The 72,089-nt window shown below is 35.3% G+C and overlaps 2 protein-coding genes and 2 long non-coding RNA genes across 4 annotated transcripts; 3 read left to right on the forward strand and 1 right to left on the reverse strand.

Annotated features, from left to right (window-relative positions):
* Positions 1-5,967: 5,967 nt before the first annotated feature.
* LOC109153435 lies at positions 5,968-24,051 on the reverse strand. The gene is made up of 4 exons (XR_002049507.1): positions 23,955-24,051; positions 20,962-20,965; positions 19,640-19,641; positions 5,968-5,977 (listed from the first exon to the last, which is right to left on the reverse strand). It is a non-coding gene; the product is annotated as an uncharacterized LOC109153435 (long non-coding RNA).
* Positions 20,850-24,623, forward strand: LOC109153434. Its single transcript, XM_019301305.1, has 4 exons — positions 20,850-21,127; positions 21,172-21,719; positions 23,986-24,526; positions 24,598-24,623. The coding sequence occupies exons 2-3, from the start codon at positions 21,298-21,300 to the stop codon at positions 24,215-24,217; spliced, it is 654 nt and encodes a 217-aa protein (XP_019156850.1). The 5' UTR covers positions 20,850-21,127; positions 21,172-21,297; the 3' UTR covers positions 24,218-24,526; positions 24,598-24,623.
* A 9,967-nt stretch (positions 24,624-34,590) lies between these two features.
* Positions 34,591-37,411, forward strand: LOC109153431. Its single transcript, XM_019301300.1, has 3 exons — positions 34,591-35,028; positions 35,119-35,496; positions 36,688-37,411. Exons 1-3 carry the CDS (start codon positions 34,756-34,758, stop codon positions 37,306-37,308), a joined length of 1,272 nt encoding a protein of 423 aa, XP_019156845.1. The 5' UTR covers positions 34,591-34,755; the 3' UTR covers positions 37,309-37,411.
* Positions 37,412-45,043: 7,632 nt separating this feature from the next.
* LOC109153461 lies at positions 45,044-46,255 on the forward strand. The gene is made up of 3 exons (XR_002049509.1): positions 45,044-45,207; positions 45,992-46,089; positions 46,224-46,255. It is a non-coding gene; the product is annotated as an uncharacterized LOC109153461 (long non-coding RNA).
* Positions 46,256-72,089: the final 25,834 nt, after the last annotated feature.

The following is a 72,089-nucleotide window of genomic DNA, read 5'->3' on the forward strand; positions in this document are numbered from 1 at the left end:
TGGAACTTATAGTCCTCATATTATAATTCCAATCCAACGACTATATCAAATATAGAGAGAGAATTTTTGCTTAGAGCATAATCCAACACGAAAGAGGGGGAAGAAAGGAGGAAGAAAGAAGGTAAGTACGAGTCAGGCGAAGTGCCCTTTTTTTCTTAAAACCTTATTTGCCACCTCCAAAAAGTGCTAGGAGCATTGTGGCCTAGGCTTCCCAAGATAAAACGTACTACTGTTCGACGTTTGAGCACCCAAACGAACGAACCTGGCGAACTAGAGCACGGGTAGAACACAATATCAAGAAAGGAGAAGAAGCAAAGGTTTTGGAGATGGAAAACGTGCAAGTGTGTATATCTATTGTTCTAGTTCGTGAAAAAACACTACTTCTACACTCCTTATGTAGGGCTGTTGGACTCCAAAAGCATTAAACAAGGCTATAAATCCTAGCCTTGTAACATCTGAAACAGCAAGCCATTACTCAGGATTTAAATTCAAAATTAAAATTGGAATTAATTGAAAAATTAATTTAATTCCACATTTGTCTGTTGGCCTTCAGCAATGGTTCGACCCTAAGGCCGAACGCAGACTAGCTAGTGCTTTGGAAAAATGATACCGAAAGTTGGCATAACTTAGCCCGCAAGGCCAGTCAACATTCGTGTCCGCAGCTGTCAGCGCACGTGCACACGAGCTGTGGCTTGAATCAAGCCGTGTCAAGCTCAGTTTGAAGATTTGATTTGCATCAACCCCCCCCCCCCCCCCCCCCCCCCCCCCGCGCGCGATAAAAAACCACTATGCTATACAATTCAATAAGCCTCTAAAAGACTCTTGTATAAATAGTGGAGCAAATCCTCTTCCCAAACCAATGTGGGACAAAAGCTCACTTTTTCCCTTAATTTTTCCAACTCAATGGGTCTACTTTGAGAATCAATATCTGTTTCACCCATTATCCGTTTTGAGCGTACAATATATCAATCTCTTCGTCTCACTACGAAGAACCCGAATCCACTTTGACCCGACCCAAATCGGAAGTGGACCCCACTGATAATTGTATCACAAAATAGCCACTTAAAATTCCATTTTAATGCTATTTTTCCAACAATCCCCCATATAAATGAAAATTTGATTTTCAGGGTATTTTGAAATCAAAAACAACGGTGTTCAACGGTCAATCCCTGCATAAGATAGGTAGGGATCACTATACCCTTTGAACTTTCCCTTGTGAAGATATATTTACTCTACTAGCTGTACGGTAGAACGCGACGTCTTTGAACCGACTGGCGTTTGTGTAGACAATGACATATCTCACACAGGAACCTCCCAACCATGCTCTGTTCTCATGAGTGTGCACCTTCCTAGTTCTGCAAGAGTTTGTGAAGAATTGTGCCCATCAATTCTCCTTTGAAGCGACCCTCACTTCTCTCTCACATAAGTGATTCTTTCTCGAGTATCCCGCATACTCACATATGTCAACCGACATTCAAAACATTAAAGCATCAACGTGATAGCCTCGTGCGGGAGTCACTGTTTCTACTGAGGAGTGTTAGGGATTCCGAGACCCCCACAATGACACGCTCCATTCCATAATTTAGTTTTCCCATTGAACCTAGGTATCAGCTAGGTTGGGTATCCACTATAGAACTTTTAGTCCAAGGGCTTTAAACCCATTCCTCGTTCCAACTTCTCAACAACCATTTGCTTACCATCGGGTTAGCGAGTTAGCGGTCGCTACGTTATCTTTTGACATCTCGTAGTCAATAGCGATAACCCCTGTAACCCTGTTGTGAGAAATTGTTTAATGGTATTATGTCTACGACTTATACGTCTAGACTTACCATTCCACATCTAACTCTATACTGAACCAATTTTGGCTTGACTATCGCAATGCACACAAATTGGAGGTACAAGTATACCTCTAGGAACATTCCTGGAAAATGGCATAGTCATTCGGCCTACTTGCTCGCGACACGAGTCTAAGGCTCTCAGCTTAGATCCCGTCATGGATCTTAGCTTTCACAAATCGTTTCGAGAATTTCTATACAATCAACTGCACTGGCCTACGTATACACGTAGCCTTTAATGGACTTAGCGTCCTTTGATATCGCCTTAACGTGCTATACTTTTCAAGTACAGCTAGATATCCCACGTAGTGCAGTCCAAAGTCACGAGCACACCTTAAGTATCTCACTATTGCCTTCTAGTGCGTAACACTAGGGTTACTCGTATATCTACCGATTTCGTTAACCGCAAAGGCAATATCCGGCCTAGTACAACCCATTTGATACAATTAAACTACTAATAATCCGAATGTATTTTCCGTGAGAAGTACAATCTTCGTTATTATTGGCTAGTTGTACGTTAGTATTTAACGGTGTCCAAGCCACTTGATTAACATCCTTTGTAAGGACTCAATCAACACAAAGAGATTGGCTTACCACAAGACTGTACAATCTTCTCACGATTTAAATCTCAAAGATTAAATCTGTCAAACTCACCTCTCATGTCAAATCTCCTGGTAGAATTGATCATTACTGCTCACGATGAGTTCATTGTGTATAAACAAACAGTGATATCACCGTCTATCTTAAGCATTACGCAGATGCACTTTCACTTTCGTTTATACTAAACTCGTTGGTCATCATTGTATGATCAAACCTCACATGCCAAATACTAAGGGAATTATTTTGAACCATACAATGATCTCACCAATTACGCACTTTCTTTTCACAGCGTGGAACCATAAACCCTCAGGTCATTCCATGTCTACTAAGAAAGTGATTCATCCATTTCGATAAACTTCCAAGTCTCGCTAAACGGCTGTGCCAAGTATCATACTAATGGATTTCATTCTCATCACAAGAGAATACATATCGAAGTAACCGTGGCACTCGCATTGCATGTAATCTACAATTACAAGCCCGGCCTTGTACTTCAATATAACCAACCGATTTTTATCTTCCGATACGTGATCCAATAGGATCCAAAGGTTTTACAGCCTGGAGGAAGAACAACCAGTTCCAAGTATGACTCTTTAAGATAGAATCTACTTCACCTCGGTAGCCTCTCTCGGGTTGGTCCATCTGTAGAAGTCACCACTTCTACATACGTTCGAGGCTCATTTTCTAACAACCTTGTCAGAAAATTCAATTCATTTTCTAGTAAACAAGTTAGACTGTGCGCATCACATTCTAACATGTATGTCAGAAAATTTGGACCAAGGGATTTTTGAATCCTAGCTCTCTTGCTACGTCTAGCTTTGAGCTCGGATTCTCTTTCATACCCTCCAACCATAGCTACGTCGAAAGTTCATTTCAACGTGCTAGGTCCTTTTATTGAATCTTCATAGAAATGCATCTTCTAAAGAGCGACAAATTTCTTTATTCAATTTATCGTGTTCTTATGTACATCCAAACTATAGGACACGTGTACTAAGAACCAATAAACGCCTTTGGCAAGACACCCCCACATTTCAGGTATTAGTAGGAAAACTTCCTACGTACCCACAATTCGTAAGAATTTCATGCGGGTAACCTTATTTAAAAGGTACTTACTTGTCCAAAGTATTGTCACACCCCACACACCTTGAGGTAAACCCGAACTTATCAACGTCTTGATATTTATGTTCGGCAACAACGTTTGACTGAGGTGAACACCATGTCGTACGCTCGAGTACGATACCAATGCTTGCGCAGAAATCACCAATAGGTGTTTCACGTTCACCACATCGATCGCTCGTAACCGCATTAATCCATGATTAATTTGATTTTCTCTTTTATTCTTATAATGAATAAACATGTGCTACACGTTAGCACATCTCGTAGGTGCGAACAAATCAGCACTTACGAATCCGTTCGGAATGACCAAAAGGCCAAAACCCGAATCAATGCGACAAGCGATTTAGCTATAGCACCGAGGCCGAATCAATGCATAACGCATTGACTCGTGCCTAGCTATAGCACTGAGGCCGAAGTAATTTACATGAATCGTGTAATTACCACCAATTATCACAGATTAAAACTTATACTTAAGCTTAATCAACTAGTAATTATATTGCATAATTACTCTAACAATTCTGTGTTGTCAATTCCAAAGCTAATTACATTTTCCAAGCACTCCACGAGTCCTAAGTAATTAGCACAACGAAGATTAGAGCTAATCTTAAGTGCTAAAGTAATTAGCATTTTCCTATGCAATTTCTATTGCTACAAATTATAAACTCACAGCAACATTCGGTTGCTTAATTTATAATTCCAGTGCTTATTAGCTAATTACAAAAATTAGCCAAGCATCGTTTCATTAGTGCTATCAAGCACTATCATTCGTTCTATTAAACGCTAGTATTAGTGCTTTTAAATAGCACTTAACTAGTGCTAAGTTAATTAGCAATACAGTACTACTTTTATCTTGCACTCTCCGTTAGTGCTACGAAAGTACCATCCAACAAATCATTATTTGTCTCAAATAAATTTTAAACTAGTATAATTTGGAATTTTTGATCAAGTTAATTTTAACACAATTAACCATATCAAATCAACCAAATTTTTCGACTAGTTGAATCAAGCCTATATAATCGTACTCAAAATATTATATAAAATATTCAACACTTGAGCTGTGACGCTCACGATTATATAGCTATCCCAATTTTTGACAAATTGATTCTACTTTTGAAATCTATATCATATCGTTCAACATGAACTAGAACCGAAGTCCTTTTACGAGATTTCAAACATGTAACACGCTTGTTACATTTCGTTCCGGTCGTTAAGCCATTTTAGCATTTTCCCACATAATGCTACGTGATGTTCAAAGCATCCTTATTGAATCTTCTATATATTAAAATATCACACAAGAGTATTTTAAAATATACAAAGTTCAACCCACACAAACGGAATAATTCATTTTATTCAATAATAAAATATATCACAGGGATACTACAACATTTATTTAAAAATAAATAAATAGGAAAATAAATTGGAAACAAATTCCTTATTCCTATCTCGTAGCAATCCTTCAAACCCGTGTGCCTTGTTCTTTTTTTCAACCGTCCACTCCACGAAGGGTGGTCCCATAGCGCACATCAGGGTACCTGTTATAGAAACCTCGGTTGTGACCTCACTCGTCCAACCATCCACATTCTTTAACCCAAGCGAAGTTGTCTGCAACCTTTTCACCAGGATAACGGTTCACTTCGTAGTGACTGCTCACTTCTTCCTCATAATCATCTTCAGGCCTAAACTTTCGTTTGTATTTCCCTTGATTATCGTTGAAGACGTTGGTCATACTACAATAGTCCTCAGACCATGTAGTGATCACATAAACACTGGATCCTTCGTGGCTTTTCGCCGATCCACTAGGCAACACAATAGGTACCAATTACGTGCCATTAGCCACTAGTCTACCAGTTCGTGAACCAACGTTCTCTGGAGCACCATCGTGTGTTTTTGCAACTCTCATGAAAACATCATTTCCAACATTGTTGTCGTCAACCGGCATCACGGAATGTGAAACATCGTTGCCGTTCCGACCTTGAAAGTGCACCACGAGCAACATTCACGGATCCAACACTTTTGGAATCCATCAACTTGTTCATCCAAAACAAATAAGATTTTAAGATTGTTGGAAATAATGAACCAAATCGATTTAATATCCCAAAATAATATTTATATATACACACGAAAATATATAAAATATTATTGGATATATATATATATATATATATATATATATATATATATATATATATATATATAACGGACCCAAAAGATATATATACATATATATCTATGGAAAAAGATATATAAATATACATATCAACCAAAAATTGGAACTTATAATCCTCAGATTATAATTCCAATCCAACAACTATATCAAATATAGAGAGAGAATTTTTGCTTAGAGCATAATCCAACACGAAAGAAGGAGAAGAAAATAGGAAGAAAGAAGGTAAGTACGAGTCAGGTGAAGTGCCATTTTTCCTTAAAACCTTATTTCCCACCCCCCAAAAATGCTAGGAGCGTTGTGGCCTAGGCTTCCCAAGATAAAACGTACTACGGTTCGACGTTTGAGCACTCAAACGAACGAACCCAGTGAACTAGAGCACGCGTAGAACACATTATCAAGAAAGGAGAAGAAGCAGAGGTTTTGGAGATGGAAAACTTGCAAGTGTGTATATCTATTGTTCTAGTTCGTGAAAAAACACTGCTTCTACACTCGTTCGTTCTTATATAGGGTTGTTGAACTCCAAAAGCATTAATTGTAAAATTAATTCTGTGACATTAATAATAATAATAATAATAATAATAATAATAATAATAATAATAATAATAATAATAATAATAATAATAATAATAATAATAATAATAATAATAATAACAATAACAATAATAATAATAATAAAATCTATACTATATATAAAAACAAAATCCAGAAATTTTAACTTCCCGCCCAATTCCTAAAAAATCTATACTATATATAAAAACAAAATCCTGAAATTTAATTTCTCGCCCAATTCCTAAAAAATCTCTCTTCCTAATAAAATATATTGATTTCTACTTTCTCATTGGTACAATAATTCTGGGTTAAAATTGTATTCTAATATTATAAAATAGTGTAATACAATTCTTATTATAATTTATATCTATACTATATATAAAAAAAAACAAAATCCTGAACTTTTAAATATAGGTATACCATTAGGTCATTTTACATGTTAATTTAAACAGCTAATTTTTTTCAAATATCTTTTTACCAACCGTTGATATAATTCGCTGCTCAAATCCGCTAACTATTGATTATCAAACAAGGACATTGCGAGGTAGTTCTCACTTCAATTTGTTATTTGATTTGAATACTCTCTTTGTCAACAAATTTCTCAAATAGTTAATATAATTGACTTTATTAATTATATTTTTAAAATTTTTTCATGGTATTAATAAAATATTTGGTAAATAAATATATAGCATTATTTTGTATTATAACTTTGATATTTAATTAAAAAATAGTGCACAAAAGAGATAATAGACAATGCAGTGAATATAACCAATTGATGAATTTGAATGTAAAGAATTTTTACATTGGAGAAATATAAAGATAATATAACTAATAAAATTATTTCTCTTATTTTTTTTTTTTTGAATGTTACTGGCCCTATTACATTATTTCTCTTATTTAATTTATTGATAATGAATAATTTTTTTTTTTTTTTGAATAAAGACATTGTAGACACACAATTCAAAATTAAAGAAATGCATATGTATTATTTTTTGTTGTAGCTACTAAATTATTATTTTTAATTTTTAATTTAGTAAGAGTAAAATAGAATACTAATTATGTCAATTTTGATTGGGATGAGGTTCGAACCTAAGACCTTTCTTATTGAAATCAATGAGTAAGTTAACGGTGAACTAACAGAAATTAACGAAGAAGATAATTTTTAACCGAAAAGTTAAGAGATAATCATATAATTAAGGATAAATTAGTAAATCTCAAAGAAAAATTAAAATCTGAGCCATTCATTTAATTACAAAATTTAACCACCATTTTTTCTATCATTATAGGTCTAACTCTCCTGGGTTCTTATTAGTATAGTTGATATATGGGTTTGGAAGTTGGAATCCATAATCAAAGTTAACGTAGCCCATACTTTGTGGACCAAAATGATACATCTCCTCGAATGTGAGGATTTCCTTAGGATGGTGGACTCTATTCAGACTCTATATATGCAGGTAACATATTGAGCTTGTTTGGTTATCAGCGGTTAGCGATTAGCGGTAGCAGGTTGTGTTAGCGGTTATCAGATAGCGAATTGTATTAGCGGGTTTGACCAGCAGATTATATTAGCGATTTATAAAAACATATTTGGTAAAATTAACTGTTTAGATTAGCGGTTAACATGTAAAATGACCATAAGGGTATACATTATAATTTATAATTTATAATAATAATAATAATAATAATTTTTAAAAAACAAAGAAAAAAAAAACGAAGGGAGCAGCGCAAGCTGCTCCCCTCTTGTATTCCCACTTTTCCCACCGTCCCACATCAGTGGGAAAAGTGGGAATGGAGCCTTGAGGCTCCTATTTAAGGAGCCTCAAGGCTCCACAAATTCGTGTTGAGGAGCCGTTTTGGCTCCCCAAATTGAGGAGCCATTTCGGCTCCTCAAAATTAGTTTTAAGTTTATTTTTTTTAATTAAATATAAACAGGGGCGTTTTGAGGAAAATTTAATTTTCCTCAAAATGCCAACTGCAAACGCTGCATTTTGCAGCGTTTGCAAAAGCAGCGGTTTGGAGCAAACCGCTGCTAACCATAACGGTTTTTTTTTGCGGTTTGACATGGTCAAACCGTCAAAAATGGCGGATCCGCCAATAACCAAACATGGACATTATATGGCAAATTATATCGTGCACCGCGGTACATAATCGATTATGCACCGAGCGTCAGACACTACAGTGTGTCTAAATCGACACTGTCAAATCGACGTCGTTTTATTTAATGAAAAGAAACAGAATCTTCGCAAAAAATAACTCTGTTCTTTAGTTTCATTTTGTATACACTGCAGTTTCAGTTCAACACAACTACAGTTTCATTTCGATATAACTACAGTTTCATTCAATATTTATACACTCAAATATGCGAAAATGTTATTTAATTTTATTTTATATACACTATATTTTCATTAAAACACAACTACATGATCATTTGAATATAATTACAGCTTTATTGTACAATATACACTCAAATATGTGAAATATTATTCAGTTTCATTTTATATATACTGTAGTTTCATTTCACCACAACTACAGTATCATTTTGATATAATTGTAGTTTCATTTGATAATATAAAAATAATACGTGAGCCAGTGTTGGTTTAGACACACTATAGTGTCTGACGCGCGGTGCATAATCGATTATGCACTGCGGTTCATGATATAACGACCCATATTATATACATAGGGTCTATCTAGAAACCCATAAAATAATTTTTGAAAAATGTTTTTTGAAAAATGAATTATTTTTCAGAACAAAAAATCTCCTTTCTAGTGTTTGGATGCACAATAAAAAAATTGCCTTTGTGTGTTTGGTTTATTTTTTTAAAAATGAGTAGGAAAATGAATAAAATTGTACACTTCAACATTTTAATTGTTATATATAAAAAAAATCATTTTTATTTTTTTCTATCTATCTATAAACAAATAAAATTTTAAAAATATATAAAACACACTTTTTTATATAAAATATATATTAAAAAAGAAATATTTTTTATATTTAAAAAATAAAAAATAAATAAAACCAGAGGAACTCTCTGGTTTCCGCAGTCACCAGAGGAAATCATGTTTTTTACTGTCCATAATATAATTTGCAAGGATTTCCTTATTAGGCTTAGCTAAAAATTAGAGTGTGGTAACCCTGGAAGTATTGCTCCAGCAGCAGGGTGGAGGTTCGATTCCAACTGAAGACATGGGCCCCTTATGCGTAGAGTGTACATGTAGGGGTAGAAACTAATGACTGATTGGGCGACTTGAGATTTATCTAGTCCAGCGCCTTTGGGCAGGGGTTCTAAGGGTTTAGAATTAGTTTAGCGTAAACTAAGAAGTTTAATGTATCCAAAAAAAAAAAAATGGATTGTGGATTTAAATTTTTAATTTCCTTTTTTAAAATACAACAAAAAAAAAAAGTTAATTAAAGAAAAAGATATATGGGTTGGGCTTTTATTTAAGTAAGAGTAAGATTTTATGAGTGTGATCGGACTCGAATTAGTTTTACAGTGGAGAAGAAATTGAATGTGATATGAAAAAATAATAATAATCAAAACATTGTTGTAAAGTGTGATGTCCGTTGGCTCTTTAGTTCCTAACCGGTGTGTTGCAAGCAATTTAGAATGAGTTAATACCCAAAATCGTCCTCGACTATAGTGGTTTTTCTCAATTTCGTCCTAAACAACTTTGGTGACCTAATATCGTCCCAGACTTTTGTGTTTCGCTCAATTTAGTCCCAGACTTTTGTATTTTTGCTCAATTTAGTCCCTCATTTGTTATTCTGTCCATTTGGTGTTAAATAAATAGACAATTCAGTAATTTTAATATTGGCATCTCTTTACTCATAGACATGTGAACTGCGAAATCCCTTTTTTTTTATGAATTACTCCCAGAACTACTCCTAAAACTACGAATATAAAATTTGATTTGCAGGTCCAGGAGTAATTATGGGTGTAATTCGTACAAGAAAAAGGAATTTCGCACTTCACAAGTTGAAAGTAAAGAGAGATCAATATTGACATTACTGAATTGTCCCTTTATTTAACACCAATTTGACGGAATAACAAATGGAGGACTAAATTGAGCAAAACACAAAAGTCTAAGACGATATTAGGTCACCAAAGTCGTCTAGGACGAAATTGAGAAAAACCACTATAGTCGAGGACGATTTTGGGTATTAACTCAATTTAGAATATAAACTAAAGCAGGAAAAAGTAAAAAGGTAAAATAGAAATAAGAGTGATCAGAAGAAGGAATCAGCAAGCCTTCTCATTACTTCCTTTTACAATGTATATATATATATATATATATATATATATATATATATATATATATATATATTCTACAATGGATAGTTGTGACAAATCAAGTCATAAATACTAAGCTAGCTGTTAAAAATCATGTCATTAAGCACCATAATAATTGCCATAAATAATATTTTATAACACTCCGCCTTGACATTATTTTGCCATAATCATGTCTCGTTAAAAACTTGCGAGAAAAATCATGTGGAAAAAAAACCTAAACAAGAAAAGAGTACATGATATATATAAAATCATATATTGTATTTGTGCTGATAACGTGTTGTAAAGTGTGATGCCCGTTGGCGCTTTAGCTCCTAACCGGTGTGTTGCAAGCAGGGGCGGAGCCAGGATTGGATAGTGTGGGGGGCCAACTACACTTCAAGTATTAAATCAAATATATTGATATCCATTTAACATATTTCAAAATAATCATTATATTACAAATTTACTAAAGTTTAAAATAGATTATTTATAATTGAATCTATAATAAATTATTTTGCAATATGGTTTTTAATGTACACTGCTTTGTATGCTTGAAAGAATAAAAATATGCTTGCATGTTATAAAAGACTTATTGATTATTTATTGAAAACATAATAGCAATTTTTTTCTCAAATATAAATACTACATAATAACAATTGTTTTCTCAAATATAAATATTACAAATTTTTTACATTATTATCTATGTTAAATTAAATATAAAATTTACCACATAACTACACATCTGCATAATTAACCAAATAAATATATCCATTATTTAGAATAAAACAAAACAACTGTTTAAAATAATATATATATATATATATATATATATATATATATATATATATATATATATATATATATAACAAAAATTAACCAAACAAGTAGTTAGAAAAAAATTCAAAAATTAACTTGGAAAATATGCATAGATTTTAATAATGAGAAATTATCTTGTTATAGCGTATATGACGTATATACGTATGATTCTAGAGAGAGAAACTAGTAAGTATGTTAAATAAGGTTTGAATGTGAGTGGACAATATAGAGAAAACATAATTTGATATAGGAGAAATAAGAGAGAACGAGAGAAGTTGTTGAGAATAAATATGAAGAAGTTTATAGTTTAAATTAACTTGCATTGTAAGATTAATTTAAGTGGAAGGGGACCAAATATTGTAATTTAATATTTCATATAATATTTTTTTAAAATTTAATATTACATTTTTTTAATACATTACAAAAAATTGGGGGTATGGGGGTGGGGGGGGGGGGGGGGGGACAAGGCCCCCATGAGATACACTTCCATCCGTCCCTGGTTGCAAACAACCCTCTACTATAATAAAGCCAAACATATTTGGTAATATAAAATAGAAAATAAGTTCTCGCGCAATGAATTTGGGTTATTTTTCATGATTTTACATATTTAATTTACTTATTTTAATGGCAAGACCTTGGTATTCGTTGTTTTTCATATTCCATTTTCCAAACATTGATTTACAGGCTTTTCAAATCTAAATAGTAATTATGGATGTTATTCCCAAGTTGTCTTTTGAGTTCTCTAGAAAATTGTTTGTATGTTATTTTCAATAAAAAAAAAAAAAAAAAAAAAAAAAAAAAAAAAAACTTTTCACATATATTTTTGGCCTTTAATCCAGTATAAATATCAACAAATGCTTAGATCACCAGCACATCTTTGAGGAAGAATCGGGAACTTAGAAGCTAGATCAAAGATGGCAGAGGCAATGAGAAATCGTGTATATCCATGCACCCCAGAAAAGAAGCAATGCGCGAAGGCCGAGGTGGCGTTGCCGGCGTCTCGCCAGTCCTCAGCCCAGAGTTGCGCTGCCCGACCATGGAAACCTTCAACTTCAGCAGCACGTCAAGATCATAAGGGTAGGCATCTAGAATGGACGTGGATAACAAGAAGAAGAGGAGTGTGAAGTCCGGAGATGGAGAGAAAGAAGAGGAATGCATCTTGAACAGAAAGACTAAAAAGGCAAAAGGAACCAAAGTTTATGAAAGGTATTTTCTCATTAAGCTATCAAGGAAGTTGTACAGAATTTATATATTTACAGAGGGAAAGGAGAGCGGGAAGAAATTAAAAAGAAGAGATACACAAAGATACATAATATATATGTATCGCACGGGACATATATCCGTGCATCGCACGGGACAATACTAGTTTAGAATATAAATTAAAGTAGGAAAAAGTAAAAGGTAGAGTATAAATAAGAGTGATAAAAAAAAGAATCAGCAAGCCTCCTCATTACTTCTTTTTACAAAATATATATATATATATATATATATATATATATATATATATATATTGTACAATGAATAGTTATAAATACTAACGGTTACAAATCATGTCATTAAGCATCATAATAATGTCCATAAATAATATTTTATAACAAACATGATTAAATCCCATGATTTCAAGAGGGAATGAAATAAATGTATATTACACTAGATTATGTAATCCACATGAAATCAACGACTCAATTAAGAAAGAAATAAATCACCTAACTAATCTTGATCTAAATAGCGAATGGGCGACAATTAACCAAATAGTATTAGAAGATTGCTAACTTTAGATGTTTCATTCTTCCAAAAGGCTGAACCCCAACCCGACAGAGCCTTTGGGAGGATGTAAATCATGGTAACTCAACTAAATATGAACCACAGAGGTTAGACCGGTGCTCACTGCGCACAAAGAACCTCCCTCACTTTGAGAGGTTACTCCTACACTGCCGCTGGTGAGACTCAATCCTTGGTCATTCTTCCAAAGTTTTACCTCTATAACCAGTTGAGCTGCCCATGCGGGTACTTTAGATGTTTCATAAACAGACTCTTCAAGGATAATGTGTGAAAAAATGTGTCTTTATTTTTTACTTGTTATCTTATTCTTTTGTATCTTACTCTAGATTTTATTGTAATTATGGATGACATGTAGCATGTATTCTATAGTGGAGTGGATTAATATTTTTTTTTTTAAAAAAAAAGATTATTATTGTAATTTTGTTTAAGATTATATTATATAACTCCAATAAATTAATAATAATATAAGAATATTTTATGCCTTTATTTGATTATTGAATCTATAAGATTTCCAAGAATGCATTTCCAAATTCGTTTTTAATCATATTAATTATTAGGTATCTTATTTTCCTAAATAGTTTAATTCAATATTCGTCATCAATTTTGAATTGTTCCCTTTATAGTCATTAATTAAAAATAGACATTGAACTTTTAGTTCAAAAATACTTGAATACCCTCAATTTGTGAAAATTTTACCCTAGTGTATTCACAGATATTTTAGATTAAAAACAATTTTTTTTAATTATAAAAAAAGTAATCTCTACAATAATAAGAAAAACCATCTCCTAAAACTGGTTTAAAGATCTTGAAAATGGCTTTTATAACTTATTTTTTGAATTTTTTTGTGTTTAAGTAGTCAAGAAAAATAAAGTCAAATGAAAATATTATTCTGGTCAATGGTATAACAATTGTTCGAAAAGTAATCAGGTCGCAGTCCATGTAGTGTTGGAGATTTATATAGTAATGGAGATTAATATTTTAGATGGACGACTATCATGAAAGCTTAAATAATATTTGGAGTTGTGAAGTTATAAAAATATTATTTTAGTTTGATAGAAATACAAAATGTGGAGAGGTTTGGAACCGATATATGATTTCGGAAGGTCCGGAAGAATACGAAAAAGAGTTATTTACTGCTTGCAGAAGTTTACCGCTTTGCGGTCATTAACTACCGAAATGTCTTTTGAAAGGTTTTGCAGAATGTTTTGACGGAAGGATCGGAAATTGAACATTCATCATATTAGCCTCCGTTTGGGAATTTCCTTTGTGATTGTGCCGAATTATTTTCGGCTGAAGAAGTAAATTTTACTTTAAATTCAAAAACAACACATGATGAGCTTTCAATTCCCAAAGTCCCAATTTCCATGCAAATCCGGTTAATAATAATATAATATGAGCTTTCAATTCCAAAGCAGCACATTTGGCTATAATAATATATATATATAATATATTATTTTTGCACAAATCATTTGCACGCAGTATATATCCGGTTTGTATTACGTAACTATATTCATGATTTACGTAATTAATTTTTTTCTATGATAAATATATCATTTAAGATATATTTTTATGGAAGTTGAGTTTTTAAATTTTTATAATTTTCATGTAACCTCTCCTAATAGTTAGATTTTACATCTATAAATATTTGAGGAGACATCTGAATGAGATATTGATGAAGATAATGCAGCTAGATGATGAAGCCATGAAGCCATCAGTAGATCATAGCAGACAGCAGCAGCTCAGCTCTAGCTTTCTTCCTTTTATAAGCCAAGGGCTCTTTTGTCTTTTCCTAGAGTTAGTTTTGTTAGTTGAGTTAGTTTTGTTAGTTACAACTACTCTAGGGCTTAAATAGCCGGTTAATGCTTCTTCCTTCTGTAATTTTTTCACTCAGTACAACCCACAGCTCTTATGAGCTTTCTCTGCTTTGTAATGAATACATACCATCATTCCTAGGTTCAAGCTCTCCAACATGGTATCAGAGCTTTACCGGAGCTACGCCGCAGCAGTTGTGATGGAGCCGGCCGGTGACAGAAACCGCAATCAGACAGAGCAGGCAGGAGCCTCTACAAGCCAAATCCCATCGAGTCAGCACAATGATGAGTTTGAAGATCCCCTCTACTTACACGCTACTGAGAACCCTAATCTCAGTCTTGTGTCACCTCCCCTAACCGAGACCAATTACAATTCCTGGAGTAGATCGATGCGCATCGCATTGGAGGTGAAGAACAAATTCGGCTTTGTCAATGGAACAGTTCCAGTTCCAGAAGCTAATGATCCGAGATTGACGACTTGGAGAAGATGCAACCGTATTGTATGTTCTTGGATTCTAAGGTCTGTCAATCCAAGCATAGCAGAGAGTGTCATGTACTATGACAAGGCCATAGACATCTGGAATGCACTGCAGAAGAGGTATTCCCAATCTGATCGCCATAGAATCTCTGAAATTCAGACTGAAATTTTTAGAAATGTGCAAGGACAAATGACTGTGAATGAATACTTCACAAAAAGTAATGCCCTATGGCAGCAAATGAGTGCATTGAGGCCTCTACTCCTGTGCGAGTGTGTGCCAAGATGTTCATGCACTCTAATGAGTAGAATGCAGAAACAGAGGGAAGAGGACCAAGTGATCCGATTCTTGGAAGGGTTAAATGATGAATATGAGGCAATTAAATCTGGGGTGCTTGTTATGGACCCTATTCCAGAGATGGAGAAAGTGTTGAATATGACCTTGAAGGTTGAAAGAAAGCTTAGAGGCTCAAACACCCAAAGATGCAGTGATTATGCTCAGTCCAATGCTGTTCTTGAAAGTCAGATCCAAATCCGGGAAGAACAATCTGTGGTAGCAGCTGCAACTTACAACAATAATAGAAAGAAATTTTCAAATAATGGGGGTAAGAATGTGCCCAAGTGCACTTATTGTAACATGCTTGGTCATACTGTTGATAAATGTTACAAGAAACATGGATTCCCACCTGGGTGGGTAGCAGGATACAAATCCAAGAACAAACAGCCACAAGATACACAACAACCATCAAGCTCAGCAGTTAGTCAGTTGAATGACACAGGCCTCTCAGCTGATCAATTCCAGAAGCTGGTATCCCTCCTTCAGAATCAAAACCATGGTGGTCAAGTGTTGAGTAATGCAGCTATGACAGTAAACACCTCTGGAATCAAATCTGACTTCAAGAACTCTCTGGAAGGACAAAATGAAGGTAATTCTGCACCTAGAATTCATGTTAATGCTGTTCTTAATACACACTTAATATGGATATTGGATTCAGGAGCCACAGATCACATTGTGTGCTCATTACAATTTCTTGATAAATATCACAAGATTGAGGGATTATCTGTGAAGTTACCTAATGGTGATATTGTCAGTGTTACTCACTTAGGGGAAATCAGGCTTGAAGAGAATATTTTGCTGACAAATGTGCTGTATATCCCATCCTTTACCTTTAACATCATATCTGCTAGTAGATTAACTAAGCAGTCTGGGTGCAAGATTGTGATAGATGCTGATTCATGTACTGTCCAGGGTCCACTTGGAACCAAGGTTGGTTTTGCTAGAGAAAAGGATGGCCTATATCTGATCAACAGTCCTCCTACTAAGAAGAATGCTCAACAAATTGTTGTAGATAACTCTCAATGTAATAGTGTGACAATAGGATTGTGGCATAATAGATTGGGACACTATCCCATTAATAAGATTTCCCTATTGAATGGAATAAAAGCTACTCCCTTACAGCAACAATGTGATTTTGTCTGTGATGCTTGCAATTTTGCTAAACATAAGAAGTCTATTTTTCCAGTTAGCACTTCTAAAGCTGAAAACTGTTTTGATCTCATACACATGGATGTATGGGGACCCTTCTCTGTGGCTTCCCTCAAAGGTGAACATTATTTTTTGACCATAGTTGATGACTGCAGCAGATTTACTTGGTTACATATGATGAAAAGTAAATCTGAAGTCAAAAACATATTTCAAAATTTCTACAACTATGTGCTCACTCAATTCTCTGCTAAGATTAAGGTGATAAGAACAGATAATGGGACAGAATTCTTGATGAATGACTTCTATGCTGAGAGTAATTTTTTCACTCAGTACAACCCACAGCTCTTATGAGCTTTCTCTGCTTTGTAATGAATACATACCATCATTCCTAGGTTCAAGCTCTCCAACAGATATGCAATTGAGACAAGGAAATTAAGATACTTCACATGCTTACAATTTTACAAAAAATTCTCCAACAAAGCAACTTGAGAATTTCATTCATCTTCTTGTATCCCATAAGATTAAATCTTGAATCTTGTTGCTTTTATAGGGGGGATTTAAAGTTTATAGGAAAGTTATTACACGTCTGAAGATGTCAAATGATTCAGTTTTTGTTCTCCGTTGTGTACTTTCTCCAACATGTAGTAAATAAGAAAAAATAAAAACCAAAAACCCACATTACAACTCTACTTTATCATTGAAATTTATCACACATGATTTTTGCAATACAATTTAATTCTTTTGTTTGATTTGTGAATTATTATACAAGAGTAAGGGTTATTCCATGCATACTTTAGCTGCATGTTTCCTAGCTTGGTTAAAAAAGGGAATAAAAACTTTTTGTTTTGTGAAAGAGGAATAAAAACCTTTTGTATGATAAAAGATCTTTACACCAAACACTCCACCTAAATTCATCTTTCTATAGAGTATACTGGACACTTAGTCAATTAGACATGCTGCAAACAATTTTTTTTTTAACAACTTTAAATTCAATTCTACTTTTAAAATTACTTTTAGGTATTTAGACTTTAAAATAAAATATCTTAACATATAAGCAGTTTATGATGATATTAATTTTTTGAAACAATTAAAATTTAAATAAACAAAAAATTTATGCCAAACACAACAAAAAAGACAAAGAAATAAGGGACAGAGTTGTGACCCTCAAGAAAATGGGTACAAACCGCATCAAATCAACTAACAACAAGATTTCCCTTTTGCCCTTCTAAACCAAAAAAAAAAAAAAAAAAAAAAAAAAAAAAAAAAAAAAAAAAGACTTATAATGACTAAGTGAAGATAATCTCAGCAACCCTCCGACATCCTCGGAGCATTCACACTCGTAGTTATTTAAGAGTTATTTCTACATGAATTCTCTCCACCCAAAGTTAATAGCTGTTGTAGGAAGGAGTTATTTTAAAAATATTTCTCCTGCAAAATATGATATATTTGTGGGCCTAGTAGGTAAGAGAAATAATTAAAATATAGTGGGTTAAATGGTACGTCCATAAAAAATTGAGAAATAACTCAAAAGTGATGTGAAGAAGGGTTTTTTGTGATTGAATGAGATGGTGGAAGATGAGGTGGATGCTGGGACTCACAAATAACTGAGAAATAACCTCAACTGATAAGGATGCTCTCATACATGTAAGTCAAATTTTGTATCAACATCTCCCAAAAAAAATGGTTAAGTTGGTGAAGCATGATTCTCATACCAGAAGGTCATGTATTTAATTTTTATCAACATTCTCTCGGTCAAACCCTTTACATAAAGGCCCTGTTTGGTAACATAGTTAACTTATCAACCAATTTTTGCTTATTTGACCATTATTAGTTGTTTGACTTGGTTAAACAATTAATATGAGTATTTGATTAATTACCTTTTTGTAACAACTTGTTGCTCCAAAATGTTAAAATTCAAAAAACTTCTCAAAGTAGCTTTTTCAATCAGCTTTTTGAGAAAGTCATTTTGCATGTAATCAGCTATCAGTTAATAATTAATTTACCATACACTTTTCTACAATTAACTAATGCTATCAACTAGTCAAACCCACTAATCCAATCAATTAACAACTATTTATCAAACATCCCAAAATGTTCTTGAGTTCTTGGCTTACCAGCTTCCCGTTGATCACATTGCACAAAGTCTTCTTCTGGTGTGGTTTACAAGCTTCCTCAAATAAATGGATATATATAGGGTTTTTAGTTTTTAGAACTTTATATATATATATATATATATATATGATGGGCATAGAAGTTTCATTTATATCATTTTTAACAATAAAAGAGTAATTTTTCCTCCAATATTTGTCACACAAGGATATAAATATTGGAGGAAAAATTACTCTTTTATTGTTAAAAATGATATAAATGAAACTTCTATGCCCCATATATATATATATATATATATATATATATATATATATATATATATAGAGAGAGAGAGAGAGAGAGAGAGAGAGAGGAGATCAAGTGCAATCATGTTGTTAGGTGTGGTTATATGGTCAATTACAGGCCATTAGATTAGATAGATCCAATGAATCACATTAATTAAGATTCTTTCAGTATTTTCGCGCACGTTCTCCTACCCAGCGAACTGCAAGGGTAAACTCGTCATAAGGCACCGGAATTGGGAAAATCACAATGTTGTGTGTTTTATTTGTGTAATTGGTGCATTATTAGCCTTATTCTGGTGTATTTGTAGATTCCCATTGGTGCCAAGTTCAGGTGCGGCAACGCCTTTCCCGTGTGGTCAGTGCGGTCGCACCAATTGTTATACAAATATACATCATCCATGTTATGAAATGCACAGCAAAAAACATACACAAATTAGGTACGCATCACCAAAAATGCACCATTAGATATGAATAAATACATCATATAGTGTTCGGGAATACACCATTGGTGTGTTTCACTGTGGTGTGTTATAAGACACTATTGGTGCAAGTTGACAACACTGTTGGTGTATTTTTGGAACCTGACCGCTATAAATGGTCACTGTAATTACCATAACGCCCCCTACTTACCAAAACACGTTTAAAACCTTAAAATCTCAGTAATTAGCCACTGCCATTAGATTATCCTGATTCAACGATCCAGATACAGCCACACCGCCACACCTAATGACATGACCACATATGAGCTCTTATATATATATATATATATATATATATTATTTTGTCACACAAGGATATAAATATTAGAGGAAAAATTACTCTTTTATTGTTAAAAATGATATAAATGAAACTTCTATGATGTTGATGGCACAAGATTGTATACAATACAATCATACATCATACATGATTATACCAATACAATCAACATCGTAAATTTTAGATTTTTTACTTAAAAAAAAAAAAAAAAAAAAAAACTTGAATTTATTTTTTGAAAACCAAAAAAAAAATTGTAAAAAAACTTGAAATTTAATATTCCAATAAAGTTAGAATAATGCTATAGGAGTCAAAATTTTTCACCAACTTTTTTTTACCATCCTACATGATAATAAAATTATTTTTATTCATTAATTACCATGAATTGATCTACTATATTTTACATTAAAAAATAGAATATACTTAGATTTTGTTTTAAAAAAAAATGTCATCCTATAGCATAATCCATAAAATTTTTACCAATGAAACTGACCCTTAGCTTTAATTTTTTTTTTTTTTAAAGATTTTTTAAATTTACCTAACTTTTTTTTTTTTGAATGATAAAATTTACCTAACTTATTAAGTGGACAATACAGAAGAGTTTGAAAGATAGAATTTGGCGAGATTTTTCCCCAACATTCTTATTTATTTATTTACTTTTATCATTTCAGTGCAAGTAATTATTGCCTTTTCAGCAATGAACCTTACTGGCCAAGTATGTGTTCACATGGAAACTCTTTATGGTCTTTAAAGGTGGTGCCATTTTTATTCTCTTTAATCATGAAAGAAATGTGATATTAACCAAAAGCTAATTACCGAAACCCAAAATCTACCGAGTAAAATCATCCTTAAAAGCACTTAAAATGGTGCCAAATCATGCTCTGATAGAGGTATGATATATTATATATACATTACTCCGTATTAAATATTGATGATGCACTCTCATTGTTCAAATCTTTTTATTTTAATTCGGAGTGAATCTTTCAAGCGCCTGCGATTATCACCAGCTGTTTCGAATTGAATTGGTAACTTCTTCTTGCAACTTTTCTTCTTCCGTAACTTCTCTCTGTCACTGTGTTTACAATATCTCTCTCCTTGCTTCAGAAAGAGAGGAGGAGAGAGAGCGAGGTGGCATTTGGCAGTGGGGTTTTAGGTTTATGATTCTTTGAGGAAGTTTATAATTTTTGGGAATTTCTGTGAAAACTTGAACTTTTTCTGCGGATTGGTGGTCTGGGTCTCGCTAAAAATGCAATCTTTAGACAAGTCCGGCGTTGATTTAGAAGCTGGAGAGTGCGGAGACGGCGGCCGGCGCAATTCAGCCGCCGTGAGCGGTGGCCGGCCGTTTTCCTCTGAAGCTGTGGAGGTGGGCAATACCGAAGTTCCCGGCTTGCCGGAGAAGAGGATTTCTTCCGTGTCAGAATGCTCTGTGGAGGTGGATCTGGTGGGGGCTTCTGCAAAAGAGGAAACCAAATTGCATTTTCTGAAAACTGAGAGGGATTGCAGGATTTGCCATCTGAGCATGGATTCAGAGAATCAAGAACCCTCCGGGGGGATGGGGATGGGGATGGGGATGGGGGTCTTCATTGAACTAGGTTGTTCTTGCAAGGATGATTTGGCTGCTGCCCACAAACAGTGTGCTGAGGCCTGGTTCAAGATTAAGGGAAACAGGTAACCTCTTACATAGCTGTTAGCTTATTGGGTTAGTAGATTTGACTAATTCATAACATTAGCTGATTGTAGAAAATTGTTTGGTAAATTAACGATACTGATTACATGCAAAATGACTTTCTCACAAAGCTTTTTGAATTTTAGCATTTTGGAGCAATTAGCTTTTACAAAACGTTATTTAATAAAAAACTCATATTGATTGTTTAATTGTAGTTAATAGTGGTCAAATAAGCTAAAATTGACTGATAAGCTAACAATGGCCATAGTCAAATTTAACTATGAATCTGTTGTCTATTATTACTTTGTTGGAAGTTCTTCTATATGCATTTTTAGTTCCCAAACCTTGTTCTTAAGTTGAGATGTTAATGATCATTTACCTAAAATGCTGACCTAAAGGGAAGGATTGGATGTATCATACACAGTAAATAAAGAACTTTGTGTTGAGTGTTAGTGGAAGCTTTATTAGGGAAAAACAATGTCAGTATGATGTGTAAAGTGGAGAGATATATTTAAAGGATAAAAAGGTTGAGTGGTCAATGATCTTTATGTCTGGGGAGAATCATGAAGAGATATATTATTCTTTGGTGTTTGGGGTTTGGTTCACCATTGACTTTATAAAACTTGTAGTGCTCACAGGATGCACAAAACCTCTAATGCACACAGATTCCCGGTTTCTAGTTAACTTGTCTCGCTGTAGAAAACGGTGTTTGCCCTCGTAAGTAACTCACTGCTGGAAATTATGGAATTTCCAACCACCTGAAAGTTATCTTAAATCAAGTCGAAAAGCCTTGTTCCGACCACTTTTGATATCCGGAAAAACCTTTGTTGCTATTTCCGACCAACTTTTGCTTTCAACTTGATTTAAGATCACTTTCAGGTGGTCGGAAATTTCATAATTTCCAGTTGTGACTTTGGAGTGTAGACATCTGCAGAATCTGTTGTGTCGTCTGGGCAGTAGTTGTTGGTTTGTTTACAGTTCGATTTGTTAAACGTTTAACCCGAAAGGTTACGTGTTAGGATGCTGACTTCACTGGCAGCAAATTCAGACGGGATTTAGTCTAATAATAGGAGGATCTTACATAAGTTATTCAAGTGTACACTTCTGTCTTGCATTTTCGTGGACCACTTTGATCATTGCAAGCATGAGTACACAACCTGATCTTTTAATTGACGGAATAGCTAGTTTCTGTACCCTTTTTTGGTATAATTCCTAGTCCTATCATTCGATGATTTGAACAGTAGCCTATAGTCTCTTTCTTCTTTTTTTTTTTTTTTTTTTTAAATGAATTTTGATTTCTATTATCAGATAAGAGCGTGTTATTGTCATTAACTGTTGTTTCCTAATCTGATCGGAATTTTTTGCTTCGAGTTAAACTTATTCTCCAAATTACAGACTCTTGTTTCTCTCCTATTGGATAGTATTAAGTTAGCACATGATTCCCTATTTTTAGTTGCATCTCAATTCTCAAATTCTACTTATCAACATCGGGAGCTTATTCTTCTAAACTATTATCTTCCCCGTTTGATCGGTGAAGTGGCAATTCAATCTAGACCAATTGATATGGAAAGATATTATCTCGAAAATTTCCTGGAACAGATCCTAATAAAAGTATGCAGTGATGGCAGAACCCAACATTGAGATGCCCCGAGGGCTTAAAGTTCCTTATAAGCCGTCCCCAGCTTTACCCGGAGAATAAATATTAATGTTTGGTTAAGCTTTTAGAGTGGTTATGCTATTCCAGAATCCAGAAGTAAAAGTCAAGATGCAAAGTTTGTATTCCATATTCTCTTTTGCATGAGTTTTATAAATCCGATTCTCAGATTTCTTGGACATTTACGGATTGGATATTCATATTAGCGTGATCGTTGGAGTTAACTAGTTAAACCTTGAATGACACCAGGCGGATGTGTTACATTGTTTCCTTAAAAACGCAATTGGCCCTGTTTGGTAAATGGCTGATAGCTATTAGCTGATTGAGTTAATTAGATGGTATAACTAGTTGATAACATTAGCTGATTGTAGAAAGGTGTTTGGTAAATTAGCTGTTAGCTGATAGCTGTTTGGTATAATTTCTTTTCTCAAAAAGCTAATTGAAAAAGTTGTTTTGAGTAGCTTTTTGAATTTTAGCATTTTAGAGTACAAAAAGCTAATTAACAAAACACTTATATTGATTTTTAAACAAAGTCAAACAACTAATAGTGATCAAATAAGCCAAAATTGGCCTATGGGCTAACTATTTTTCCCCTGAAACGGTTTTGTCTGCAGGATTTGCGAGATCTGTGGATCAATTGCCAGCAATGTTGTATGCGTGAACGAGGCAGAGTCGATTGAGATGTGGAGTGAAGCGAACGCTGCAGCAGTAGCGGGATCCAGGGCAGCGCCCCAGGTAGAGTCGCAACGCTTCTGGCAAGGCCATCGGTTTCTCAACTTCATGCTAGCCTGTATGGTTTTCGCCTTTGTAATCTCCTGGCTCTTTCACTTCAACGTCTCCTCGTGAAACTGTGATCCTCGAAGATTGTAAAACCGCCCAACCTAAAAACCCTTGTATAGTTACCAACAACATTGATTCAGGTTAGAATTCTGTCCTGTCCTGTCCTACACCACTCTTGCCCCTGTTCAGCTTGTCCTTGCCCTGCTTTGCAAACTTGTTCATACTGTTCTGAGATTTTTATGTATTAATAGTGACATTATAGTTTTTTTTCTTTTTTTTTTTAAATAGATTTAAGAAAGAGAGAGAGAGAGAGTATTGTTGGTTACTTAGCTGTAACATAGTCCTGCTTATTATGTGCAACTATTGTTTTACAAGGTATGATTTATGCTACCTTCTTTGTTCCTTTTTTTTTTTTTTTTTTTTTTACAGGCCCTGATATATAATAGTTCATATTCAGTATTGTTACTCTCTATGAAAAGACGAAGCAAGAAAGATATAGGGGGTGTTTGGTAAATAGCTGCTAGCTATTAGCTGGTTGGAGTTGACTAGTTGATAGCATTAGTTGATTATAAAAAGATGTTTGGTAAATTAGCTGTTAGCTGATAGTTCATTACATAAAAAATGAATTTCTCAAAATTCTAATCGAAAAATTACTTTTAGCAACTTTTTGAATTTTAGTGTTTTGGAACAATAAGTTACAAAAAACTAATTAATCAAATACTCATATTGATACCAAGTGGCTTGTGGTCCATTGGTATCGGATTGCTCCCCTATGTGGGAGGTCTAGGTTTCGAGTCTCATTGTAGACATAGTTTGTATGGGTATCCCCCTTCCTTTGTAATATAAAAAACTACTCATATTGATTATTTAACCAAGTCAAACTGTTTTACCAAACAGGGTCATAGGGGGTGTTTGGTAAATAAGTAAAATAACTGTTAGCTGATTGAGTTAGTGGGTTCGACTAGTTGATAGCATTAACTGATTGTAGAAATATATTTGGTAAATTAGCTGATAGCTAATTACATACAAAATGACTTTCTCAAAAAGTTTATCTAAGTAGTTTTTTGAATTTTAGTGTTTTGGAGCAATAATCTGTTATAAAAAGCTAATTAATTAAACAATCATATTGATTGTTTAACCAAATCAAACAGCTAATAGTGGTCAAATAAACTAAAATTGACCGATAAACTAACTATTTTACTAAACCGGACTAATGAGTTTCATTTACTTCAATTTTTCAGTTTATTTTCTCCTGTTTTCCATTCTACACTGAATATTTTCAAACTGGAGAGAAAATTTGTTTCTCTACATTTTCATTTCTCCAAAAAATTTCTCAAATTAATAAACGCACTAACGGGTAATCATAACGTGCAAAAATAATTTCGGGGTTGAAACATGCTTATCCAAAAATCTATTTAAAAAAAAAAAAACAAAACAAAACAAAAAAACAAAACTAAGAGTATCCACACCAAGGAAACAAGTGGGGAGAATGCACTACTTTTAATATATTTAATTTAATGCTTACATGGATGAGAGATAAAAAAAAATAGAGAAAATTGGAAAGCAATTGCAATGGACTGGAGAATTGCAGCATGGTGGGACCCAGCAGAAAAAAAAAAATCAAATGTGACAGTCACTCGTGTCTATCATGAGTGCACCCAGCGGGCGCGTCAGGCGCGCCGTTCGGCACGCCTGATTATGATTATTATGTATATATATTTTAATTTTAAAATTAGTTTTTGCTTTTTTTTTTCTTCTCCCCGCTTATACTCTTTTTCCTAATCACTCTTACAATAACCTCATAATATCCAAACTGATAATGTTGTTCTAACAAACAAACAAACATTGGGAGATTTGCAGATAAAAACCTGAATTTGTGCTAAGTTAATTAATTAAGCTAGTGAAGTGCTACTGCTGTGGAAGGATGGTATGTTGGGCCGAGAAGATATTTGTCAATCTATCTCACATTGAATTATTAGAATTATTATTGATGTGATAAGAATAAAATCTTCTCTACTGGGAAAGAGATCTACGTAGCAGAAGAAGATGTTTGCAACTACTATACATACATACATACATGTTTTTCTGGTATGAATTTGATCCAAAATAAAAAAAATAAAAATAATCTAACGACAGACCACCCACGTTGTTTTGGGACTTGGTTGTCTTCTTGTCTATTAAGAAAATCATGATACTTAGTTTACATGATGACTATGTACTCACATCTTTAAGAGAAATTAAGAGTTTAAAATTTCATCTTATATGAAAAAATTAATATGATAAGTATTTTGTCACTTAATTGGTCAATCCAGTGTGAACAGAAATTAATTTGAGTATAGTATAGACGTAAAGGTTGTGTGAACCGTAGTCCATACAGATTCAAAACAATGTCGTTGAATTTTATGAAGGAATAAGGTTCAAATTGGCCACTGAACTGTAACCTGAAAATGCAATTAGGCCACTGAACGAAAAAAAAAAAAAAAGTGCAATTAGGCCATTGAACACTCAAAAAATGTGCAATTATGCCACTGAACTCTCCAAACGTATGCAATTTTACCGGATAGCAGGTTACCATCAATTTTAGCAGGTTACCTGCTTACGTGGCAGCTTAGTTGGCATTTTAAATAATTTTTAATAATTAATTTTAATAATAAATTTTATAAAAAATTGGAAAAAATTAAATAAAAAATAAAATAAAGTCGTTTTTATTTTTTAAAAAAAAAATTAATAAAAAAGTTATTATTAAAATTTATTAAAAATGCCAACTCAACTGCCACGTAAGCAGATAACCTGCTAAAATTGAGGGTAACCTGCTATCAGGTGAAATTGCACATTTTTGGAGTGTTCAGTGGCCTAGTTGCACTTTTTTTTCGTTCAGTGGCCTAATTGCACTTTCAGGTTACGTTCAGTGGCCAATTTGAACCTTATTCCTTTTATGAATTATAATAATGTACATTATATGTTAGTATAATGAAACTTCTGGAGCAAGATAATGTGCATTATGTGTTAAAATAATGTACTTTATGAGTTAAAATAATGAACTTTTAGAATAATATAATGTATATTATATGGTAAAATAATGTAAATTATGAGTTATAAAAATGTATATTGCAGCGGGTTGCGTGAAAAAAAATGTGTGAAACGACGTCGTTTTTGTACCGTGGTCCACACAGTCCACCGAATAATTATTGAGACTTAGAATTATCTCTTATAATTAAAATTTACTTAAGACACATCGTAGTCTAAAAAAAAAAAAAAAAAAAAAAACTTCAAACCCTTAGCCGTGCAATACAGCTCACTTTTCTTTTTCTATTTTAAATAAAAATGGATATTGTTAGGATAAGAGATGTAGCTTAAGGTCATGTTCACTGTACAGTCAATCAAACCGTTGATAGGTATGATGAAGATGCCGTTATTCACGGAGGAAATAGCAGCCACAACAATTATTCTGCTTTACAACCTTGCTAGTTGCTAGCTGGCTAGCTTCTCAACATAATGGATATATCGTTTTTCTTTAATAATTAAGTTTCTCAACTTCGACCGATTATATCATGAACTGCATACACTCCTCTTAGACCCATAAAGAAATATGTCGAATCAATTTAATTTTGAGATTTAACATTAAATTGAATACTCCTACATACATAGAGTTCAATACAAACCTAAACTTCAATGTTCGTGACGATAAAAATTGAAATTTCACATACCCATTGGAAACAAGTCTTAAATGGAGTTTCTTATCTATTAAACGAATGCCTTGAAACATATCATTATTAACCCACGAAAGCTATACAGTATTTAAAAAAAAATTAAGTGGAAAATTGTATTGTGTTGTGACTTGTGACAATAAAACACATAAGAATATGCATATACATTACTTTTTGAAAAAGATAAATGAAAGTTAGGCATAATCACAGTTTGGTTTGAACCGAATCGTCATTCTCTGTAACGTTCAAGTTTTGATTTTAGCTATTCTCAATCATGAACGATTGATTCAAAATCAAAATCAAAGTCGTGGTTTTTTTTTTTTAAATATAATTGAGTTTTAATTTATATTAACAAGGAAGTTGGAGGTTGGAACTTGGAACACAAATTCTTAAGGGGGCGTTTGGTTCACGGAATCTTGGATTATCTAGGTCATCTGAGTTTGGTAATGTTATATTACCTTGTTTGGTTCAAGTTATGAGATTACCAGGTAATGTTATATTACCTGAAAGCTGATGTGGCGGTAATGTTTCAAGGTAATGTGATTACCCCCATTTTTTAAGGTAATCTTAGATTACCTTGAATTATTCCAACTTTGCCCTTGTTAACTAATAATAATAATAATAATAATAATAATAATAATAATAATAATAATAATAATAATAATAATAATAATAATAATAATGAAATTAATATATGTTTATATAATCAAATATACATGTGTATATTTATATATTTAGTTTTTTTTTAATATTTAAATTTTGATATACATTCATACATATAAATAAATAAATACACACACATAATATATATATATATATATATATATATATATATATATATGTATATATATATATATATATATTATTGAGGGCATTATTGTAAATTGATTCATATAACCTAAAATATAACCCTGAACCAAACAAGGTAATATTATATTACACCATCCAAACCAAACACACAAAGTAATCTTACATTCCCAAAATCTCACATTACCTTCCAGGAGGTAATCCTATTACCTGGGGTAATCCAAGATTCCGTGAACCAAACGCCCCCTAAAGAAAATGTTGAGATTACCCTACACGCCAGAAGGGAGAGAAGTCACTTCAATTCGCAGGATAAGGCAGGCCGGCCGGCAAGATTAGCTTTAGCTTCACTTCAAAAACATAGAATGTACATATATGCAATGTAACTATATATAACAATTAACTTATATCTTAATTTAGGTCACATATCTTATATCTATCTTAGGTTGTCAATAATTTTTGGTCATTATTTATCATGGTCGGTCCAACAATTCCATTGCTGTCTATATCCAAATCTATCCCGGAATGGGACTTTGCACATTCCAAAATCTTCATTTTTTAGCCAAACAATATTGTTTTTCTTTTTGGTTCTAATATACGAGATAGATACATGTTCTCTAACCAGCCTTGTAGAGTATAAAAACATCATTATAAGTTTGTATTAAATCATGCATGCTAAACCCTCGGTTTGGAGTGCGAATGAGATAGTCAATTCAAGTCTTAGCTTGTGAGAAATGTCTATTGACTTTCTTGGTTTGAAACAGTCCGTTATAAGAAATCTAGACAAGTTGACCTCAATATAGTCCATTTACAGTTAAGGTCACAATACAAATTTTACCCAAAAGACACTTTTTGAGTGCGGCGTCGCACCGTAGGTCGACCGAATGACCTACGGCAGACTGGCCGGGTGGTGCTATGTGGGGCGATTTCAAGAGTGATCTGAGAACATCTTCACCTATCACGAGCCGTGTTAATACAAGCAATTTAATAAGTGATTTGATTTCATCGGGTCAGCAAATTTGGTTGACCGACTGGGTGGTTGCACAACGGGTTATCCTTGTGCATATTTACCCATCAGCTATATGTCAATTTTAAGTCAACTCTAAAATATTATTACTTGCGTATTTTATTTTAACAAAATAATATTATTTTTTACATTAGCTATAGTTTTGACTTTTGAGTTCTAATTATTTTATCGTAAAGGAAACTTGGATGGGGGCCGGGATACTTTAGGTAATGTACCATTTTGAAAGTTGCACAACATTACTTAAATATTTTTAAAGGAATGAGATGTATGAAAATGTGAAAAAATGAACTAGAAACTATTCGCTAGAATTCAATGTATATGAAAAAGTCTCACATCCTCAAAAATGGAATAATAAAGACATACAACATTTTAACTCCTACGTTACTAAAATTGTATAATATAAACTGAATTATATTAAACAATCCCATGCTAACTATCTTGTAGTCTAATGACACACCTGTTATCCTTCTAAATATGTGGTCACAGGATCAAATCTCGGTGGTAGGGATCAGACATTATTTCTTTAGGGTAAAAAAGATTGAGAAAATATAAACTATAGAACATACAAACTTTGCATATCTTGAAACAAATTTGGTGGCATGGGCTTGTCGAAAATATAAAATTGTTGCTTAGACATTAACTGTGGTTGAATATAACATTTTTCTTTGTGATGGAAAGAACATACAATTACTACATGAGAGTATACACGGGATAAACCTTTATGAATTTAAAGTACAAAAATTATTTTTTTACATATCCTAGTTTCTTCTCTTAAAAGGTTGAATCCCCAACTCTAAGGGCTCCACACCCCGGCCTGACAGAGCATTTGGAGGATGTAAATCACAATAACTTAATGGCTCAGCATATAAGGTCAAATGTTGGTGCGCGCAATAGATTTGTCTATTTTGAACAAAATCTCCACACTGCCGCTGTCGATGTTAAATTATTGATCTCTTATCTCAAATACTACCTACTGAACTAGTGAATTAAGTACTACTAAACAAATATAATAATTTCTTCTCCCAAATACAAATATAATAGTTTCTTGTCCCAAATACTGCCCACTACACAAATATAATAGTTTCTTGTCCCAACAAATATAATAGTTTCTATCCCTAGGGGTGAGGGAAAGAATTGTTTTTTAAAGCTTAAAATAATAAAGTTGACATGGGGAAATGGTGACGTGTGTATTCATTGGGAACGTGCACAGCATGATTTATGACCTTTTTTAACAACTAAGTTCGGCTTAATTGTCTATTAATTAAAGCTATATACTCCATAATTATTTTTATAACAATAATAATCGCAACGGATTAGGGAGTGATTGGATGAATGACCCGACCCGAATTATATTAGGGCAAGCGGCAACGCAATCACCTCAAAAACCATTTTAGATCGATCTAGTCCACGTAGGAATTGAAACAAAAATACTTTAATTAGGTTTTGTATTTAAAGATTTAAAACACCACTATTTCTTAATTATATATTATTAAATTTGAATATCATTATATCTCCAATAATATTTTAATCTCTCAATTATGACATAATAAATACTATTTTATTCTCTACATATTTTTTTTCTAAAAAATTAAGAATTTCTCTAATTATTATATTATCAGTAATATTTTAATCTCTCAATTATACATAACAAGTACGGAGTACTATTTTATTCTGTATATAATTTTTGTTTTTGAAATTTACATATTCTATATTTTCTTCAATTTTTAAAATTTTAATTTCCCTTCTTTATTTTCAAATTAGAGACATATATATAAACATATTTATATTTTTTCCATTAATTTTTTCTCTAAAAACAATTAAAAAAATTCTAGTTAATAAATGCACGCTTACCATATATATATATATATATATATATATATATATATATATATTATAATAACAAAATGACTATAAATACTATTCTCCTTTTATCATATTACCACATGATATTGACAATCTTATTGTTCCAGGTTTAAAATTGACAAGTTCAATAAACTTTTTTTTTTTTTAAAGAATAAAAACTTAAAACTTCAAAGCAAATGTTTATTTTATGCTAGGGTGATAATGTATAGACTAATCCCATATGTTCATCTAGAATGATCAAGATTTGAAAATTAAAGAAAAATATTGTGATACATTCATAATTGTGACTATATATTTGGAAATGCTTAATAGTGTATCCATTGATAATTGACTGTGCACTCATAATTTATAATAGTGCATTCACATATATGTGTGTACTATTAGTTATGTGTGGATACACTATTCACTATTTTCAAAATACACCATCGTAATTATGAAAATGTCATCGCGTTTATTTTTTTCTCATTTAATTTTCTCTTAAATTAATGTCTAGTCCTAACTTCTTCTCCCAAAAGGTTAAATCTTCAACCCCAAGAGCCCCTAAGACCCCGGTCCGACAGAGCATTTGGGAGAATGTAAATCACAGTGACTCAATGACTTAACAGACATGGCCAAATGCCGATGCGCACAAGTGATTTGTCCAGTTTGAGCATAATCCCCACATTGTCGCTGTCAAAGTTCGAACATTGATTACTTCTCCAAAATACTGTTTACTGAACCAGTGAGCAAAGCCCGTGTAGGCCTAGTCCTATCTTAATCATCCTAGATGTACATATGATCGATATTAATTCATGTATTCTTACGAGGTTATTATCCCTAGTTCTAACTTCTGAACATAATAATTTTATAAAAATTGTATATTATATGTTTATAACTCAATCCATATGTGTATGTAATTATCAATTCTGATTTTTCTTTGAATACAAGAGCCTTAATAGGAATAGTATCGACTAAAACATCAAACTTTTTTTTTTTTTTTTTTTTTTTTGAAAACAAACAAGAATCTATTTAATTGAAATCCAATGGTCTAAATTGAATTTGTGCCAAGACTATTTCCTCAACCTTCAGCGGGGTTGAACTTTTGTGCCAATTTCCCTTTCACAACAAAAATTTAAAATAGAAAAAAAAAAAAAAAAAAAAACAAAAAATTGTCAACTTATATACTAATTTTCAATTTTCTGTTTTAGGGCATAAAATTCCTCAAAAGTCAAAAGATATCATCTCAGAAGAAATATTAAGATGTTGATTTTATTTCCATATTAGTGGTTGAGATTTGACCCTTTTTTTTTCAAAGATGTATTCATTTTATTTCCATTCTTTTCACATTTAGTATAAACCTTACCTGTTTCTAAACTCTTTAATGGAATGGATTAAAATTTATAACGAACTCCCAATCTTTTTTTTTTATTTATTTGTTATGCTTTTCTCAACCTAATGAAGCACACATAGTCAACAATACCCCCTGATCAAGGCTCGATCTCATGACCTCCCACATGGAAGAAGTCATTACATGCCATCTGAGCACACTGTGCTTGGCAACAAACTCCCAATCTAATTAACCATAAATTTGAATTTTTGTTATGTTTGATTAAAATCAAATTAATGCCAAACATCTTGTGTTCAATTGACACTTCTGTGGCTCTCCTTGAGGGGAGGTCACAGGATCGACCCGATGGTGGGGTATTGACTCTTTGATCCAGAACTGATAGAGAAAATATATTGAACAGATACTACACTGTACTAGAGAATCAAATTCATTATTAATAAAATATACAAATAATTAAGATAAAATATAATCGTGATGAATTTTATGACATTTTAAACTATACATTCTACCACCCACATATAGCCTCAAGATATACTCGTAATTTGGGGTAAGAAATACTCGTAATTTTATATGTATCAATTTTTTCTTATTATTTTATCATTCGACTAATTTGTAATATCCGAATAATTTTATTTGTATCAATCTTTTCTATATTTTTACAACTCGATCAAATTGTGACTGGTCAATAAATTCACGAGGACTTAATAAATATAAAGGGAAAATGACACTTTTCCCCTTAAGTTATATACTCATAGCATTTTTTTTTCTCAATTATTTATGTAAGCACATTAGCCCCTTCAATTATTTTAAAAGTTGTGGTTTTTCTCGTGATATATTAAATTGGCATTTCTACCCTTAAAGTAAACATTTTATTTATTTTTACTTCTCCAACAAATTATTGTGTATATATATGTAGCAATGACCACGGTTCGGTTCGAACTGAACCGGACACTATATTAATCGAATTAAAAGTTTTCGGTTATGATTCAAATCTAGAACCCAATATTTGGATTTCAATTTATTAAATTTATGAACTAAAAAAATTGGATCATGAACTGTGAACCGGCGGTTTCGAATCCGGTTCGCGATTTTGAACCGTCTTTATTTTAATATTTTATTTTATTTTTTATTTTAAAATAGTCTAAATTCAACAATAAATGTATTTTATTTTTTTCAGTTCAGAACATGAACCGGTCATTCCGGTTTGCGATTTTAATAAACTCTAAATATCGCGTTTTGATTCTAAATTGTAATTGGAATATTTTAGTTCGGTTGCTATAGTATCTGTTTGGTTTGAACCAAATTATAGTGATAATTTGTTGGAGAAGAAAAATAAATGAAATATTTATTTTAAGGGTAAATATGTCCATTTAACATTTTAGGAGGAAAAAAAGCCACTTAAATAATTCAGGGGAAAAAAGTGTTATAAGTATATAAATCAGGGAGAAAAAGTGCCACTTTCCCTAAATATAAATAACAAAAACGTGTGTGATAAGTTATATAACATGACATTTTTTTTTGAAAGGATATAACATGCCATATTTAATTCAACTAATATTATCATCTCGACACTCATTAGTTTGTGTTTATGATTTTCCTACGAAAACTCCATGGAATTGTGTGTATATATATATAATATAAATGTGTATATAATAAAGACAGTTTACATTACAGTTAAAATAGGCAAAGAAAAACTCCGTACATGTTTTTAAAAGGAGAGGGAGCGTGCGGTCACGACAGACAAAGAAACCACGTCTTCTTCTTCGTAGGTTGCGTCGGTTGGTGTCTCAAATTCTGCTATTTCTTCTTCCCCTTTCAATCGAGACTCTTCAGTTGCTTCTTTGTTTGTTCTTCTTGGGTGAGATTGAGTGGTGTGATGAGGACGCTGTGCCCTAATCTGGACCGGGAAGATGGGCTAGAGACGGTTCTAGAAGTCCCAATCCCGGAGGAGATGTTCCCGGCGAGCAAGAACAAGTCATGGCAGGCGATGAAGTGTTGGATGAGACCCCAGACTGAGAATTCCGGTCCCGGCGGCCGGAGCGCCGAGATTCAGCTCTTGCTCAGCGTCGTCGGAGCTCCTCTCGTCCCCATTCCGATCCCCTCCCACCAGGCCTGCACCCCCGCCGGGAAAATCAACGATCATCCCATTGTAAAATTTCGCCGCGAATTTCTTGCCTGGTACCTGTTCGATCTTTTTCCTGTGAGACTGGATGGTTACGAATTTTTAACTCTTTTGCAGGAGGCGTCGATGGCGAAGTACATAGTGCACCAGTACATAGCGGCGGCGGGAGGGGAGACTGCGATGAATGCCATTGACAGTATGTACGCAATGGGGAAGGTGAAGATGGCGGCGTCGGAGTTTATATCCGGCGATGGATTGGGCCCCAACGTGGACGGCGGCAGGGTGATGAAGATCAAGAGCGTGAGAAATGGGGCGGGTGAAGTTGGAGGGTTTGTTCTGTGGCAGAGGAGACCTGGGCTATGGAGTTTGGAGCTTGTGGTTTCAGGCTGTAAAATCAGCGCAGGCTGCAACGGCAAGCTGGCTTGGCGGCAAACTCCATGGCAGAACTCCAACGCCTCCCGCGGCCCGCCTAGACCTCTTCGCCGCTCCTTGCAGGTACCACTTGCTTTCATTTACCATCAAATTTTCATTTTCCAACACCCTCGGGTCGAGTATTGGTTACAGGTTTCCATCATCAAAAAAAAAAAAAAAAATTATTTTCTAATAATATTCCATTCTCACCAATACATTTAGAACCATTCAAACTTGTCCGCATGAGTACCCAATCGGTCACAAGAGATCAATGATCGAGTTTCCCCTAGTTGAGTCATTAGGATTTGCTCTATCGAGTTTGGATAGGTGATTTTACCTTTTTGTCTATTCAAACTAGTTTAGAAAGATTTCGAACCAGTTTACACATCCTATTAGGATTCGAAAAAATCAAATTTGAACAAGCAAACATTCTTTTGCTGTTTTTGGTGATTACCATGTTCTTGTTTCACTTGGTGGGGAGGGTCCTAATGCTTGGAATCTACCTGTTCATAACTGTTTACAACTTCTTTGAAGGCGTGTGTTCTCTTTTTGACTCAAAAGAGGAGTTTTAACAGACCATCTTTTATGGCCTACTTAATTGGAATATTCCCATTATCTCAACTGACAACTTTGTTTAATGCTAAGACTTTGATTCCCCAGTGTGAACCTTGTACAGCTTGGTGGCTTCCATTACATTATTCAATTAATTCCTCCAATTAGATTCTGCCTACATTCAATTATCTTGATCAAGACAACTTTAAATTGTTTTCTTCATGTGAAAATCTTGATTTTTTATTTTTATTTTTTTCACATTACAAGTCAGCTTAATCACATGGGTTTGAACAAAACTGTTAATCAAACTTGTACGGCTTGTCCCTTTCCAGTGGTTTGGTGGGACATTTTAGTAATTAGTTGTCTGATATAACAACTCCACCAAACAATATAGGCATCAACTACCTGTATTCTCAAATCTTACTCCCTTAAGACAATTTGAATTTTTACTCCCTGGAGTGGTCTATCCTTCTTTTGTCAACTCCAGCCAAGTCGGTTAAAGTATTGATTTGTTAAGTGGTTATAAGTTCAACTTTCAGTGAGAGTGAGTTATTGGGGTCTTCTTTTATCAACTCAACCAAGTCCGTTAGACTATTGACTTGGTAACCAACTACAGTTTAATGGATAATATAAGACTGATTAACCTCTAAGACTCAAAAAATGGATTTCCCATGTATACTATCTTCCAATAGTAACTGCGAATTTGTTCTACGTATGAAATAGGGTCTTGATCCAAGATCAACAGCAAACCTGTTCTCAAACTCAATCTGCACCGGCGAGAAGACGGTGAACGAGGAAGACTGCTTCGTGTTAAAGGTGGAAGCAGAAGGCCCAAGCCTGAAAGCAAGAAGCAGCAGCAACGTGGAGATAATCCGGCACACGCTGTGGGGATATTTCAGCCAGAGAACAGGGCTGTTGGTCCAGCTGGAAGACTCTCATCTTCTGAAGATCAAATCCCCCGCCGGAAACATCTTCTGGGAGACGACGATGGAGTCGGCGATCCAAGATTACCGCACCATCAACGGCGTCAACATCGCCCACGCCGGCAGGACCGCCGTGTCGCTGTCCAGGTTCGGGGAAAACGAGGACGAGGCCGAGGCGGCGGAGGGGAAGACGAGGACGAGGATGGAGGAGGTGTGGAGCATCGAAGAAGTGGATTTCAATATCAAGGGCTTGTCCATGGACTGTTTCTTGCCTCCCAGTGACTTAAACAAGGAAGATGAAACTCCGGCGGCCAAGATGGGGAACCGGCTTCTTCCGGCCACGAAACTCCGCCCGATTACTGCTAAATTGAGCTCCGGAAAAGGGGTCAAGATCGTTGCCATTGATGAAGAAGATCAATAATAATAGCTAGCAAATTTAACAGCTTTATAAGATGATCTTGAATTTATTATCTCATCTGCTCATTTTTGTACATACAGACCGTAGAGACATTTCACATATATATTGTTCACATAGGAAAATATTTCATAGGTATTAGCAAAATTCGACAGCGCATCAGCGCATGGTTGTTTTTGAGTCCCCTACTATAAATTACTTAAGTTGGTTTCTGGTTTCAGACTTTGCTCACACTTTTGAATAGTAACTACAAATTTTTGTGTAAATCAAAATAGTTTAAAAAAAAATTTGATTTTAGTGATCCAAATAACTAAAATTGATCAAAACAATTTAAATTTTATACTAATAAACTTTTTCCTTTGCTTTTTAGTTCATTGTTAAAATTATAAACAACATATTTTAATTTAAATAGTTATCAAATATCTATGAAAACTCCCATATGCACATTTTAGAGGCAAATTATTGTGTGCATCATAATACAAAAGTACATTTTTAATATACTGAATGTACATTACTCGTGCACTGAATGTACATCATATAAAATAATGTACTTTCAGTACTCAAATAATATATTTTCTCTGAATGCAATGTACAATTTTAATATACTAAAAATATACATTATTTGTGTACTAAATATACATTATTTGATAATATAATTTACCAAGCTGTTTGGACCATGATCTACACAATAATAATTGTAGAGTTGTCATTAATCTGCAGGTTACCCATTTACCTGTTTTAATAATACATAATTAAAAATTTTAAATTTTAAATTTTAAAACCCTTTTTAGTTGAGAATGAGGAATTTGAATCCCAATTTCAAAAATAAGTCTCAATTTCACATCACATTAAAAATTTATTGTCTTTTATAAATAAATATTATTTTCTCATAAACATTGGTGAATGCTATTTAAAATTTAAAAAGTATTCTTTTTACGCATATAATTGAACGCAAATTATAGTACAGTGGTGTTTGGTAAATCGCTGATCAACCAATTTTTAAATGGTTTGTCTTAAAGTTGGTGTTTGGTAAATCAACTTTTTGGCTCGATTGCACCAATCATTAAGCATTTCCAATACACAATATTAACCTCATTATTATTATTATAATTATTATTATTGTTATTATTGTTATTATTATTATTATTATTATTATTATTATTATTATTATTATTATTATTATTATTATTATAACCTAGAGTTCTTTTCCAAAGTTAGACATGGTTAGAGTTTTTTGTTGGTATTTTGTGTGCTTAACTATTCTACTTCAAAACTTACTATCTCATTTATCTATAAAATCGCATCTTCCAAATAGGTGTTTGGTAAATCTCATTTATCTATAAAATCGCATCTTCCAAATAATAATAATGCAACGATTAGTTTAGAATAAATAAATTTTCAAAAAAAAAAAGTTTAGAATAAATAACATTCACCAATAGAAGAGAAGTGGATACATATGCAGTACAATTTCAAATAAAACGAGAATTGCATGGAATACTTTACAACAATTAAAATAAATTAGAATTGCATATTTAAATAAATAAAAATTAAACAAAATATAAAAACATCACAACTTACAATAAATAATGGCTACCTAGACATTCGATTATGCCAGCACCTTTTTGTCATTTCACAATATTCTTGATGAGAAGCAAGCTGCTCTTTTGTCATCGCAGAAGTGTCCTTCATTAAAATGTTATATTCCTTTATGAAAATCTTTCTATCCTTGATATCACTTCTTCTTTTCAACCTGTTTATTTTTTGTTCCAACCTGTTTAACATATTATTATTATTATTATTATTATCATTTGTACATTGCTCCTTACCTTTCCACTTTGTAGCATTATGGCCCATCGAAAGAGGGCGGACTTCACCAATTTCCACTTCGGTGGAGGACGCTTGACTACTTGATGAATTTGACGGAAGTTGAGAACTTTTGGTAATGGATGGCATTCTGGCGTTACCATTAGTCGGTGGAGTTCCAAACATAGGGCCTTGTGAAAAGTATGGATAATTAGGAAGATATTGAGGAAAATATGAGTAATTAGGAGGATACGGTTGAAAATATGAAAAAGCTTGAGAATATTGTAAATTTGGATTGCGATTGTTTTGGGCATTGAGATGGTTTTTACTTGAACTGCTCATCAATTCTCTAAATGGTGGTTCCATTATTTATAAAATGACAACAACAAATTTGAGATGTTAATGTGAAGATAGAGATGAGTAGAAATTGATGAGGAATTGAAGGTGAGGGAGGGTATTTATAGGCAACATTTGAGATTTTTTAAAAAGTAATAATAATAATAATTGCATTTCCAATGCAACGGTCGAAAATCGGACCGTTTTTTTTTACCGTATCTTTGGTAAAAGTATGGCAGGCAAAAACAAAAATATTAGTAATTCAGATAAAGGAAAATGACATGCATTATGGGGGAATAGTTATGCTGTGCATCTGTATGCACCATGCATGGTGCATACAGATGCAAAAACGACGTCGTTTTATTAAAAACGCGCGTCTCCCCTTTAAAAAAAAAAATCAGGTTCGATTCCTAGTAACAACATTATTTTGTTCATTCATTATGGAATTTTAGTTCATGGATTATGGAATTATAGTTCATCGATTATGGAACTATAGTTCATCGATTCTGGAATTATAGTTCATCGATTCTGAAATTTTAGTTCATAGATTCTGGAATTTTAGTTCATTCATTCTGAAAATTTTAGTTCATAGATTAGATTATGGAATTATAGTTCATCAATTATGGAATTATAGTTCATCGATTATGGAATTATAGTTCATCGATTATGGAATTATAGTTTCGAACCTAATTTTTTTTTTTTAAGGGGAGACGCGCGTTTTATAAAAACGACGTCGTTTTTGCATCTGTATGCACCATGCTTGGTGCATACGGATGCACAGCATAATTTGCCCATTATGGGGGTTTTAGCTACAATATGGCCTTGGTCAGCCAAATTCCAAGCCCATTAGAGGAAATGTGCAAACTATGGCGAATTATTCTGTGGACTCACCTTACAAGTTAGATTCGATTAAAAATACAAATTTACATATTAAATGTTCACAATTTACATACTAAATGTTTACAATTCAAATTGTAAATATTCAGTATGTAAATTGTGTGTTTTAGATTCGGGTCCACCTTGCAAGGTAGACCCAGGTCCATGGTATAACTGTCGGCAAACTATATTGTGAATTATAATCTATATTGCAGGATGGACCACTAACAAATATTCATTTCTAGTATATTGAAGTCTTTGAAGATTCATTTTTAATGTATTTAAATGTAACTTTAAGTAAAATATGTAAAAACGAATGTCAAGGACCTTGTGGTCCAATGACACCAAGTTGCTCCCACATAGGGGAGAGTGTGGGTTTGAGTCTTAGTGGAGACGATGTTGACTCTTTGTGCTTCATTTGGTTGAGAAACTGGGTTTGAGCAGATGTTTGGCTCTTTGTGCTTCATTTGGTTGAGAAAGTGGGATATTATTAGGGTTTGAGCAGATGTTGGGTGGGATATTATTACATTGTAATAGAGTAACCTGCAGTATATTAAAAATGAAATTTATGTCAGTGGTCTACTTTACAATGTGGATCATGGTTGACGGTATAATAATTGAGTGCGGCAAATTATATCATGGACCAAGGTGGATCATGGTTGACATTCATATTATGTGTCTACATTTAACATATTATATACATTCAGTTAATAAATTATGTGCACATAATTTGTTTAATAGACACATAATATGTTAACTACAAACACATAATATGTTATTTGTAAGCGCATAATACATTAGTAATATATTATCACTACAAGAAAAGTGCACATAGACAACACTAGAAAGACAACAGTTATTAAGAAAAGTGTTGTCTTTTGTATAAAAGACAACAGTTTGGTCCAAAACCGTTGTCTTTGATGCAACATTTTTGTCAAAGACAACGGTTTTTATATAACCGTTGTTATAAGTGTGTTGTCTTTGTGCATATTGTGAAAAGACAACACCACAACGACAACGGTTTTTTAAAACCGTTGTCTATGTGCGTTTTTTTTTTTTAAAAAGACAACGGTTTTTTTAACCGTTGTCGTTGCTGTGTTGTCTTTAAGCACACTAGAATACACAACACTAAAAAGACAACGGTTGTTTAAAACTGTTGTCTTTGTGCGCTCTTTTTTTAAAAAACGACAACGGTTTTATTTAACCGTTGTCGTTTGTGTGTTGTCTTTAAGCGCACTAGAATACACAACACTACAAAGACAACGGTTTTTTAAAACCGTTGTCTTTGCGCATTATTATTTTATAAAAGACAACGGTTTTATTTAACCGTTGTCATTTATGTGTTGTCTTTAATAGCACTTGAATACACAACACTACAATGACAACGGTTTTATATAACCGTTGTCGTTGCGTGTTCTTTATTTGTTTAAGACAACGGTTTTATTTAACGTTGTCTTTGGTATGTTGTCTTTAAGCGTATTTGAATACACAACACTACAAAGACAACGGTTATAAAAAATCGTTGTCTTTGCGCATCATTATTTTATAAAAGACAACAATTGTATAAAATAAAAACAAGGATGTTAATAACAAGAGTTGAACCTATAACCTCAAACATAACAAATAAGATTTAACCAACTAAGCAACACAAACTCTTATATACCAAAGTGCAACATCTGGTATATAACTGGGTTGTCTATGAAAACCAAGACAACGATTTTATAAAATAGGTTAGGATGCCTCTAGGAAAAATGGAACCCAAAACTTCTAACATAATAAACTAAGCTAAACCCACCAAGCCACACCAACACTTGTGTATTTAAGTGCAACATCAAATATATAACAAGTTTGGTTCTATGTTGTCCCTGAGAACCAAGACAATGATTGTATAAAGTAGAACCAAGCTAAACCCACCAAGCCACACTAACACTTATGTATTTAGGCTAAACCCACAAAGTCACACCAACTCTTGTTTACTAAAGTGTTACACATTATCTTTTACCTATAATTTGGACCTTCATTGTTTTTGTTACGAGATGACAATAGATGTTTACAAGATCTAGAACAAAAATAAAAATGTAATTAATTTTTTTTTGTCCAAATATAATGCATAAAAATTTAACAAAGAAAGAATACAATTCAAAAGTTAATTTAATAGTTCTATTTTCGTTCATATTTAAATATAAAATTATTCACCAAAATTTCATTGTCAATTTATTAAAATTTTATTTTCAATTACAATTAAGACCAATCTATAAATTCAAATAATAATAATAATTATCATGTTGGTAATCGACCCTTCCGACATGCATGGGACAGGTGGAGAATGGATATGAAAGCAATCATTATTGCATGGACCATGGTCCACACAATTGTGTGGACCATAAATAAAAAGTACATTTTTAATATACTAAGGGTACATTATTTATGTACGTAAGGTACATTTTTTGAAAGTATATTTTTAATATACTAAGGGTACATTATTTTACATAATGTACCTTCAGTACAAAAATAATGTACCTTTAGTACAAAAATAATGTACTTTTAATATATTAAAAATGTACCTGATATTCATGGTCTACACAATTGTGTGGACCATGGTCCATGCAATAATTTGCCATATGAAAGAGTAGTTGATGTCGTACAGTTAGCTATAACTCATTTCTTTTGCCGTGATCTTTGTAATAATTGGGCCGCCAGCTGTCTGGGTAATAAATCTCTGGGTAATAAAGGGCAAATTATGTTGTGTAACCGTGTGCACCATGCATGGTGCACAATGTTCTATGTTCATAATTACCGAACTATATATTCATAATTTTTTTGAAATTCATATTCATAATGAATGAACTCTATATATTCACAATTACAGAACTCTATGTTCATAATTTTCGATGTTCATATTTCCAATTGTTGAACTCTGTATTCACAGATCACAGAACTATATGTTCATAATTTGATAACCATGAATATACTTATTTAATTTAGAAAAAATGAAGGCTTATTATAAAATTAAAATAAAATTTCGTTATTTTCCTTATTACGGAGTATATTAATACATAGTATATAGTATATTGTATATGTTATGTTATTTCCCTCTTTGCAAAATAAAAACAATTCATTCAATTCTTTCCCTCTTTGCAAGTTTTAACTTAGTGCGAATTTTTCCCTCTTTGCAACATTTGCCTTCAACAATTCGACCGTCGAATTTCTCTCCATTGCAAATTTTCTCCTTCGACAATAACACCGACTAACACCGTCGTTCCCAGTGCTCTCACCGCCTCCAACCACTACAAGAAAAACAATTTTTAGTGACAAAAAATTAGTGACGGGTAAAAATATCCATCACTAAATGTATTATTTGCCTAGCTTTTGTAAGGGTTAAAAATTACTCTACTTAAAAATTTATGAGTTAGTGACGAAATTTACATTTTATAATTATTTTAAAAATTTACTCTCGCTATTAGTACAAAAGCTATTGTTACTCTCGCTATTGTTATTTGAAAATTATTTTATTACAATCTAATTTTCACCAAAATTTTGTATTTGGCGGCTTGGCGCCGTCTTTAAGTCTTGTACATAAAATTCCCCAAATCCCCCAAAATTCCCCAATTCTGAAAATCCCCTCCACCTTCGTCCGTCTGAACACAGCCAAGCCCTCCGTCCTCCATCCGTCCATCCTCCGTCCATCGCGGCTCCACCGTCCACTGCCAACCGCGCGCCTCTCTGGACGACTGGATTCCACCCTCGGCGAGTCGGCGAACTCCGGTCACTCCCTCACGCCCTCCGGTTTCTCCATAGTCCGTCCTCCAACGCCTTCTGGGCTTCCGCCTTCCGGCCTTCACTCCTCAAATCAGTCCTCTCACCGACTCACGGTCCTCACTCCTCAACCGGCGGTGCAACCCCTCAGCCAGGTATTTAATTTTTTTTTCTCTGTTAATATTTTGTTAAATGTTTAATTAAATAAGTAAATTTTTATGTGTTATTGTTAATTTTGAGTGTTGAGTGTGGTGTTGCATTGTTTTAAATCCCTCTACCAGTGTTATTATATTGTTTACGCCATTGAAGATTTAGTTCGTTAGCATTAAGGAGACATTCACTTCTGTCCCTTCATCCCACCACCTCAGGTGTTTTCAAATATTTTACCTTCCTATTTCTCTGATTTTTTTTTAAGGGAATAAGGCAAGAAATTCTTTAATGCAGCTTTACCTTACTACTTTTCCTATTCTGTCATTGGTTTCATGTTGCTTCTGGTTTGATATCTGCTGCAGGTAGCCAAGACTTTTGAGTTTAGTTTGCAAATATGTTCTCAATACCATCAAGATCTTGCAAATATGTTCTCAATACACTTATGCAGGCAATTTCCTTTTACCATTCACTAACCTTCTCTTGACTTTATAGAAATACTTTAGGTTCGGAAGGCACGAACTGGGTGGGACAGATTTTTGTTTTGGAATAATCTGTGTATCTAAACTGTTTTCCTTTGATATCTTCATGCAGACTTTTCAAAGTAAAAATCTTGCTCATGCTGCCAAGGAGAGCACTGTTCCTATACTTATTACTGAGCTTTTGCTCTGGCTTCTAGATGAAAGGGTTCCACGAATGGATGATGGTAGTCAGCTTCTGAAAGCCTTGAATGTTCTGATGCTTAAGATTTTGGTGAGTCTGCTTTTGGAAATTTAGTGATTTTATTCTTGTGTCTTAACTATAATTGGTTGGTCATATTCTGCATGTTCTATAATGCTGATCGAACAACATCATTCGTTGTGCTCATCAATCTTTTACGGCCTTTGGACCCATCAAGGTAGCCATCTCCAACAGCAAATGAGTCCCTAGCTGTTAGAAATCAAAAGTTCTCCGTTGGTTGTGAAATGTCTTATCAAACTTACCAAGGTGATCCTCTTGTAATTGTTATCAGTGGTGACTTCTGATTGTCATCTATTTGGAATATACTCTTAGGAACGTATTGGGTTAGAATAAATCTTTTAAAGCATTACACATTCATTTAATATTGCATTTATTATATGCATATACATGTATATATTATCACATATTTGTGTAATTTTTTTGGTACTATTCTTAATAGGTAATTTGTTTAGCTCTGTGTTTCAAGTGAACTGTGTGTAGAGTTTTAGTAAGGATTAAAAGCTCTAATGGGTAGTTATTCTTTTTTTATGGCTATTTGTTAATTAGTATATATTTATAAACCTTTTCTGTGGGAAATCTCCAATTTGCTTCATTATAATATTTGGCAACTAAGCAAAAAAACTAATTTTTTTTCCCCTAAAATTTTCTCAAGTTTTGCCTCAGATGGGAATTGCTTTGATCTTGTCATTGTATGATGTTGATCAATTTTTCTTGTATTTAGTTTAAGGCTCATCATCTATGTTACTTAATGAACTGACTTGTAGTATTGTTAGAATTAGTATGAGAAACTTTCTTGGTAGTTGTGTTTGATACCCCAATGGTAAGAACCACCTTGGATTGCCGGAACATCTCTCTTTAGTTTTCTCAAGTGAGACTAGACAGTCGAGGAGTATTGCACAAGTGTAAGGTGGCAATCTTCACGTGATTCTTTCCCTTGGGAAGGTATCAACCATATAAGTATTAGGAATAGTAATATACATTTTATGTATTAGAGGTTTACAATTCTCTGAATCATTTTCATATGTTATAGGTTCTCCAAAGCACCATTTATGAGGTTGACCTACACCGAATTCTTCAAAGCATTCACATATACCTACAAGATCTTGGTATGGAAGAAATCAGGAAGAGGTATGTACAGACATAGTAAATAGATTGCATGATTATTCTTATTTGTCTGGAATTTTGGTATATCTTGCTGAATGCTTGGCTCTGCTTCATTAATTAAATATTTTCTTCGGGTTTTGGTTTGATGGATTACTTAGAGCTGGAGCTGATGACAAACCATTACGAATGGTAAAAACAGTTCTACACGAACTTGTTAAGCTTCGTGGTACTGCCATAAAGGGTATGCTATATGCATGCTAGCTATCACAAAATACTATAACTTAGCGACGAAAAGTCTATTTTTTTCTTTTAGTTCATTCATTTCGATCATGCAGCATGCAGCTAATTTAATTATTTAATTTAATTTGCAGACAATGAAATTTACAAGTGCAAATGTGAGAGTAGTGATGATACTCTCCTCTACCTTTACCATAGAGAGGACATGTCAGAACTGCTACTCACTGCAAACAAGTTTGAGGTTGATGATGATGCAATACATCAACAAGTTGACCAACAAATCAATGCTCACTCCTGCTTGCAAACCATAAGAACATGCCGGACATTGATGATAAAGATTCTGCTCAAGCACTGGTAATACATTTCATTTCTATTTCGTGTTTAAAATTATTCTGATTTGAATGTTTCAAAGTGGAAATATGATGCATTTGATGCTCCAGACTTCGATGATAAAAATTCTGTTCAAGCACTGGTATTACATTCCATTTCTACTCTCTCTTCCTTGTTTCTTGCTGTTATTTAATTGCAGAATGGTTCTAGGTTTTTAATGCTTTGTTAGCTTGGGTTTAAGCCTCTCTCTTTTTCACTTGATTTGGACAGTTATTGATGATAAATTTGATTTTTATTTTTTATTTTTTAGAATATATAAGTTTGTTGCTCTGAAATTTGGGTGTAGAATGCATGTGAAAGCTCGAAATTTTGGGCATTTTAGTGCTTGATGTTTTGTAATTAATAAGGGATTTCTTTGTCGTTTGTGTTTAAGTTTCATGCATTATATTCTCATGAGATTTTATCTGAATTGTTTATCAAATTTGGGTGTCTAATAATCTCTCAAAGACTTGAAGGCTAAGACAAGAACCTGAATCCTGTGTATCTGATTTGTTAACATTTTTTTTTGGGAGTGCATTTGTATTGCTTTTTTCAAGTGTCTTTCTTTACTTGTTGGCTACACTTGTTATGATTCTCTTTAGGGAACTCATTATCTTGTTATGAACACCTTGAGTATGAATGTGGTGAGAGTAAGAGGGCAGTTTCATTTCATTGCAAATTATTTATATCTATACTAATTTATTTTCTTACTTTTTACATGTAGTTTCAACAAGTTGATTATGACAAAGCGGTTATTGATCTGGTGCGATCTGAATGGGCCGATATTCTATCAAGTCACATAGAGTAGGTATGATTTGGTCATTCGAACGTTGTGATCATTTGGACTTGAATTGGTTCGGGGAATTGTTTTTTTGTGTAGTAGTATTATGACTTGGATGATAATTAGAATTGGTCATGGAAGTCTTTTGACTTGTTATTTTGAACCTTATTAGCTTGTGCACAATTATGTAACTACACTTTGCAACATATGGTGAATGGATAAATTGTTTTTTTTTTATACGATTATAATTTAAGCAGGTGAAAAACGGTTAAAAACCGTTGTCTATTTTACAATAGACAACAATTATAAACCGTTGACTTTTCTACAAAAGACAACAGTTTATGGGTGTGACAAAAGCGATTTCAACAACACACAATAGACAACGGTTTATAACTGTTGTCTTTTAAAGAAAAGACAACAGTTAAAAACCGTTGTCTATGTACGTGACTTTTAACAACACTGGTTTTAACAACGCTTAATAGACAACGGTTAAAAAACCGTTGTCGTTGGTAGAAAAGACAACGGTTATTAACCGTTGTCTATTGCGTGACTTTTAACAACACCGGTTTCAACAACACTTAATAGACAACGGTTAAAAAACCGTTGTCGTTGGTAGAAAAGACAACGGTTAATAACCGTTGTCTATTGCGTGACTTTTAACAACACCGGTTTCAACAACACTTAATAGACAACGGTTAAAAAACCGTTGTCGTTGGTAGAAAAGACAACGGTTAATAACCGTTGTCTATTGCGTGACTTTTAACAACACCGATTTCAACAACACTTAATAGACAACGGTTAAAAAACCGTTGTCGTTGGTAGAAAAGACAACGGTTAATAACCGTTGTCTATTGCATGACTTTTAACAACACCGGTTTCAACAACACTTAATAGACAACGGTTAAAAAACCGTTGTCGTTTCTAGAAAAGACAACGGTTATTAACCGTTGTCTATGTGCGTGACTTACAACAACACCGGCTTCAACAACACTTAATAGACAACGGTTAAAAAACCGTTGTTGTTTCTAGAAAAGACAACGGTTAAAAAACCGTTGTCTATGCGCGGGACTTACAACAACACCGGCTTCAACAACAGAAACTATACCCCTACGACAACGGTTAATAACCGTTGTCTATGTGCATTTTTCTTGTAGTGTATGTGTCTACAATTAATATATTATGCAGTGGCGGATCCAGAAAATTATGTGAGTGGGGGCATACATACTTAAAATGACTTTAAAATTGTTAATGCCAAAATATCAAAACATATGGTTCAAATACATTATAAATTATAATAAAATATTTATGATAGACTACATGATAGTTAGGGGCGGTGCCAAAACTATACTTGGATATGGTGAAATTTTAAAACACTTTAAAATGTTATAAAAATATTTATAGCAAAATATAAAACATAATCAATTAGATATATAAAATAATTTGAATAGAAAAGAAATTATATTCACAAATACTTTAATTTTAATTTGATCAGCTTTAAATTATTCTAAATTAATTTGAATATAATATAAACTTGTGGAGTACATTAACTAAATTATTCAAAAAAAAAAAAAAAACACTAATTAAAAGGTGAGAAGAGCTAAAATAAAGAAATGAAATGAAATATAGAAAACTATTGTGCATAGGATTTGAACCCATGCCATCTCATGTGGTCTTCGCCTGCTTTGAGGGGGCAGAGCTTGCAATCGAGGGACTCTGTTCCTTCAGGTGAAACATCGGTGGAAAGGCAAGCCAGAAGAAGCACAGAACCAAGCCTTATGGGTCTCGTGTTGATGCTCAAATTCTGCCCAAGCTAAGTCTTCTCATCTTCTGCTGCTTCATCTAGAAAGGAGGTTGTGACTCTGCTATGTAAGATTTCCCAGAGGGACCGTGGTTCAAAAATCAAAATGGTCTTAGTGCTAATGCTAGTTTGGTGCATGCCCCCAGTTCTGTGCGTGGCTTTTTCTAGTGTTAATATACTAGTGTTAGGACATAAAATAATGCTCATACTGTTGGTGGGCTGCCTATTGGGGTTGGTATTTCTGCTAATGTTGCTGCTGCATTAATCACCCTAATGCTAGCATTAGCCATGTTTCAAATAATGTCCAGAATATAATGCTAACAATAATCCTAGGGTCTCTAATGCTAGGATTTACTTCTGTTCTTAATAATGGCTTTAATTCCGCAACTTCTGTGCATGCAAGGAGTGGTCATAGTGCATTGCCTTTTTCTAATATTTCTAATTTGGATGGGCAAAGTGTCATGCCTGCCTACTCATCCTTTGCATGCATCTGCTCCTAATGCTCCACGTGTAGGCCCAAGTGTCCATGCTCAAAATGTTGTTAATTTCACAAAAAGGGCTGAATAATAAGCATATTTCGAATGGGAATATTAGTGGTGGGGCGGTGGTTAATTCTGACCATGGGGCACCATCACGTGATGTTTCCCATTCGGCTGGCACCTCATTTGTGCCAAATAATAAGTCTCCATTTAGTTATCAGAGGACTAAATTGAGTCAAAAATTGCAAACTCAAGAAATTAATTGGTTAAAATCAAAAGTCAAAATACTAATTTGTAAATTTAACTATAGTCGAAATATCATTTTGGACATTTACTCCTTGTAGAAGTATAACTAATGAGTTAAAAAAATACCATTTTAAAATCATAAATATTTTTTTTTATTTAATGAATATAAATTATGATTTTAATATTGGGTTCAAACCTTCGCAATGCATAAAAGCTTATTGTTGATCATGATGCAACAACGGTTTGATGTAATATAAAATTTCAATTGTGTCTTCTTTTATATAATTACAAATAAATAAATAAATAACAAAAAAAATAAAAAATTCTTTAAACTTTACTTGAAAAGTCAATTAAGTCTTTAAATTTTTAAAAGTTACAATTAAACTTATAAACAAGTTATTTTAGAGCATGGCCTAAAAACTGATTGATTACCTACAATTTCACACATCAAAACAGATGTATATATACACACAGCCTAAATTTAATTTTTTTCTTTAAAAAAAAAAATCTCCGAACCTTGGCTGTTTTGGCACGAAATCCTTTACGGTGGAGTGGGAGTTGAGGGGCAAAAGAAGTGATTGGCAAACAATGCACGGTTGTTGCACTCTTGCCGTTGATGCTCACTTCCACTATGGCTCTTTTAGAACACCATTTACATTCGCAAAATACATAATGCCGGTCACAAAATCTCGCCGGAAATTGGTCGAAAGATTGCGGGAGTTGACTAAAACCTTAGTGACCTGTAATTATAGGTCATTAATCGATTTTTGAACTTCAATATGTTGGAAAAATTAGCTTAAAATGGCATATTAAGTGGCTATTTTGTGGTACAATTATCAGTGGGGTCCACTTTCGATTTGGGTCGGGTCAAAGTGGATTCGGATTCTTCGTAGTAAGACGAAGAGATTGATATATTGTACGCTCAAAACGGATAATGGGTGAATGAGATATTGATTCTCAAAGTAGACCCATTTGAGTTGGGAAATGAAGGCATTGGTTTGGAAACAAGATTTGCCCCCCTTATATACATGAACTCTTTTCAAGCTTGTAGAATTGTATAGCGTAGAGGCTCTCTCGCGGGGGAGGGGGGGGGGGGTGCAAATCAAAATCCAACTAGAGGAGATCGAAAAGGCTTTGATAGGGTTAATTCCCCGATGTACGTAGAGAGTATCCCGTATGTACAAATTATAATGTATGTATGAACAATGTAAAGTAGACAAGAAGTAGCTCCAATAACTCTTTTGTTCATAATTTGCTCTTGTGTAGAGAGAAGAGAGAGTGTTTAGCTAGAGAGAGAGAGAGAGAGAGCTAGTGGAGAAGAAGGAGAGGAACCCCTAACTTGAAGGGCTAAGGCCTTATTTATAAGGTCAAGCGTAGGCAGGTTTGACCTTGGGGTATAGCCGTCAGCTTTCGACGAGAGACCGGGTCCGTCCCGGCCTTGTTAAGTTGGATATAGCCATCAACTTCGACGAAGGACCGGGTCTATCCCGACCTTGTTAAGATGGGTATAGCCGCCAGCTTTCGACGAAGGACCGAGTCCGTCCCGGCCTTGTTAAGATGGGTATAGCCGTCAGCTTTAGACGACAGCTCTCGACGAGGGACCGGGTCCGTCCCGGCCTTGATAAAGTTTGGTATATACTGGGGAGATTAAGATCAAAGTAACCTTCCCGGTCTCGCTATCGTTAGACCTTCGGGTCTCGTGAATCGCTTCACGCGCAGATCCGACCTTCCGATCGTACCTAGCAACCTGGTCGGTAAACCGGTAAAGTCGATCCCTAGATCGCAGTTAACCCGATCTCCCGATCTTAGTTAGCTTCCTGGCCGCTTGATCGGTAAAGGTTCGACCTCGCGAATCATGTTGCAAAATCGACCCCTAGGTCGGGCAACCCCTTTCTTTTGTCCACTAGACTGCGTTTAGCGTTGTGCTCTTTTTTCCTTAGCTAAAATTTTTTCCCACTGGGTTTTTTATTAGCTTAAGGTTTTTAACGAGGCAACCGGCGTAAGTCACGGACCGTATAATCAGTTTTCCAGCCCGAACCCTTCCTCGCTAGCTCATCGTCAGGGCACGGGGTGGGGGGGCTTCATGATGGGGAATATACCCCGGGTACAGGCTCCCCGTACGCTCCGTGCTCTCGTTTGGGTCGGGGTCAAACGGTTCGGGTCCTGGTCCATGGGTCAAGGTCAAACCTGCCTACGCTTGACCTTATAAATAAGGCCTTAGCCCTTCAAGTTAGGGGTTCCTCTCCTTCTTCTCCACTAGCTCTCTCTCTCTCTCTAGCTAAACACTCTCTCTTCTCTCTACACAAGAGCAAATTATGAACAAAAGAGTTATTGGAGCTACTTCTTGTCTACTTTACATTGTTCATACATACATTATAATTTGTACATACGGGATACTCTCTACGTACATCGGGGAATTAACCCTATCAGGCTTGAAATCAAGCCCGAGCCCGCGTGCGCCGGCACCTGCAGGCTAAGTTATGCCAAACTTCGGTATCATTTTCCAACTGGTATAGTCCCTTGGTTCGGCCGGAACCGAACCGAACCGACTCTCGTGTTGCCTGGTCCGTGTGCTCTCGTGTGAACCTGCACCCCAACGGTCTGAAACCAGAAAGTTCAGCCAGTTGTACAGATTAAACTCATCTGTTACGAAATTAATTCTGTTTTAATTCCAATTTTAAATTCTGAGTTTAATCCTACTTAGTGGGTGACCGTTACAGGTGTTATACAATTGGTTTAATACCAATTAATGGCCATGTTGAATGCTATCCCTTCCAACATCCCTATATAAAGAGAGGTAGAGCAGTAGCTTTTTCACACACAGTACGAAAACGAAAGGAATTCCAGTAGTTTTCAGCTTCCCAAAACTCTGTTTCTACTCTCTTCTTTACCAACTAGTGTTCTCTACTTTGCTTTGTTTGCCGGGTTCCTTGTTTAGGTGCTTAAACAAGGAATCGTAGCATGTTTTATCCTGGGAAACCTAGGCTACAACGCTCCTAGCACTTGTGTGAGGTAGCAAATAAGGTTTTAAGGAAAAGAACTTCGTGTTCGAACTCGTGCTAAACCTATACCCAAATACTCAACCTTTTCCTTCCCAGTTTTTCTGTTTTCCCATATAATATTAATCTTTCTATAGGATTATTATTATTTTGAGATTTTTCAACCTTATTACCCAACATAATACTCCAGAATAACATGTTTATGAGTTTAATTTCAACTTTTGAAAGTTTAATGAGCTAATTAACTTTTCTAGAAAAGTTTAGGGTTTATTTGACTTTTTTCTAAAAAGGATTTTATTAAAAGTTATTGTTAAAATATAAAATATTTAATAAATATAGATATTTCTTGAAAATGTAATTATAAGGCATAAAAATAAGGGTAACACTTGTGTCATGTGTGAGACTGACGAGTTAGATATTTGATTAATGGGTTGGATCTTTAACATCATTAATTAATGATCCGATCCGTCTCACGAATTGAGACCCGTGAAACAGTCTCACACAAGTTTTTGCCTAAAAATAAATGGATTAATGACACTTGATCTTAGGATCACATTTGTGTAAGACCCGTCTCGTGGATCTTTATTCGTGAGACCCCGAGTGGAGTTAATATGCAAATGTAATACTTATACTAGCAGATGTAATACTAAATATTAAATTTCATCTTGACCCGACCCGTCTTACGGATCTTCACACAAGTTCTCGCAATACAAATTTAAATAAACGAGAATTGCCCGCATGGAATATGAAAAGCGAAGTACATATTTAATTACATGAAACATAAATACATACATTACAAGTTAAAATACATACATTATGGATTTTTATGCCACCTTGTTTTGGTTATCTCACAATATGCTTGATGTACACTAAGCTGCTCTTTTGTCATTGTGGATGTATCTCTCATCATGATTTCATATTCCTTTATGAAGATGTGTCTTTCTTCCATGTCATTTAGTATATCTCCCATCTTCATGTCATATTCCTTTATGATCATGTTTCTTTCTTCCACGTTCTCCTTTAGTATTTTATAATCTATATCTTTATAGCGCCGCTCTTGTTTTGGCATATTATTCTCTTCATCATCACTTGTAGACTCCTCTTTGCCTTTTTGCTTCAAATCCATTTGCCCCATCGGACAGGTGTGGGCTTCATCGGCATCCACTTCAAAGGTGTTACCTACATTGGCGGATGGCGTGCCGTTACATGATAAGTTTGGCAAAATTTGAGCACCTTGGCCAATTGACGGGCCATTAACGGGCGGAATTCCATACATAGGACCTTGTGGGAAGCATGGATAATTAGGAGGATATTGCGAAAAATGTGAGTAATTAGGAGGATAGTGCTGAAAAAAGGGGAACATTTGAGGATGTTGTGGGTATGGGTTTTGGTAAGTTTGAGGATGTTGTGGGTAAGGGTTGGGATTATTTTGAATGTTAGGATTTTCTTTGTTTGGATCGTTGGACAAATCTTTAAACGATGGTTTCATTTTTGGAGCAATTGAAAGAGAAGGGAAAATTTTGAGATGCAAATGTGAAGAAAGAATTGAACTGAGAAATGATATGATGCAGAATAGAGGGTGAAAAGAGGGTATTTATAGAAATGTTTTTAAAATAAAATTGCATAGCGTAGCAACGGTCGAAAATATAACCGTTGCTTTGGTACGTCTGGCAGGGAAAAACAAAAGAGGGAATACCAAATTTCAAGAAATATTAATGGCGTTTATATATGAAAGAGAAGATGAAGCTGCTACTTTCAAGAACTACAATATGCCATTCTCTCTTCGGCAAAGTTCATAATTCAAATATAGGAAATTGGGCTAGGTACAATGATATTATGGGGGTGTTTGGTAAATATCTGTTAGCGGATAGTTGTTAGTTGATTGTGTTAGTGAGTTTGACTAACTCATAGTATTATTTGATTTAAAAAAATGTTTGGTAAATTAGCTGTTAGTTGATAGCTGATTCCATGCAAAATTATTTTCTTTTTAAATTTTAGCATTTTGAAACAATAAACTGTTACAAAAAGCTTATTAATCAAACACGCATATTGATTGTTTAACCAAGTCAAACAGTTAATAGTGGTCAAATAAGTCAAAATTAACTGATAAGCTAAGTATGTTACCAAACATAACCTATATATAGGTTTTAGGGAGGACAATTTCCATTCAATCCGTAAGTACTATCCATCTAAATGGATTGAATTATTCTGGATGAGAGTGGGTGCATGGTGAATCGGGATAAAGTCAAGATTTGATTATGTGTTATTGGGAATGTTTGAAAAATGGTTCATCAGCTATTTTTTAATTACTTTTGTCAAAATCAAATAGCTAAAGTTGGTGTTTGGTAACAGAGTTTATTGGGATAGCTGATTGGAAAATCAATTGATTTTTAAAACCCTGCTTGGAGCAACATTTCTAAATAAGCTAATTCCAACTTATTCAAATTAAAACTCAAAATAATCCCTTTATTCTCCCTTATTTAACAAACCCAGGTTTCATCTTCGTCCCATAAATTCAGAACACACAACAAACACAACGTAATGTAGATTTTTTAATTCACAAATTAAACGTAAAGAAAAAAAATAATGGAAAAGGCTACCGTCAAGAAACAAGAAAGTCATCTTCATCTTCAAAACTCAAAACACACAATTTAGATTTTTTAATTCACAAATTAAAAAGAAAAAAAAAAAAACAACAACAGAAATAGAAGCAATGGAAAAAAATACCAACCCCAATCAAGAAACGAGTTAACTTAGCAAGGAATTCATCCTAATCGACGATTAGAGGGACTAAATCGACTAAAAATAATTATTTTCGGGGACCAAATTGATGAATAAGTGATTGAGACTACATTGACAGTTTGCTAATAATTGAGGGACCAAATTGTTCATTAACTCTTTTTATAAATTAGGCAAATGTGTTCGTTCTCTAGCAACTCAGTTATAGGAATGAATTGCTATCTTAATTCATTTGTATGGAATATATTTTTTTATGTCTAGTTATATAGCAATTTTTTCATTTAAAAGAACATAATATCAACGATTGTATTTACACATTATTGAAACCTCTTTGTACAATCGTTATACCCTACACCACGGCGCGCGTAGCACTGTGCGCCGCGCGCCTCCCAAAACGACATCGTTTTGGGAGGCACGGTAGGAAGTTGCTGTGATTATGTATATTTGTTCATACAATTATGTATATTTGTTCATACAATTATGTATATTTTTTATACAATTATGTACACTTTTTTTTTTATACAATTATGTACATCCGAATCAGGAAATTTTTGTGTATTATGTTAAGAGTTGATGTGTATTAGGTTAAAAGTTTATGTTTATTATGTATTATGTTAGATTATGTGTATTATCTTTTAAGAAACAGTATGTATATTTTGTTATACAATTATGTACATTCATGTATACAATTATGTACATTCATGTATAACATTATGTACATTTTTGAACATGGGTTTTTTTTAAAGAAAAATTAACTGCCAAACACTGGGGCGGGAAATTTCAAAAAAAAATAAAAAATTGAAACGACGACGTTTTGCATCTGGGCGCACAATGCAACGCGCGCTGTGGTGTAGGATATAAATTGCCCTCTTTTTGTAGACGACATTGGTAGTAGCAACGCAATCCTGTCCATCATCGTATAGAGCTAACACCTTCAGTCCATCAGGATAGGTGACTCAGGTGAAATATATAATGGTAGAGTATTAGTCAATTAGCGATCCTTTTATATTTAAGTCAATTAGTAATATCAAATTCATTTTCGGCAATTAATTCTTTTATATTCTTAATCAATTAGTCATAATATCATATGAAACACAAAAAACCAATAATGCCTCCACTGATGCTCGAACTCATAACCTTCCAATTGGAAGTCCAACCCGGATACCATTTTTAATTTATCTTTAATATTGTTTAAAGGAATAAGGTTCAAATTGGCCACTGAACGTAACCTGAAAATGCAATTAGGCCACTGAACGAAAAAAAAGTGCAATTAGGCCACTGAACACTCCAAAAATGTGCAATTTCACCTGATAGCAGGTTACCCTCAATTTTAGCAGGTTATCTGCTTATGTGGCAGCTGAGTTGGCATTTTTAATAAATTTTAAATAATTTTTAATAAATTTTAATAATAAATTTTTATTTAAAAAATATAAAAACGACTTTATTTTATTTTTTATTTATTTTTTTCAAATTTTTTTATAAAATTTATTATTAAAATTAATTATTAAAAATTATTTAAAAATTATTAAAAATGGCAACTCAGCTGCCACGTAAGCAAGTAACCTGCTAAAATTGATGGTAACCTGCTATCCGGTGAAATTGCATACGTTTGGAGAGTTCAGTGGCCTAATTGCACGTTTTTGGAGTGTTCAGTGGCCTAATTGCATTTTTAGGTTACGTTCAGTGGCCAATTTGAACCTTATTCCTTGTTTAAAATATGCATTTACTATTTATGATGTAGAATTATTATTGAAATATTTCCGTCAAATTTTAGTTTCCATTCCATTTTTAATTAAAATGCAATGATCTAACCATTTATTTTTTTCATATTAATCAATTATGGATCATTTTTTATTTGCAATCAACTATTAGTATTCATTTGTTTTTATATTTTCAGTCAATTTGTAATGTCATATTCATTTTTAGCCAATTATTCTTTTTTATTTTCAATCAATTAGCCAATTAGAATATCACATGCAGTGATATTTTTACCAAATTTTCGTTTCATTTTTAATTGATGATGTAGAATATTATTATTGAAATATTTCCGTTTCATTTTTAATTTACTTTTACTTGATAATGTAGAATATTATTATTAAAATATTTTTGTTCCATTTTTAATTTCCATTTCATTGTTTAAATTGTAAAAGATTTATGACGTAATTGTGGAGAAAATTTCAATTTTGGTCCACTGACTATTGGAGTTGTGTCAATTGCAACACTTGACTTTCAAAAATGTTAATTTAGTATCTTGACTATGCAATTTCTATCAATTTTGGTCACACCGACCAAATTACCGGCGAATTGTGACCGAAAAATATTAATAAGTAAAATAATGAAGGTATTTTAGTCATTTCACTACACTTTTTTCTTCTCCGGTGATCACACCATGTTTTCCAGCCAGATCAAGTTGCTACAGAGCAACATCAACAACAAAACTACATGAAATTACACTCAAATGCAAGATCAACCCGCAGATAAAAACAAGTAATAAATATCACTCAGTTACATGAGCAAAATCCCTAATTAAAAATAGCAAATTGATAATAAATGGATGCGGAATATAAAGCAGATCACTAAATTGGAGAAGTTCGAATAAGACAGCGATGCAGTAGTGATACACTGATACGATGATAATTAAGAATGGATCGGGGCGGTGCAGAGATGAAAGTACCCATTCTGAGGAAGACGAAGCACGATCGAGATTCGGGGAGAGCGAAGACGATTAGTCCGCTGAATTTGGACCGGGTTCGATGATCGGCGAGTTGGGAGAAAAGGAACTAAGCGAAAGCCTTCTTCTTCCAATCATTCGCCGGAAAACATGGTGGACTCACCGGTGGAGAAGAAAAAAGTAGTGAAATGACTAAAATACCCTCATTATTTTACTTATTAATATTTTTCGGTCACAATTCGCCGGTAATTTGGCCGGCGTGACTAAAATTGATAGAAATTGCATAGTCAAGGTACGAAATTAACATTTTTAAAAGTCAAGTGTTGCAATTAACACAACCCCAATAGTCAGTGGACCAAAATTGAAATTTTTTCTTATTATTATTATTATTATTTTGTATAAGGGTATTTATGTCTTTAAAAAATATTTCATTTCTATTCCTTTAACCAACCAAACACTGGAATACACTTACTAAAGTCTATTCCTTCAGCCAACCAAACAACATAATACAATTCATATTCTATTCCTTACCTATTCCATTCCCCGTGGAATAGCATTCCTATTGTAATACCCCCTAATTTTCCACGCTATTTAAAGCCTTAAACATGCAGATATATAAACCAAAACATCAAACACAACGGAAAACTGAAAGAGAAATTTATAAACTGGAAGTACAGGGGTGCTATGCCACGCTCACCCAGAGGTGAACGCACATGCTTGACCTTCTAGGCATAGTAGGAGATGACCCAAAGCTCAACAAAAGAAGCCCACAACTTTCTCTTCTTCTTCTTCTCTCGGCGGCTCTCTCTCCCTCGCTCTCACTGCTTCTCTCTCGGCTTCCGGCGAACGGGGCAGCTTGGTGGGGAGGCTCCGGTGTGCGGCGGCAGCGGCGGACGGCGGTGGTGCGGCAGGTGGTGCGTCGGCGGATGGGGTGGCGGGCTGCAGGTGAGGCGACGGGTGGGGGGGTGTATTTCGGCTGCTCACGGGTAGGGAAGAAGAGAGAAGAAGATTTGGGAAATTTTAGGGATTTGGGGGAAAAATTGGGAAAAAGATGATTTAATTTGGGGATTTGGGTAAAGTGGAAATATATGGTTTAGATGGAATTAAAATTGAGTAAGTTTCAAGAAAGACAATTAGCTCAAGTGGTTTAAGGGTTGGGTTAGCAAAGAGTATACTCGAGTTTGAAACTCAAGGGTTATAATTAAACATTTTGCTTGACTTTTAGGCTACACAAGATAGGATTTTGGTATGGGTTTTCTATTCCCAAATTCGAAGAATACTTGGAGAGATTTGGAGGGTTCTCAAAGGAAGGGTTGCAAGAATATCCAAGTGCAAGGATTATAGAATTAACCCAAGCATGATTCATTCCGAAGTTAAATAACTAACTTCACAACGAAACTTACCCGCAAAAACTAAGGGAATCATCTATCGAGAAGAGCTTAGACTTAACTCCAAAAGAATCATTATCAAAGAATACCATGACAAGGATAGCCAAGTAACTCGAGTAGGCAACGAAGAAACACAAGACAACACACAAGGTAACAAGGAATAGGATACGTACAAAAGACAAGGGTAGGCTAGGAAAGGATTACCTGCTAGCTCCTCTTCCACCAAACCCTCGGACTCTGCTTGCGAACACCCCATCACGAAGACTCTCCCTGATGGTCTGGCTCCAGCTGCTCCTCGGCTCTAGCTACCTCCTGCTGCTCCTCCGATTCCTGTGGATGGTGGCAACGCCCTCTGATTGGCTTGCTGGGGACACTCAGCGACCTTGTGACCACGATCTCCACAATGGAAGCACTTAAACGCTTTGCCATAACAATCTTGGCCTGCGCGCGTGCACCTCCCACATCTTTGGCACGAAAAAAACTTAGCTTGATTCCCTTGCTCCATCCGGTTGGGTCCTTGGGGGGAGGATGACACATTCTTAGCTTGAAAACTCGGCCGTGGCTTCTTGACGGTGGAAGAGCCTCCACTCTCGGTCCTCTTCCTTGCTTGCTCATAAGATCCTCGCTGAAGCTGTTGAACACGGTACAGATCCGTGGCACTCACATAAGCATCCTTAAGAGAACTCGGCCTGCTCACAGTCAAGGCCTTTCGTGCCTCATAATTCAAGCCGGCAACGAATTTCTCGACCTTAGCTAGCTCCGTAGGCATGAGCATCCGAGCAAATCGTGCCAACTCCAAAAACTTCTTGTGGTATTCGACCACAGACAGAGGTCCTTGCTGCAGGTGGAGGAATTCCTCGTACATGGCGGCTGGCACATGTGCCGGGTAAAACCTCTCGCGCATCCTATCCTTAAGCGCGGACCAACCAAACTCAGGCTCTTCAAGGTAGGTCGGACCCTCATGAATCCACCACAGATCAGCCTCATGACAGAAGTAGAACGTTTCCAGTTCTACCCTTCTTTCCTCGGGGTAACCCACAACTGCGAAGATCTTGTCGAACACTCTCATCCATTCTTCCAAAATGACCGGTCTTCTTCACCCGTGAAGGTCGGCGGCCTGTGACCCGACACCAAACGACCCATATCCCTGTGCCCAGCAGGTTGAGGAGGTGGCACGGGGTGGTTGTTGTTCAGCAAAGCCTCGCTAAGAGTCTGCATCGTCTGTGTCAACTGTTGGAGGTTCTGAGCCAGCTGCTCGTTCGTCGGGGTCTCCGGGGTACGCGCTCGTGGACGAGGAGGCATCGCAAACTTCTACAACAACAACACGGTTACCAAAAAGACAACAAGCAGGCAAATAACTGAAAGCAACACTCAGCTCACCGCGCAACCTAGAGTCCTAAGCCTAACAATTAGATTCTTAAGGTCACTTTAAGGTCTCAAACCACACTTAGCCACTTAAAAGTCTAGACTTTACCCTCCTAGGCTCAAACCTGGCTCTGATACCAACTGTAACACCCCCTAATTTTCCACGATATTTAAAACCTTAAACATGCAGATATCTAAACCAAAACATCAAACACAGCGGAAGACTGAAAGAGAAATATATAAACTAGAAGTAAAGGGGTGCTATGCCACGCTCACCCAGAGGTGAACGCACAGGCTAACATCTGCATTGTTCAATGTCTAAAAACCACATAACAAAGTAATAAGTCTAAATTGGCTCACAGGCCACAAAACACAAGGGAGGACCTACACTAGCTGGCACTAAACCGCGCACTTGTCTAAACATCACCTGAAAGAAACACATAAAAGATGGGACGACGCCTGGTCAGCGAATGATGCTGGTAACCCACCAATACATGTGAAATAACATATATAAATAAGATATACATTTGTAAAGCCTTTTGCGAAACGGAATACATATATATAAGTTCAAAACAAAGAGCAAAGGTCAACACAAGACTCAAACACTCTCAACAAGAACACAGGAACACTTCCCAAGATTACAAGGAACAACAACGGCTCACAATAAGTCTCAAGGTATAATCTATCATCACACAATAGATTAACACCCGACATGCATAACTCAAAAGAACAAGGACACAACCATTGGCAACACATGCCTATGTGACATCACACGTCACAAATAGAGAAATACACAACAACGGCTACACAAGCCCTCGTGACATCACCCATCACGAGTTGATATGCCTTCCTTATGCCCGGTTCCAACCTTATGGCTACCCCCAACCTTATGTCTAGTTCCAACCATTATCTCCAGGACCCCTGTACTTCTTAGTCCAACCTTTTCCCTCCTGGGACCGTCGTCCCCCACCAACAAACCACCAACAAGACCACCAATTTCATAGTACACGAGGATACCGATCACACACACGGTGACACACGCCTCCTAAGAAATACGTGAACCTGACACACATGTCACAACTCCATAATCTCGTCATGGCCACCACGAGGACCACTGCAATACCTTGGTGACTAGTGTCCCATACCACTAATCGTGCAATCCAGGTAAAGCCACACACACCACACCACATCAGGAATCAATCAACGGATCACAATGAAGATATGAAACCATACTCAATCAAGGAATGGATCACAGTCCAACAACAACGATGAATAACACAAGTTATCATCAACAATAGGAAGGTACAAACGACACACATGCTAGCATTTAAATACTGAACTAGCATGCTTATCAAACGAGTAAACCAAACGTAGTTCCGAAGAACACATAAGACTCATCACGGTTCAACGAATCACAATGTTGAACACTTAGCACGATTCAAGACACCAAAACTTACATGGATTCCTACCATATAGTTCTAGACATACAAAACATCAAGAAGACGCTCAAATAGTTCCACGAAAGAACATCGGGAAGTTAAAAGACCAATTACCGAGTCAAAAGAATCACGGGGAACAAATCCCGATCATACACCAATGTGTACCCCGCGGGTGGACCCACGGGTAGGCCCCTACCCGCGGTTCCACCCGCGGGTACATACCCACGAGTCTCTTGTACCCCGCGGGTTGGCGGCGGGTAGGCCACTGCCCGCCGTTCTGCCCGCGGGTACGTAACCCTGTACCAAATAATCCCTTCGGGGATTTTCAACTCCAAGCTCAAATTCAAGTCCAAAACATGCCAAATCTCACCAAATACAACAAAATGACTTGAATCAAAGGAATAGCCAAGCAATGGCATATAAGAACCCTAATAACAAGCTCTAGATATGCATTTTCACAAGACAATGCATAAACACTCACATTTCATAGCAAAACACATGTAGTTAAGGTACAACCTTGACTTTGGGGTTGACTAGTCAATTACTAGTCCCCGACTATTGAATTTTCAGAATTTTTAGGAATTAAATTACCAATTGAAATAGGATTAATTATTTAAGTAATCCCTTAATCGAATTTGGATTTCGGGGTGTCACACCTATTCCCTCCAAATTCATTCCGTGAAGCAAACGTGTTGTTAATGTGGCATGAAAAATATTTTTCAAGGACGAACGAAATTTATTAGATATGGAATATATATCGGTTTTAAGGTGCATAGGGTAGGTGCATAGGGTAGTACCAAATGTGACGGGAAAAATCGTCAACAAACAGTACGAAATACTTAAAACCGTCAACTAATGAGACCGAGGATGGCCCCCAAATGTCTGTATAAACTAAATCTAGGGGAGAAAAACAAGAACGTTCAACACGTGCGAGTGGGAAGCGTGCAGACTTTCCCAACTGGCACGCAGTACATAATTTATTGGAAGAATTGAAAGACCCAATAACGGGACACCTAGAAATGACCTGGCGCAGGACTCGTAGATGTGGGTGACCGAGGCAATTATGCCATACTTGTGGAGACGCCCTAGCAGACATAAGAGCAACTGGAGTGGATGTATCGAGCCTGTACATGCCTCCATGACTAGGACCTTTGAGCAGAACCTGATTGGTGATACGGTCCTTCACAATGAAATGAGATGAGTGAAATTCAAAACAAACATTATTATCATTTGTGAATTTATGTACTGATAATAATGAAGCACGTAAATTTGGCACGTGTAATATGTTATTTAGGGACAGTGACCGAAACTTTGAGTTTCTCGAAACTAAACATGTGTGTTTAATTGACAAGCCTGTTCCATCACCTACACGCGAATTTTCATTTCCAATATGGGGTTCTACGTCGTTCAACCCATCCATATGCGGTGTGGCATAAGCATTAGCACCTGTGCCAAGGAACCACACATTAGAAAATGGCGCTATTTGGAGATCACACTACTACAGAATTCACATAGAACGTCGGGCCTTTAACGTCGGCTATTTGTTATTATTCGACGTTATATAGTTTATAAAATAGACACACTTATTCAATTTCAGTCACTTCGCTCCTCGTCGCCTCCATCATCACACAGCACCAACGCCGCTTCATTGCACAGCACCACCATCCATCTCGCCCGCCGCTTCATCGCACCGCCGCCACCACCGCTGCCAACGCCAACGCAACCATCCCAGCCGTCGTAGCCGCTGCAACTCGCCGCCGCTGCCATCTGTCCTCCCCGCCGCGTCGTCTGTCCGCCTCCTTCGCCGCTTCATCGTCTGTCCTCGCCGCCGCTGCTCCGCCATCGACGGAACCCTCCGCCGCAGGAGGTACGTTTTTTATTTTTTTTAATTATTATTAATTAATTTCGAATTTTAATAAATTTATTTGCATTTTAGGGTTTATTTGTATATATTTGTAATTATTATTGATTTATTTTGAATTTTGTAAATATATTTGCATTTTAGGATTTATTTGTATATATTTGTAATTATTATTGATTTATTTTGAATTTTAGTAAGTATATTTGAATTTTAGGGTTTATTTGTATATATTTGTAATTATTATTGATTTATTTCGAATTTTAGTAAATATATTTACATTTTAGGGTTTATTTGTATATATTTATAATTATTATTGATTTATTTCGAATTTTAGTAAATATATTTGTATTTTATGGTTTATTTGTATATATTTGTAATTATTATTGATTTAATTCGAATTTTAGTAAATATGTTTGCATTTTAGGGTTTATTTGTATATGTTTGTAAGTATTATTGATTTATTTTGAATTTTAGTAAATATATTTGTATTTTAAGGTTTATTTGTATATATTTGTAATTATTATTGATTTATTTTGAATTTTAGTAAATATATTTGCATTTTAGTGTTTATTTGTATATATTTGAAATTATTATTAATTTATTTCGAATTTTACTAAATATATTTGCATTTTAATGTTTATTTGTATATATTTGTAATTATTATTGATTTATTTGTATTATGTTTGAAATTAGTATTGATTTATTTCGAATTTTAGTAAATATATTTGCATTTTCGAGGGAGTCCCGGTTCATCCTTAGCGTTTTTATTTTAAGGCCTTTGTGAGTCCTTAGCACGAGTTCCCAACCCACCTCCTTGGTTTGCACAATCCTCCTTGCCGATGACTCCTTGTCGGTTGCATCGTAGAGTCCAACTACAATTCCCTGTGTAATGCAATTGGTTGTGCTCTTCCGACGGTGTTTCGCGGGTCAAGGTCTTCCACCGAGGTCACCATGTTTGGACAACCCCTGATTCCTTTCTCAAGACTCGCATTCATCACCCGAGGCACACAAGTGCGCTATGAATCAATAAAACGAGGAGTTGAGAAATCAACGCATTGTACCGGTGGGCGCAAGGTAGGCGGTCGTCCGCCTGACAAGCTCCTGTCAGGGTCCCGTCAAGGACCCATTAGGGTCCCATCAAGGTCCCGTTGGGGACCCGCGGGAAGGTGACTAGGGAGGGGGAATTCCTTCGGGAAAGATCCCAAGAATGCCCAGATTCAAGTCCCGACAAGCCCCATGCCCACGTGAACAATAAAAGGGACTTGAATACATCGAATGAGTCATCGTACTGTGTTGTTGATCCTTAAGTACGAGTTCTAGATGAGTCAAGACGCTTGCGTGTTCTTTCCACCCAGTAGGTCGGGTCCGGTTTCTAGTTTGCAACCTCGTCACCTTCACCGGGTAGTTGGTCATAAGCCAACTTTGTCTTTCTTTGCTTGATTAATGACAAGCCTTCTTGGTTTTTCTTGGGGTTCGGCTTGTCGCCCGTTCCTTGTGCAATCCTTTGGTGACCAAATGCTTATTGATGCCCTTTTCTTCCTTGGAATGCATTTGATTGGCTGTCATCGACGTCGCATGGTTGTTTTGGCGATTTTGTGTGTCACATGTACTTCTTACGGTGTCTTAAAACAATAAAGGTCCTTGTTCCAAGGTAAGACCTTTATTGCAGGGAAGCTTTAGTTGTATGATGCTTTCTACGCGTCTGTCGTGTCGAGTCCTTTTCGACAATTCGCGCTAAAGATTAAGAAAAGATGTTGTTCATGTGCTACTTCACTTCCATGCATTTAATTGGCGTTTCCCAGTCCTCTTTACAAGTGGTCCCCCACTTTTGTTACTCCTCCTTTTGGGTTTGTTCCTGAATTCCCGTTGTAGAGGTTGGATTCGGCAGCACTATTATAGGTTTTGTTAGGGGTTCGGGGTGGAATCGTTCTTGTCGCCGTGCTTATAGGCATTCCCAGTTGATCCTCTGGTTGTTGCCCATAAGTGGCTCCTTCGTGGGTTTACCAAAGATCGGCTTCATGTCTGAAGTAGAATGAGGTTATCTCTACGCGGCGTTCCTTTTTGGGCATTCCACTAACCCGAGGACTTTGTCAAAGGTTTGGATCCATTCTTCGAGGAGTGTGGGGTCCTCTTCCCCTGAGAAGGTGGGTGAGCGATGGTTCGAAACTTGCTGGGCGACATCTGAGTTTCCGTTTGGTGGTGGTGGTGATTGGTTGTTGTTGCGGAGGATTGTGTCGCTTAGTGCCTGGGTGACCTGAGCTAGTTTGTAGATTCTGGGCTAGAGATTTGTGAGCGGAGGGTTCGGGAGTCTTCGACTGACTTCTTGTTGGCGCCATGCTGCTGGTTTTCAGGGCCAATATTTATTGTATTGATGAGTTAGTGTGCTGCACCCTTACCTTGGTGTGGTAAGCGTAGGGGGAGTTCTTTTAAGCTAAATGTAGGATAGAGTGAGGGAAAGTTATGTGATGATAGGTAGGCTCACAATCTCACCGCGCGTCCTAAGATTCCTGAGTCCTATGCTCCTAAATACCTAGAGTTCAAGCCTTATGTACTAAAGTTTGGTCGTAAGAGTCTTATCCTAGGGTCAAACTTAGGCTCTGATACCAACTGTAACACCCGGAAATTTTGAAACTTTTAAAGCTTATATAATAAAGGTAATTTCTCATAAAATCCCAAACAGAGTAATACTAATCACAAGTGTACGGGGTGCTATGCCACATCTGAGCTGGAGAACTCAGATGCACAGGCTAAACTAACTAATATCCTCAATACATCATTATGGCACGCAGGCCGAAAGGAAAGACTATCTATCTAATCCATGATCTTCTAGCGCGCTCTGGGATCTACTCGTCTGTGCCTGAAAGCCAAATATATCTGTTCAGCGAGAGATGCTGGTAACCCACTCCAACACGTTGAAATACAATACATATAGATATATACACGGACCAATCACATGCCCATACATGAGGGTCAGCGCATATAGCTTTGACACGGCCCCGCAGCACCCTGCCTCGTATCGCAACAGGAGGGGGTCGATCGCAACCGACCGATGAACTGCAGCTCATCATAATGTTTGATCGCAACCAAACAGTGGACCGCAGCCCAAGAGTAGTTATCTGACCGCAGCCAGGAATATGAACCGCAGCACATGTATAACGTTTGATCGCAACCAAACGGTGGACCGTAGCCCGAGAGTGTAAATCTGACCGCAGCCAGCTTCTGAACCGAAGCTCAGGAAAAACCAATTTGATCGCAACCAAATTGGGGTATCATGCACACACAACACATAGCAAGCACATGCAACCCACATTGACACATTGGGAAGGGGGAGAAATCGTATAACGAAACCTATAAGTGATCATCCACATACTAAGAATAATCCTACGGGGTTCATACTTCTTGCACCTAAGCCAATGGGATACCAATTCAACTAGCATGTAATATATAAGACTTATTCAACCTACGAATGGTACACGAAACATCAAACTAGACATAGGCACGATAGACGGAGTCCGTTAGGACGCCACGGGGGTCGGGGAAACATCAAACGGGGAAGCCGGAATCCCGAGGTGGGGAAATTTCCAGGGGGTAGCCGGTGGGTGAAGAGTCACCCGCCGGCGACGAGTCTCCGGGCAGCGGGTGCCCGGCGGGCAGTCGCCTGCCCGCTGCTGGCGACACTAATTCCGGCCGCTGGTAGGTGGCAGGTCGCCTACCCCCACCTACCCCCCACTGACTCCCTTTTCACAAAAAAACGCCCCGGGATCCGTTGTGGAACCCGAAGCCATGCTTAGACAATTAACGGATCAATTAACGGATCAAAAGCAAGAAGCATACGGCATGTATCCTATGATGCTTCCTAAACATAATTAACACCCAAACATGCGAATTCCCACCCAATACATTAAGAATAACACCATATGAGTTTCACGATACATCCTAGGGCTCTAATCATATTTAAATCATCAAGAACATAACTCATCTTTTAATATCAAGAAACATCAAGATTCATCAAGAATATCACACAATCATCAAGAATCCTCATCATCATCAAGATTACCAAGATCACACATAAAATCATATCACCAATTATCAAGATCACATCATAAATATTATAAACGATTCATCAAGACACAAGAATATAGAGGGAGGCCTAAGGGGGGGGGGGGATCATAGCTAAGAAAATAGGTTTTGTTGAGACATGGGTTACCTCTTAGCCTTAATTAATCCTCCCTTGGCTATTAAGGTTCTTCTCTAAGATTTCCCATCCGATTGATCTCCCTAGGCTTGGTGGTGGGGAATCCCCCGGGAATATTTTTGTGTAATATAATTATGGGTGGTAAGGGTTCTAATTGCTTTCTAATCCCCTATTTATAGAATCAGGAATCCTAATCATAATCTGAATAATAAAGGCCTACTTTCTTTATTCCTAATAGGTATATAGGTCTAGGATTCCTAATTAGAATCTGACTAGTAAAAAGGTTTACTCTTTTTACTCCTAATGGGCTTAAGACTCTAGTTTAGGCAAGGGTCCACAATCCATGGTGGACCACATTAATTAATTAAAGGGAATCCTAACCAAATTAAATCCTTTTTAATTATTATTAATGGAAGTAATTAAATAATTAATCCGGGATTGGAGGCCATAACACGGGGTGTTACAGTGGGGTACGGACCAGCGGGTAGCCGGTGGGTGGGGGTCACCCGCCGGTTGCCCGCCGGAGGGCACTATTCCGGATAGCGGGTTGCCGGCGGGCAGGCGACTGCCCGGTGGCTGCCCGCTTCCGGGCGGTGTCCTTCGGCAGCGGGTAGGTGGCGGGTTCCCCTACCCCCACCTACCCCCCACTGACTCTTTTCTCATATATTCGTCTCGGGAAACTTTGTGGAACCCGAAACCATGCTTAGACACTTTTAAACGCAATTAACGACACCACGTAGTCAATTAACCGATCAAAAACAAGAATCACGTAGGACTCATCCTATTACGACTTCTAAATGTAAACAACACCCGAACATGCGAATTCCCACCCAAATATATATCAAGAACATCCCAACATAAATTCCCAATCCAACCTAGGGCTCTAATCCCGCCCAAATAATCAAGATCATATTTTATCTTTAACATCAAGAAATATCAAGATTCATCAAGAATTATCATATCAATATCAAGAACTTCTTTTCAACATCAAGATCATCAAGATTGCCAAGAATGCACATAAATAATCTTATCAATCATCAAGAACATATCACAATTAACATAGAAGAATTTATCAACACACAAGAATATAGAGGGAAGCCAAGGAAGGAGATTATAGCGAAGAAAATAGGTTTTGTTGAGACATGGGTTACCTCTTAGCCTTAGTTAATCCTCCCTTGGCTATTAAGGTTCTTCTCTAAGATTTCCCATCCGATTGATCTCCCTAGGCTTGGTGGTGGGGAATCTCCCGGGAATATTTTTGTGTAATATAACTATGGGTGGTAAGGGTTCTAATTGCTTTCTAATCCCCTATTTATAGAATCAGGAATCCTAATCATAATCTGAATAATAAAGACCTACTTTCTTTATTTCAAATAGATATACAGGTCTGGGATTCCTAATTAGAATCTGACTAGTAAAATGTTTACTCTCTTTATTCCTAATAGGCTTAAGACTCTAGTTTAGGCAATGGTCCACAATCCATGGTGGACCACATTAATTAATTAAAGGGAATTCTAACCAATTTAAATCCTTTTTAATTTTTATTTACAGAATTAATTAAATAATTAATCCGGGATTGGAGGTCGTAACACGGGGTGTTACACTCTCCCCCCCTTACAAGAAGCTTCGTCCCCGAAGCTTTGAAATTATTACGGGGATAACGAGTCAAAACTAGTACGGTGGTTACGTAGAGAAAGTATTCTACGAGGAAAATATATAATTATATATCTCTGTATGTTGGGTTTTTGGGAATGATTGGGTTAGAAGGATAAAGAGAGTGGACGGTTCGGGTTTCAAACCTGAGGACATGTTGAGTTTAGGAATTAGGATCAAAGTTTTCAAAGTTGCAACGTAGGAGGTGAGGTTGCTACCTTGTATGGAATCGTTAAAATGGGGAATCAAGAATGAGGCTTGAAGGGTAGAAAGGGTTTTGCAATAAGACGGGGTTCGATTGTCAAAGGGAAGGGATGGAATTCGGCTAGAGAGGTTTAAGGATTCTCGATATTGAGTGATTAATCCTGTTTGAAGCCCGATTATGACGTCAAGACGAAATGATGACCCTTTTTCTTTAGTTTTGGCTCTGCTTGGCTCAGAGATTTCCGTTGATATTTTCTTCCCATGCTAGGGTCTCATCCATTTTTAACAGTTTTGAAGGAATTTTTGTGATGAATCCCGTGATGATTCAACACTTACTTCTTTAATGCGCCCAAGGTCTTGACCAACCTTGGTCAACCAAGCCAATCTTTTAGGGCGCACCTCTCAACTTCTTCCCAAAGTCTCTTGGGAGTCAATAAACTTCGGTTTGACTTTCTCTCCTTATTGAATTTCATCTCCTTTTTAGTGAATGAAATTCTTAGTAAGACTTCATGTCTTCCCTGGGGTTCGATTTGCTGTGCCCTTTTGTGTTACTTTTAATGATGAAGGTGCCTTTGTGTAACACCCCGTGTTACGGCCTTCAATCCCGGATTAATTATTAAATTAATCCCGTTAATAATAATTAAATATGATTTAATTCTGTTAGGTTTCCTTTAATTAATTAATAAAGGTCCACCATGAACCGTGGACCCTTGCCTAAATTAGAGTCCTAAGCCTATTAGGAATAAAGAAAGTAAACCCTTTACTATTCAGATTCTAATTAGGAATCCTAGACCTAGTTATCTATTAGGAATAAAGGAAGTAGGCCTTTTACTATTCAGACTACGATTAGGATTCCCTTTAATTAATTAATATGGTCCACTATGGACCATGGACCCTTATCCCTAAACCCAATCCTTAGTTCCAAAAGGAATAGAATTAGCAAGCCTATAATATTAGTTCCTAACCAGGACTCCTAAATATATAAATAGGGGACTTAAGAGGCACCTAGAACCCCCCACCACAATAAACGTTCCACCACCCCAAAGTGCTCCAAGAATCCCCTTAGAAGAAATCAAGAAAGCAAGAAAGCTTAAAGAAAGACCCTTCATAGCCAAGGAATTAATTAAGGCTAAGAGGTAACCCATGTCTCAACAAAACCTATTTTCATAGCTATGATTCCCCCTTAGGGTTTCCCCCATATTATTGTGTATTGGCGAGATATGATGATTATTATTGATGTTTGATGTGATGATCCCATGAGGGATCTTGATGATCTTGATATTGGGAGATTCTTGATGATTATGGAATTCTTGATGATTATATAGAGTTCTTGATGATTATGTGTTGTTCTTGATAATTGTGTGATGCTCTTGATGCTTATGTGTTATTCTTACCGAATCTTGTAATTAGAAGACGAACCGTATTCTTGTTGATATAAAAGTGATTAGAACCCTAGGTTGTATCGTATGATATTATTCTTGGTTTATCGGGTGGGGAAATCGCATGTTTGGGTGTTGATTATGTTTAGAAAAGCATGATAGGTTATGTGCCGTTCGTTTCTCGTATTTGATCCATTAATTGTCTATGTGTTGTCGTTAAT

Source organism: Ipomoea nil, unplaced genomic scaffold, assembly GCF_001879475.1.
Source record: "Ipomoea nil cultivar Tokyo-kokei standard unplaced genomic scaffold, Asagao_1.1 scaffold2484, whole genome shotgun sequence".
NCBI lineage: Eukaryota > Viridiplantae > Streptophyta > Magnoliopsida > Solanales > Convolvulaceae > Ipomoea > Ipomoea nil.

Excerpts from the sequence above, each read along its gene's own strand:
- LOC109153434 (XM_019301305.1), top strand. The coding sequence starts at position 21,298 with ATGCAATCTTTAGACAAGTCCGGCGTTGATTTAGAAGCTGGAGAGTGC. Across the intron at positions 21,720-23,985 it reads TTCAAGATTAAGGGAAACAG|GATTTGCGAGATCTGTGGAT; the intron begins GTAACCTCTTAC and ends TTTTGTCTGCAG.
- LOC109153431 (XM_019301300.1), top strand. The coding sequence starts at position 34,756 with ATGAGGACGCTGTGCCCTAATCTGGACCGGGAAGATGGGCTAGAGACG. Across the intron at positions 35,029-35,118 it reads AAATCAACGATCATCCCATT|GAGGCGTCGATGGCGAAGTA; the intron begins GTAAAATTTCGC and ends ACTCTTTTGCAG. Across the intron at positions 35,497-36,687 it reads CTCTTCGCCGCTCCTTGCAG|GGTCTTGATCCAAGATCAAC; the intron begins GTACCACTTGCT and ends CGTATGAAATAG.